Source organism: Hyla sarda, chromosome 4, assembly GCF_029499605.1.
Source record: "Hyla sarda isolate aHylSar1 chromosome 4, aHylSar1.hap1, whole genome shotgun sequence".
NCBI classification, from domain to species: Eukaryota; Metazoa; Chordata; class Amphibia; order Anura; family Hylidae; genus Hyla; species Hyla sarda.
In genome coordinates, this window is record NC_079192.1 from 30,892,464 (window position 1) to 30,964,552 (window position 72,089).

The window sequence follows — 72,089 nt, forward strand, 5'->3', positions numbered from 1 at the left end:
CCGCAGGTTGAAGACCACTGTGTTATACAAAGAACTAGACGACTGGGAGGAGTCCTGTTCTGTACAGCTGACAATCGTGTGACTCCAGCTGTTGCAAAACTACAACTCCCAGCATGCCCGGACAGCCAAACTGTCCGAGCATGCTGTGAATTGTAGTTTTGCAACAGCTGGAGGCACATTGGTTGGGAAACACTGATCTAACAAAGTATACCAATTTTTTTTCAAAAATAGTGGATTTTAGTATAGTTTATTTTTTTTTTTTTTATTATGTCATTTGATTCTTTCATGTGACTCTAAGGTGTATTTTCAGGCTTATTTCATTGTAAAAAAAAAATAAAATAAAATAAATGCATCCGTAAAATTGCATAAATTTTAAATGCGCATTTTAACATGTGCTCTGTGTAATTCTGTGGGAAAGCGGTTGTCTGTGCACATAATGGTGTGTGCAGAGGAAAAGTTGCCCATTGCAACCAATCAGATCGCTTCTTTCATTTTTAACATGGCCTTTGCAAAATAAAATAAGCGATCTGATTGGTTGCTATGGGCAACTTTTCCTCTATACAAGGTTTTGTTAAATCTCCCCCAATATAGAAAAAAATTAATGGACAGCGTTGTTGCCCCCCTTCACTGCAGTACCAGATATGGCCACATGTGGATGAATGTCGCTGTTTCTGTGAATACCACTTCCTGCTGGGAGATCCTAGGCGATCACCCATTGATCGTCATTATTAAATGATTATTTCAGATCGTTAACACACATTGTCGCTGTGTACATCCGACATTAGGCCCTGTTCATCTTCCTGGCTGGCGCTATTCTATGCAAATAACATAGAGACCAGACTGATCAGTGTTTACAGATCATGGCTTCCATCATCACGAGGTAAAGAGTAATTGACGTTCATTGTGTACACATAATAGGGTGTGGATCCAGTGTATACTGGAGAATGGTCACACAGGGACGTGGAGTATAACGCGAGTTACTTAAACAATCCATTTCAGCTCACACAGCTGAGGGTTTGATACAGTGGATCAGTCTGTCCAGTGCTGAATACAGCAGCAGCACAATTCTCTTGCCTGTCCTGGTCTCCAAACATTGGATCAAATCTACCTGCTTTAATCTCTGGGTATAAATAAGACTATCTCCATTCCCTGACAGCAAGCAGATATCTTGAAATCGATAATTGAAACATAAAGTTTTAATTATCCCCCCCCCTTTACAGTTCACATAATCTAAATAAAAACTGAACTACGTTACTTATCTTGTATTTTTGATAAGTTACGGCCTGTCTTCAAATCCAGAGCTGTATTCACAATCCTGCATACTTCAGAGCTGAAATCTCCCATTTATTTTATTAATATAGTGCTGACATATTCCGCAGCTCTGTGCCAGAAATTGGAGTACCCAGAGGAAACCAGGCAAACACGGTGAGAACATACAAACTCCATACAGGAGAAACGGGGTGCTCCAGGGCAGAGGAGTCCAAGTGTTTTCTGTAGTCGGCCACTTAATTTTCCCCAACTGCTCCCCCTTACATTACACAACAACATACCCACCAATAGCACCCAAATCCCCAGAGCACATACCATCACCAATAGTATCCAACCACGCCCCAAGCACACCAACACTATAGGACAACCCCCCAACACACTTCAGCATCACCACCAATAGCACCCAAATCCCCAGAGCACATACCATCACCAATAGTATCCAACCACGCCCCAAGCACACCAACACTATAGGACAACCCCCCAACACACTTCAGCATCACCACCAATAGCACCCAAATCCCCAGAGCACATACCATCACCAATAGTATCCAACCACGCCCCAAGCACACCAACACTATAGGACAACCCCCCAACACACTTCAGCATCACCACCAATAGCACCCAAATCCCCAGAGCACATACCATCACCAATAGTATCCAACCACGCCCCAAGCACACCAACACTATAGGACAACCCCCCAACACACTTCAGCATCACCACCAATAGCACCCAAATCCCCAGAGCATACACCATCACCAATAGTATCCAACAACCCCTCAAGCACCCAAACACTATAAGACAACCCCCCAACACACTTCAGCATCACCACCAATAACACCCAAATCCCCAGAGCACATACCATCACCAATAGTATCCAACCATGCCCCAAGCACACCAACACTATAGGACAACCCACCAATAGCACCCAAATCCCCAGAGCACACACCATCACCAATAGTATCCAACAACCCCTCAAGCACCCAAATACTATAAGACAACCCCCCAACACACTTCAACATCCCACCAATAGTACCTAAATCCCCAGAGCACATACCATCACTAATAGTATCCAACCACGCCCCAAACACACCAACACTATAAGACAACCCCCCAACACACTTCAACATCCCACCAATAGCACCCAAATCCCCAGAGCACATACCATCACTAATAGTATCCAACCACCCTCCATGCACGCCAACACTATGGGATAGTGGTCTTCAACCTGCGGACCTCCAGATGTTGCAAAACTACAATTCCCAGAATGGCCGCTGGCTGTCCAGGCATGCTGGGAGTTGTAGTTTTGCAACATCTGGAGGTCCGCAGGTTGAAGACCACTGCTATAGGATATACCCCTAACACACTTCAGCATCCCCACCATTAGCACCCAAATCCCCAGAGCACACACCATCACCAATAGTATCCAACAACCCCTCAAGCACCCAAACACTATAAGACAACCCCCCAACACACTTCAACATCCCACCAATAGTACCCAAATCCCCAGAGCACATACCATCACTAATAGTATCCAACCACGCCCCAAACACACCAACACTATAGGACAACCCCCCAACACACTTCAACATCCCACCAATAGCACCCAAATCCCCAGAGCACATACCATCACTAATAGTATCCAACCACGCCCCAAACACACCAACACTAGAAGACAACCCCCCAACACACTTCAACATCACCACCAATAGCACCCAAATCCCCAGAGCACACACCATCACCAATAGTATCCAAATCCCCAGAGCACACATCAACATCACCACCAATAGCACCCAAATCCCCAGAGCACACATCAACATCACCACCAATAGTATCCAAATCCCCAGAGCATACACCAACATCACCACCAATAGCACCCAAATCCCCAGAGCACACACCAACATCACCAATAGCACCCAAATCCCCAGAGCATACACTAACATCACCACCAATAGCACCCAAATCCCCAGAGCACATACCATCACCAATAGTATCCAACCACGCCCCAAACACACCAACACTATAGGACAACCCGCCAACACACTTCAACATCACCACCAATAGCACCCAAATCCCCAGAGCATACACCAACATCCCCACCAATAGCACCCAAATCCCCAGAGCACACACCATCACCACCAATAGTATCCAAGCACCCAAACACTATAAGACAACCCCCCCAACACACTTCAACATCCCCACCAATAGCACCCAAATCCCCAGAGCACACACCAACATCCCCACCAATAGTATCCAAGCACCCAAACACTATAAGACAACCCCCCAACACACTTCAACATCACCACCAATAGCACCCAAATCCCCAGAGCATACAGCAACACCACCAATAGCACCCAAATCCCCAGAGCACACACACCAACATCCCCACCAATAGTATCCAACCACCCCCCAAGCACACCAACACTATAGAATATACCCCCAACACACTTCAACATGACCCCAACAGCACCCAAATCCCCAGAGCATACACCAACATCACCAATAGTATCCAACCACCCCCAAAGCACACCAACACTGTAGGATATACCCCCCAACACACTTCAACATCACCACTAATAACACCCAAATCCCCAGAGCATACACCATCACCACCAATAGCACCCAAAACCCCAGAGCATACACCATGACCACCAATAGCATCCGGAGCACACCACACCACCACTACCATATGACCACCTGCCAACACACACCAACATCACCACCAATACCAACCAACTCCTCCCCCCAACCCCATCCGGAGCACACCACACCACCACTACCATAAGACCACCTGCCAACACACACCAACATCACCACCAATACCAACCAACTGCTCCCCCCAACCCCATCCGGAGCACACCACACCACCACTACCATAAGACCACCTGCCAACACACACCAACATCACCACCAATACCAACCAACTCCTCCCCCCAACCCCATCCGGAGCACACCACCATAACACAGGGGGGCTTGTGGTGGTGGTGTGTGCTCAGGAAGATGTGGGTTGGGTCTGTGCTATTGGAGGCCCCAAGTACACCCATCATCATCATCACCACCACCACCACCATAAGATCACCCCCCGACCACACACACACACACCAACATCACCACCAATGGCGCTCAACCTCCCCATACACACCACACAACCACAGCAGAACTGTTATTTGCAGGTGGGCCCATGCAGAAAGTCCCTCAGGACTTGCACACAAGCGGCAAGTCCTGGGATGGCGACTGGTGCCCCCCTGTTTGACAGGGAACGTGTGTCCTGGGTGCAGTTACTATTTGAGATCTCTGCTGGGCCACACCTACATGTTTGGCGGGCTGCAAGATGGACACCCTGGCTCTAGAGAGGTGTATCCTTGGAGTATAGATCGATCACATATAAAAGCCTTAGAACATCAACTCAGGAGACAGTATCAAACCTGACAAGTTAGATACACCAGCTCAGCAGACAGTATCATACCTGACAAGTTAGATACACCAGCTCAGCAGACAGTATCAAACCTGACAAGTTAGATACACCAGCTCAGCAGACAGTATCAAACCTGACAAGTTAGATACACCAGCTCAGCAGACAGTATCAAACCTCACAAGTTAGATACACCAGCTCAGCAGACAGTATCAAACCTGACAAGTTAGATACACCAGCTCAGCAGACAGTATCATACCTCACAAGTTAGATGCACCAGCTCAGGAGACAGTATACCTGACAAGTTAGATACACCAGCTCAGCAGACAGTATCATACCTTACAAGTTAGATACACCAGCTCAGCAGACAGTATCAAACCTGACAAGTTAGATACACCAGCTCAGCAGACAGTATCATACCTTACAAGTTAGATACACCAGCTCAGGAGACAGTATACCTGACAAGTTAGATACACCAGCTCAGCAGACAGTATCATACCTTACAAGTTAGATACACCAGCTCAGGAGACAGTATACCTGACAAGTTAGATACACCAGCTCAGCAGACAGTATCATACCTGACAAGTTAGATACACCAGCTCAGGAGACAGTATCATACCTGACAAGTTAGATACACCAGCTCAGGAGACAGTATCATACCTGACAAGTTAGATACACCAACTCAGCAGACAGTATCATACCTCACAAGTTAGATACACCAGCTCAGCAGGCAGTATCATACCTCACAAGTTAGATACACCAGCTCAGCAGACAGTATCAAACCTGACAAGTTAGATACACCAGCTCAGCAGACAGTATCATACCTTACAAGTTAGATACACCAGCTCAGGAGACAGTATACCTGACAAGTTAGATACACCAGCTCAGCAGACAGTATCATACCTTACAAGTTAGATATACCAGCTCAGGAGACAGTATACCTGACAAGTTAGATACACCAGCTCAGCAGACAGTATCATACCTGACAAGTTAGATACACCAGCTCAGGAGACAGTATCATACCTGACAAGTTAGATACACCAGCTCAGGAGACAGTATCATACCTGACAAGTTAGATACACCAACTCAGCAGACAGTATCATACCTCACAAGTTAGATACACCAGCTCAGCAGGCAGTATCATACCTCACAAGTTAGATACACCAGCTCAGCAGACAGTATCATAAATGACAAGTTGGATACACCAGCTCAGCAGGCAGTATCATACCTGACAAGTTAGATACACCAGCTCATTAGGCAGTATACCTGACAAATTAGATACACCAGCTCAGAAGGCAATATCATACATGACAAGTTAGATACACCAGCTCAGGAGACAGTATCATACCTGACAAGTTAGATACACCAGCTCAGTAGACAGTATCATACCTGACAAGTTAGATACACCAGCTCAGCAGACAGTATCATACCTGACAAGTTAGATACACCAGCTCAGCAGGCAGTATCATACCTCACAAGTTAGATACACCAGCTCAGCAGACAGTATCATACCTGACAAGTTAGATACACCAGCTCAGCAGACAGTATCATAAATGACAAGTTGGATACACCAGCTCAGCAGGCAGTATCATACCTGACAAGTTAGATACACCAGCTCATTAGGCAGTATACCTGACAAATTAGATACACCAGCTCAGAAGGCAATATCATACATGACAAGTTAGATACACCAGCTCAGGAGACAGTATCATACCTGACAAGTTAGATACACCAGCTCAGTAGACAGTATCATACCTGACAAGTTAGATACACCAGCTCAGCAGACAGTATCATACCTGACAAGTTAGATACACCAGCTCAGCAGGCAGTATCATACCTGACAAGTTAGATACACCAGCTCAGCAGACAGTATCATACCTGACAAGTTAGATACACCAGCTCAGCAGACAGTATCATACCTGACAAGTTAGATACACCAGCTCAGCAGACAGTATCATACCTCACAAGTTAGATACACCAGCTCAGGAGACATTATACATGACAAGTTAGATACACCAGCTCAGGAGACAGTATACCTGACAAGTTAGATACATCAGCTCAGGAGACAGTATACATGACAAGTTAGATACACCAGCTCAGGAGACAGTATCATACCTTACAAGTTAGATACACCAGCTCAGGAGACAGTATACCTGACAAGTTAGATACACCAGCTCAGCAGGCAGTATCATACCTGACAAGTTAGATACACCAGCTCATTAGGCAGTATACCTGACAAATTAGATACACCAGCTCAGAAGGCAATATCATACATGACAAGTTAGATACACCAGCTCAGGAGACAGTATCATACCTGACAAGTTAGATACACCAGCTCAGTAGACAGTATCATACCTGACAAGTTAGATACACCAGCTCAGCAGACAGTATCATACCTGACAAGTTAGATACACCAGCTCAGCAGGCAGTATCATACCTCACAAGTTAGATACACCAGCTCAGCAGACAGTATCATACCTGACAAGTTAGATACACCAGCTCAGCAGACAGTATCATAAATGACAAGTTGGATACACCAGCTCAGCAGGCAGTATCATACCTGACAAGTTAGATACACCAGCTCATTAGGCAGTATACCTGACAAATTAGATACACCAGCTCAGAAGGCAATATCATACATGACAAGTTAGATACACCAGCTCAGGAGACAGTATCATACCTGACAAGTTAGATACACCAGCTCAGTAGACAGTATCATACCTGACAAGTTAGATACATCAGCTCAGCAGACAGTATCATACCTGACAAGTTAGATACACCAGCTCAGCAGGCAGTATCATACCTGACAAGTTAGATACACCAGCTCAGCAGACAGTATCATACCTGACAAGTTAGATACACCAGCTCAGCAGACAGTATCATACCTGACAAGTTAGATACACCAGCTCAGCAGACAGTATCATACCTCACAAGTTAGATACACCAGCTCAGGAGACATTATACATGACAAGTTAGATACACCAGCTCAGGAGACAGTATACCTGACAAGTTAGATACATCAGCTCAGGAGACAGTATACATGACAAGTTAGATACACCAGCTCAGGAGACAGTATCATACCTTACAAGTTAGATACACCAGCTCAGGAGACAGTATACCTGACAAGTTAGATACACCAGCTCAGCAGACAGTATCATACCTCACAAGTTAGATACACCAGCTCAGGAGACAGTATCATACCTGACAAGTTAGATACACCAGCTCAGGAGACAGTATCATACCTGACAAGTTAGATACACCAACTCAGCAGACAGTATCATACCTCACAAGTTAGATACACCAGCTCAGCAGGCAGTATCATACCTCACAAGTTAGATACACCAGCTCAGCAGACAGTATCATAAATGACAAGTTGGATACACCAGCTCAGCAGGCAGTATCATACCTGACAAGTTAGATACACCAGCTCATTAGGCAGTATACCTGACAAATTAGATACACCAGCTCAGAAGGCAATATCATACATGACAAGTTAGATACACCAGCTCAGGAGACAGTATACCTGACAAGTTAGATACACCAGCTCAGGAGACAGTATCATACCTGACAAGTTAGATACACCAGCTCAGTAGACAGTATCATACCTGACAAGTTAGATACACCAGCTCAGCAGACAGTATCATACCTGACAAGTTAGATACACCAGCTCAGCAGGCAGTATCATACCTGACAAGTTAGATACACCAGCTCAGCAGACAGTATCATACCTGACAAGTTAGATACACCAGCTCAGCAGACAGTATCATACCTCACAAGTTAGATACACCAGCTCAGGAGACAGTATACCTGACAAGTTAGATACACCAGCTCAGGAGACAGTATACCTGACAAGTTAGATACACCAGCTCAGGAGACAGTATACATGACAAGTTAGATACACCAGCTCTGGAGACAGTATCATACCTGACAAGTTAGATACACCAGCTCAGGAGACAGTATACCTGACAAGTTAGATACACCAGCTCAGAAGGCTGTATCGTACCTGACAAGTTAGATACACCAGCTCAGGAGACAGTATCATACCTCACAAGTTAGATACACCAGCTCAGGAGACAGTATCATACCTGACAAGTTAGATACACCATCTCAGGAGACCGTATCATACATGACAAGTTAGATACACCAGCTCAGGAGACAGTATCATACCTGACAAGTTAGATACACCCGCTCAGGAGACCGTATCATACCTGACAAGTTAGATACACCAGCTCAGGAGACAGTATCATACCTGACAAGTTAGATACACCATCTCAGGAGACCGTATCATACATGACAAGTTAGATACACCAGCTCAGGAGGCAGTATCATACATGACAAGAGACCATGTCACATGGCAGAAGTGAGACAGAAGTGGCTCCATGAACAAAACATTGACATTTTGGGTCCATGACCATGAAGTTCTTCATCTCCTTAAAGAAGTACTCTGCTGCCCCAGCGTTCCCATAGACTTACCTTGGGGGGTGTGGCTGTGATGTCACACCACACCCCCTCAATGCAAATCTATGGGAGAGGGCTTGACGGCTGCCATGCCCCCTCTCATAGACTATCATTAAAGGGCAGTAACGTCACGACCCCGCCGCCCGCACCCAGCGTTCTAAATGAACGCCGGGTGCTGCACAGAGATCGCGGAGGTCCCGGCGGCAGGACCCCCATGATCAGACATCTTATCCGTATGCTTTGAATAGGGGATAAGCTGTCTAGGGGGGGTACCCCTTTAAGGACCTGTTGTCAATCATCAAAAAGCGGCTGAACTAACAAAAACATTGAAAACGTGATAAACTCCAAGAACTGATGAGACAAGCATGGTTGGGCACCAGTCAGGATGTGGATCCAGAAGGGTCAGCATTGGGAGTATATTGTCTTTGCATAAACTTCATGTATTGACAAATAAAAGGTTAAAAACGTATAAAATACTTATAACTGTACTCCAGTAATCATAGATATATTCGACTGGGATCTCATCACCATTTTTACATCTGTCAATGGGATTTCGGATGAAATCAGATGTTGTCAAATGCGATCGAATTAGATGCGAAAAGTAATATCGGATGACTGTAAAAATCACGTCTCTCAGTCTTGAACTTTGTAGATCTTGCGAAGCTGCTGCGCATGTGTAAAGAAAAAATCGCATGCCATTGGAATCCAATGGAAACGTTATTGGACAAAGACTGTTGACACAGGCTTTCACTACCATTTTTCTATAGAAGTCAATGGATACGATTAGAAATACGATTGTAGACTAAAGAATGAACATGGTGGAATCCGGCACTCGGCTATGCCTGGCTGGAATTTTTCTGGGCGGGCATTCCGTAGTGTGAACCTGTCCTCACACTCCACTTCCATAGTCATCACTAACTGCACCTTGAATGGAAATTCGTTTTTAGGCCCCATTGTTTCTGCTACGCCTGCCCCTCCAGTCCATGTATGAGAAGCAGAAGTGTCTGTGGCAGAAATGAAGAATTCTTAGGGTCGAAACACACTACGTTTTGGCCCCCGGTAATCGTATCTGTCTGAATCCTGCCGAAAACGGGATGTCGACGTATACTGTTAACGGGAGCAGCGCACCCCATTCACTTGTGCTGCGGAACGGAGTAACTAGGGGTTCGGGACATATGCGCTATTTTAAGCGCACTCATGACGGGCTGTTGCGCTTTTGAAATAGCGCACACATCCCGAAAGGAGTGACAGGATGACTCCTTTCGGCCATAGAATTGAATGGGGTCCGCTGCGCCCGTTAAGGGTACGTTCACATGATCGGATCCCCAGTGTATTTTACGTTGTGGATCCGCTGCTGAAGGACCGCTGTATGGGGCCTTTACATGTGCCTGCTCGGAGTGGCAATATGCTGCTACGAACACTGAAGCGATGTGTGAGTCGCCGCGCTTGCGCCATGTACTCGCACACATCACGGCTGCTCCCCCTGCTTTATGAGCTAGGCCGAGAGCTGCCGCAATGTGCGAGAATACTGCGCAGGTGCGCTGCGACTCGCACATGGCAGTGTGTCTGCTCGTAGCGGCGTATTGCCACTCCAAGCAGGCACATGTAAAGGCAGCATACAGCGGTCCTTCAGCGGTGGATCTGCAGCGGAAAATACGCTGGGGATCCGCTCATGTGAATGTACCCTTAACGGGCGCAGCGGACCCCTCGTGTGAACGTACCTGTCACTGCGGAATATCCGTCCGGAGATTCCGTAGTATGAACCTGGCCAAAGGATGGAAACACACTACCTTTTGGCCCCCTTTTAATCGTATCCGCCGGCATCCTGCCAAAAACGGGATGCTGACGTACACTGTTAGGCCGGGTTCACACTGCGGAAATTTCCGTCCGGAGATTCACACTACAAATTATTATTCCAAATGGATTCCCGGAGCGGAACTCCGCTTGGACAATACAGTGCAGCATCTTCCCTCCATTCTCAATGGGATTCTGCTGCACCATGCGAAAGTTTCGCCGTGGAAATTGCAAGACTCTGGAAAGAGTGAAAACATGTTGATTCTTTCATCGGAATACGCTCTGAAATGCATTGTCGCCTGTTCATACGAAGCATTTTCAAGCAGGCCTAGCATCTGGTAGTTTCCCGTAACCCACCAACAGATGGAATGTATCTGGACGCAGATTTCGGAGCATCAACGAGCCCTTAGTGGGAGCTGTGATCACAAACTCTTTTTTTTTTTGTTTTGTTGTTGTTGTCTTTTATACTATGCAGGTGGATTAGAATTTCTGTGACCTATGATGGTGTTTTTGGCACTTGTGTGGCTACGGGGGCAAGTTGATTCCGGTTGGAAGTTGTGAATGCTGGGAGTTATAGTTCATCCAGAACCTGCGTTGGATTGTGTGGAAAGGACTGAATCCTAAGTGGATGACTTGGGAAGCCCGGGTCCGGATGCCCAGCAGGATAATGCCAGGAGGTGTGGGCAGGGGGAGCAGGGACGCCCACTACTACAGTAAAAGGTCAGCCTGTGGGGTTCCATTGTATCCCCCCTCCCCCAACACCTGGACAATCCCATGCTGGGGTGAGTGGGTGGGAGGAGAGCAGAGGTGTCTGGGTGGGGAGGGGTGAGTTTAATGGGGAGAGACAGGGCAGACTGGATTTATTTCGGAGGACGTTTTCCTCCAGTGCACTGGAATCTGGGAAGGTTGTGGATTTCTGCGCTGGTGAGTGTTACATTATAACGTTATTATGTAATGCAATGGCGGGGGGGGCCTCCTTATAATTTAGGATCATGTGACCGGGGACAGGTAGTGGTGCTGTGAATGAATCCTGAGCACAAAAGACATTCCTCCTCCTGTTGTATGGCGGCTGAGATGTAGTAGAGCTGGTTTCCAATTCAGTTATTAATATCAGTTATCAGAAATGTGACCAATTCGGCTCCGCTATGTCTGCGTTACAACTAACGCAAAACTTTACCATCCGATCTGCCGTATGCATTGGAATCGCGTGTGTCGGACAACATTGTGGGAATAGCTATTCAGGGTATGGGCGAGATTTATCAAAAGCTGTCCAAGGGAAAATTTGCCCAGTTGCCCATAGCAACCAATCAGATCACTTCTTTCATTTTTAATTAGGCCTCTGCAAAATGAAAGTAACGATCTGATTGGTTGCTATGGGTGACTGGGCAACTTTTCCTCTGGGCAGTTTTTGATAAATCTCCCCCTTATGTCTTTGTACCCCTTTTGTGTAACTGTACGTGGTTCTGGGGTCTATGGGGGAGATTTATCAAAACCTGTCAGAGGAAAAGTTGTCCCAGTTGCCCATAGCAACCAATCAGATCGCTACTTTCATTTCTAACAAGGCCTCTGCAAAGTGAAAGAAGCTATCTGATTGGTTGCTATGGGCAACTCAGCAACTTTTCCTCTGGACGGGTTTTGATAAATCTCCCCCTATGTGCCCTGCACAAGTCGTGGGCTTTTTTTGCTCTTCTGGGGTGGGCTTTAGGGATATGTGACCTCTGTAGGCACCTAAATGCTTGCAAACCCCATTTTTTATTTAATTTTTTATACTATTTAGACATTGTATAGCGGTGTTATTTGGTTTAAGTATGGCGGTATTATTTCAACACTGTATGGTTGTGGAATATTTGGGCACCATACGGTGTGTATTATCAGGTTGGTCATAGAAATCAGATGAAGGTTGGGCAGCTGTCTGTTGCAAAACTACAACTCCCAGCATGTAGTTTTGCAACATCATGAGGTGTATGGGATGTCGTGACTCGGCAGATGACTATGGGACAGTGGATACTGGATATGGAAATGTCCTCATCCTTTTGTTGTCAAAGGAGATAAGAGGGCGCCAGAAGTATACGATGGCGGATTAGGATGGGTTCACATGTAGTATTTGCTCAGTATTGTTAACCAAGACCTGTAGTGGAAGCGACACAGAAAAACATTCTAAGGGTATGTTCACATGGGCAGGTTACTTACTTTCCTGCTGCGGGTTTTCCACAGCGGATTATCAACAGCAGACCCCATTGAGGTCAATGTGACCTGCTGTGGAACGCCCGCCGTGCCTCAAACCTGCAGCAAGAAACCCGCCTGTGTGATTGTAACCTAAGGATACGGTCACACAGGTGGATTACCTGTGGAATTTCTGCAGCGTATCTGCTGTGGAAAATCTGCAGCAGATTTTGCTACCATTGACTTAAAGGCTATATTCACACTACAGAATTTCTGCCGGAGATTGAGCCGGTGGCGCTAGGTCCGAGCAGACTGCATTGCTGCCCCATAGACATTTCTGGGTGGATCTTTTGGGAGATCTGCTCAGAAATGCATTGCCATCTATGGGGATGGCAATGTAGTGCGGGCGGTCCTAGTGCCGCCAGCTCGATCTCCGGCAGAAGTTCTGCCCAGAAATTCCAGAGTGTGAACCTAGCCTAATGGGTCGGCAGAAAATCCACAATAGAGACAGATTTGCAGATTTTCCTTCGGACTTATTGAAGTCAATGGTAGCAAAATCCGCTGCAGATACTCTGTGGAAATTCTGCAGGTAATATGCCCGTGTGAACGAGCCCTAAGGCTGGGTACACCTTTATGTTGGAGATTACGTTTATTTTGCACGATCTGCAAGCGGTCATATTTTTTTAGGTCCGGTCAAATCCCTCTAAATGGACACCAAAGAATCTTGGCGGACTCTATTGAAATCAATGGGATCTCTCTGTGTCTGTTGTGCAGTGTCCGGCTCCGTTTTCTGGACCCAGACGAAACTTACGAGGGAGGCCCCAAAACAAAGCCCCAATGCAAATGTTAACCTAGCCTACAGCTAACTTCAGATGCAAATTTTTCTTGTTATCCTGAAGAAGTAAAAACACCACACAAAAAAACTTCCCCCTCTATTTTCCCCTCCACGATGCCGTTTGTGTGGTATTTTCTCCCCCCAAAATATTGTGTATTAGCGTTTATGCACAGTGTTTATTTATTTTTATTGGCTTGTAGTGTTCCAACCCCCTGTCCCTTCATTTTTCTCATTACATTGCTTCATCATGGGACTCAATGATTTCCATTGAAGAAATCAAAGGAAAAAAATGGCAGAAAAATTTACCTGCATGCATGGCTTTTTTTTTTTTTTCTTCCTATGGCAGATAAAACGTCACAATTTCTTAAAGATCAAATAGCAAAACATACTCGGAGCATGAAAAACTTCTACTAAGCCTAAAGATGTCACTAAAGGGTAAAAAACACACACCACACCACATCACACCCCATCCCATATGTAGGTATGATGTTTCATGTTTCCCTATTGACTATACAACTGTCTGGAGTGCCCAGGTAAAGGCCACCCTAGTGCCCTCTATAGTTCTGCTGTTTGTGTGTGTTTTTTTTTTTTTTTTTTTGTAACAGCTGGAGGCACCCTGGTTGGGAAACGCCGCCATATGGGGTCAAGGTGCATTTGTTACCTGGGAGTTATCTATCTTCAGAGTCGTCCTATAGTGTTACATTCCTCAATCCTATATCCCTAAATAAGCTGCTATATTCCCTACAACACTCACATATACCTGTTGTGATGTTAAAATGGCCACATTGGAAATTTGGGATCTATGGGCACAAAAGTCCCCTTATTTTGCTTGCCCCATTACAATGGATTTACTAGTCCAGATCCCTTATCAGCAGTGAGGATGGTTGTTGTTTGCTCAGTTACACGTGAAACTTGATCCCGAACAAACCCCCAACTTTTGTGGGAATTGCAACATATAATCGACTCGAAGGAAAATAAACGAAACGTGAAGCAGTGAAATCGCACTTGGCAGTGTTTGGTTTGCTTGAATGAGGCTCGCGGAAATCCCCCCCCCCCTTCCCCCTTTAAAATGATTATTTTTTTTATATATATTATTTTTTTTTTTTTTTTTTTTTTTTTTTGTTTTCGGAAAAAAAAATACAATGACAATGCCATAGGGCAAGTGATGGGGCAGTAGAATGCCATAGGGCAAGTGATGGGGCAGTAGAATGCCATAGGGCAAGTGATGGGGCAGTAGAATGCCATAGGGCAAGTGATGGGGCAGTAGAATGCCATAGGGCAAGTGATGGGGCAGTAGAATGCCATAGGGCAAGTGATGGGGCAGTAGAATGCCATAGGGCAAGTGATGGGGCAGTAGAATGCCATAGGGCAAGTGATGGGGCAGTAGAATGCCATAGGGCAAGGGATGGGGCAGTAGAATGCCATAGGGCAAGTGATGGGGCAGTAGAATGCCATAGGGCAAGTGATGGGGCAGTAGAATGCCATAGGGCAAGTGATGGGGCAGTAGAATGCCATAGGGCAAGTGATGGGGCAGTAGAATGCCATAGGGCAAGTGATGGGGCAGTAGAATGCCATAGGGCAAGTGATGGGGCAGTAGAATGCCATAGGGCAAGTGATGGGGCAGTAGAATGCCATAGGGCAAGTGATGGGGCAGTAGAATGCCATAGGGCAAGTGATGGGGCAGTAGAATGCCATAGGGCAAGTGATGGGGCAATAGAATAGCAGTGTATGGCGGAAAAAAGCGGAGGTGGCGCCGGGTGCGGTGTAGGTCTCTTAGCCGGTGTAGGTAGGTACCCGGGTAGGTGGTAGCGTATCCTTTGCCGGTGATGGTAGCTTGGTATGCAGGCCTGCAGCGTGTGGATGGAGCCCAGGGGTGGGTTCGTATGGAGAATGCAGAAATATAGGAAAAAATCTGCGATGGCGCTCCCAAGAAAGTAACCCGAAGTCGTGGGTATTGGTATAAATAAATAATTTATTTTTACAGCATAAAGAAATCAAAGAAAATAAATGAATAAAGCAAGACGCGTTTCGGGAGTCACAGCTCCCTTTTTCAATTGCAGGTGGTTGCAACCACCTGCAATTGAAAAAGGGAGCTGTGACTCCCGAAATGCGTCTTGCTTTATTCATTTATTTTCTTTGATTTCTTTATGCTGTAAAAATGAATTATTTATTTATACCAATACCCACGACTTCGGGTTACTTCCTCGGGAGCGCCATCGCAGCTTTTTTCCTATATTTCTGCAGGGCAATAGAATGTCATAGGGCAAGTGATAGGGCAATAGAATGCCATAGGGCAAGTGATGGGGCAGTAGAATGCCATAGGGCAAGTGATCAGGTCATTCGTTGGTTGACTGGCCTGTTCTGCCCTGCCGAAAAGTCCTGACCGCTTCTAAGGCTACGTTCACACAGCAGAATATTTGCAGAATAAACACCTGGAAAACACGGGCGGACATTCTCCAAATAGTTGGCTCCGGCAGAACATGCCGGTGTTAGGACCGCTCGGAAACGTGCCGACTCCATAGATGTCAATGCAATCCTGAGTAGCTTTAGCCAAAAGAATTAACCGTAATCAGGATCACCGCGGCAGGCGTTTCCGTCGTGTACACAGGGGAGCAGAATCCCATTAAAAACAATGGGACGCTGCTGCAACGGAATTTCCAAGCAGAATTTTTTCCTGCTGCAAATTTTGCGGTATGAACGTGGCCTAATAGAGGATGAGTGGCCAATGGCTGACTGCAGGAATGGGCCTCGCAACTGATGGAGCCTTGTAAAGATCTACTTGTTCAGACTGGCGCGGCCCATCTAATACCACCCTTTGTATGTTTGGGCACCAAGAAAGTTGTAGTATAAAGATGGTGCCTGATCCTTCATGATCTCCTCCTGTTACCCCCTCAACCATAACAACTGATAAGACAAGACGCAATGTTTATTGGACGTGCCCTCTGCGTTCCCTCTGCCTTGGCACATCGACTTATACGTGTTTGTCCTTGTAATTGATAGTCAATAGGATTCTGTGCTCCTCCATTGTTCTCAAGAATGTCTGGAAGAACAGGAAATCTATAGCGAATGTCTGTGTATCCAGGAGCCGTCAGACACCGGGAATGCAGGACGTTATCAATTAACTAATAGCTGTGCATTGGGATTAGAACATGGCTGCTTCCTTCCAGATACAGCGCCACCCTTGTCTATAGGCTAAGTTTGGTATTGCATTCCAGTCCCATTTTATGTAAATACCAGGGGGGAGATTTATCAAAACCTGTCCAGAGGAAAATTTGCTGAGTTTCCCATAGCAACCAATCGGATCGCTGCTTTCATTTTTCATGGGCCTTTTCAAAAGTGAAAGGAGCGATCTGATTGGTTGCTATGGGAAACTCAGCAACTTTTCCTCTGGACAGGTTATGATAAATCTCCCCCCAGATCTGAGCGTTGTGACTGCCCTTAAAGGGGTACTCCGGTGGAAACTTTTTAATTTTTTTTAAATCAACTGGTGCCAGAAAGTTAAACAGATTTGTAAATTACTTCTATTAAAAAATCTTAATCCTTCCAGTACTTATTAGCTACTGAATACTACAGAGGAAATGGTTTTCTTTTTGGAATACTGTGCTCTCTGCTGACATCATGACCACAGTGCTCTCTGCTGACATCTCTGTCCATTTTAAGGAACTGTCCAGAGCAGGAGAAAATCCCCATAACAAACATATGCTGCTCTGGACAGTTCCTAAAATGGACAGAGATGTCAGCAGAGAGCACTGTGGTCATGATGTCAGCAGAGAGCACTGTGCTCATGATGTCAGCAGAGAGCTCTGTGTTCCAAAAAGAAAATAATTTCCTCTGTAGTATTCAGCAGCTAATAAGTACTGGAATGATTAAGATTTTTTTAATACAAGTAAATTACAAATCTGTTTTAACTTTCTGGCACCAGTTGATTTAAAAAAATAAGTTTTCCACCGGAGTACCCCCTTTTTAAAGCACTGTTTTTCCTAACTGTGTGTCTCCAGCTGTTGCAAAACTACAACCGGCTGTCCGGCCATGCTGGGAGTTGTAGTTTTGCAACAGCTGGAGGTACAGTTTGGAGGCCTGGCATCTGGAGCAGTGTTTCTCAACCAGTGAGCCTCCAGCTTGTTGTAAAACTACAACTCCCAGCATGCCTGGGCATGCTGCGAGTTGTAGTTTTGCAACAGCTGGAGACATGCGGTTTGGAAAAACGGCACTTTAAAGGAATACTCCAGGTAAAAGTGATGCACTACTAGGGTATATCTAAGTATTCTATATACTATGCAGCCCTTTTGATGATACACGGGACTCAACAGACAGTATCGCACATGATAGGATTAGATACATTGGCTCAAGAGACTGTGTATCCCACATGGTTGCTTGGATACTCCAGATCAGGAAATTTGACATGATGGTCTCGGAGACTTGGGGCTCGTTCACACTGTGTAATTCGCCCTGCTGAATGTTCGCTTGCAGCATGCCCCACCGAGATAGTTGGCGGTAGGAACATGTGGATATGCGCCGTCTTATTGGCGGCAATGCAGTCCGGCAGAATGGGCGGAGTTCAGCGGCGGCGATTCCGCAGTGCGCACAAAGCAACGGGATCCCATTGAGAACAATAGGACTTGAATTCTGTCTGCAGTGCGAACAAGTCCTTAGGAGATAGTATCACACATCATAGGCTTAGATACTAAAGGCTTAGCAGACATGATTGCACATGATGGGCTTAGATACAATGGCTCAGTAAACAGTATTGAACATGATAGGTGTAGATCAGTGGTCTCCAAACTGTAGACCTCCAGATGATGCAAAACTACAACTCCCAGCATGCCCGGACAGCCGTTGGCTGTCCGGGCATGCTGGGAGTTGTAGTTTTGCATCATCTGGAGGTCCAGAGTTTGAGAGCACTGGTGTAGATACTCCAGACTGAACAGACAGTATCACATATGAGCTTAGATACTCTAAGGTCAGCAGGCCGTATCGTCCGTCTTAGATACATCGTTTGATTGCGTAATTGGCTTAGATTCTTCAGACACAGCTCACAGTGTTGCAGATGATGGGCTTAGATACTTCAGGCTTGGGAAGCAGTATCACACATGATCAGTTTATATGCTCAGACAATATTGAACCTAAGTTTAGATACGCAGGCTGAGCAGAGAGAATCACATTTTATAGGCTTAGATACTTCATATTGTATCGCTCTTGATTGGCTTAGATACTTGAGGCTTTGGAGAGACCTTATCACACATGAGGAATTTAGATACTTAGACAATATTGAACCTGATAAGTTTAGATACACAGGCTGAGCAGAGAGAATTACATATGTTAGGCTTAGATACTTCTGACAGTATTTCTCATGATGGGCTTAGATACTTCAGGCTTTGCAGACAGTATCACATATAAGTTTAGATACTTAGACAACATTGAACCTGATAAGATTAGATACACAGGTTGAGCAGAGAGAATTACATGTGATGGGCTTAGATACTTCAGGCTTGGCAGGCGGTATTACACATGAGTTTAGATACTTAGTATTGAACCTGATAAGTTTAGATACACAGGTTGAGCAGAGAGAATTACATATGATAGGCTTAGATACTTCTGACAGTATTGCTCATGATGGGCTTAGATACTTCAGACTCAGCAGACAGTATTTCTTATGATTGGCTTAGATACTTCAGGCTTTGCAGACAGTATCACATATAAGTTTAGATACTTAGACAACATTGAACCTGATAAGATTAGATACACTGACTGAGCAGAGAGAATGACATATGATAGGATTAGATACTTCAGACAGGGCTTAGATACTTCAGACTTGGCAGACAGCATTTCTCATGATGGGCTTTAAAACCTCAGGCTTGGCAGACAGTATCACACATGATGGGTTTAGATACTTAGACAATATTGAACCTGATAAGTTTAGATACACAGGTTGAGCAAAGAGAATTACATATGATAGGCTTAGATACTTCTGACAGTATTGCTCTTGATGGACTTAGATACTTCAGACTCAGCAGACAGTATTTCTCATGATGGGCTTAGATAATTCAGGCTTTGCAGACAGTATCACATATAAGTTTAGATACTTAAACATTGAACCTGATAAGATTAGATGCAGAGAGAATGACATGTTAAGATTAGATACTTCAGACAGGGCCTAGATACTTCAGACTTGGCAGACAGCATTTCTCATGATGGACTTTAAAACCTTAGGCTTGGCAGACAGTATCACACATGATGGGTTTAGATACTTAGACAATATTGACCCTGATAAGTTTAGATACACAGGCTAAGCAGAAATAATCACTTATTATAAGCTTAGATACTTCAGACAGTATTGCTCTTAATGGGCTTAGATACTCCATACTCAGCAGACAGTATTTCTCTTGATTATCTTAGATTCTTCAGACTCTGCTTAGATACATGGCCCGGCAGTCAGTATCATCCATGGTATCTAAAAATCTCTTTTTTCTTTTTTTTTTCTTTCCAGGTACCCACGCTTAGCTGGCCATCATGACGGTGACCTACACGGCCCGCGTTGCGAATGCCCGCTTTGGTGGCTTTTATAAGCTCCTGCTGCTGTGGAGGGGGAGTATATACAAGCTGTTATATAAGGAGTTCCTGGCGTTCTTCATCATGTATTCGGCCCTCAGTATAACATACAGGTAAGATGGCCGCCGGCGGGATCATGTGATTTTTGTTTCATGGGATCATGTGACTTTTGTTTCATGGGATCATGTGATTTTTGTTTCATGGGATCATGTGATTTTTGTTTCATGGGATCATGTGATTTTTTTAGTAATTTTTACTTTTCGTTTCCTCAGGTTCTTTCTGTCTGAAGACCAGAGACGATGCTTTGAGAAAGTGTCGCTTTACTGCAATACGTACGCCAATCTCATCCCCGTCTCCTTCGTGCTAGGTGAGCCAACCCCCCCCCCCCCCCCCCCCCCCCCGCTATTGTTTTCCCATTGGCTGGGACGTGGGGCACACAGGGCCTCAATTTTATTCTTAAAGGGGTTATCCAGGAAAAAACTTTTTTTTCTTTTTTATATATATCAACTGGCTCCAGAAAGTTAAACAGATTTGTAAATTACTTCTATTAAAAAAATCTTAATCCTTTCAGTACTTATGAGCTTCTGAAGTTGAGTTGTTCTTTTCTGTCCAAGTGCTCTCTGATGACACGGGTCTCGGGAACCGCCCAGTTTAGAAGCAAATCCCCATAGCAAATCTCTTCTAAACTGGGCGGTTCCCGAGACCCGTGTCATCAGAGAGCACTTGGACAGAAAAGAACAACTCAACTTCAGAAGCTCATAAGTACTGAAAGGATTAAGATTTTTTAATAGAAGTAATTTACAAATCTGTTTAACTTTCAAGAGCCAGTTGATATATATAAAAAAGTTTTTTCCTGGATAACCCCTTTTAATGAAATGACGGATTGCGTGTTGTGAAATAACGCACCTAGGGGGCGCTGATAATAGGCCTTATCTCCATCTTTTTGTCTTGTAGGTTTCTATGTCACCCTAGTAGTGAACCGCTGGTGGAATCAGTACCTCTGTATGCCCTTCCCGGACAAGCTCATGTGCGCCATCACTGCCACCGTGCACGGGTCGGACGAGCGGGGCAGGATGTACCGCAGGACGCTGATGCGTTACTGCAGCATGTCCGGCCTGCTGATCCTGCGCTCTGTCAGCACTGCTGTATTCAAGAGGTTCCCTACTATAGATCACGTGGTGGAAGCAGGTGGGGATTTACCACTTGGAAATGTCAGTCTAGAGCAGTCTCTAAAATGTGGACCTCCAGCTGTTGCAAAACTACAACTCCCAGCATGCCCGGACAGCCAACGGCTGTCCGGGCATGCTGGGAGTTGTAGTTTTGCAACAGCTGGAGGTCCATAGTTGGAATGCCTAGACCTAAGCACCCAACGGCTGTCTGGGCATGCTGGGAGTTGTAGTTTTGCAACAGCTGGAGGTCCATAGTTTGAATGCCTAGACCTAAGCACCCAACGGCTGTCCGGGCATGCTGGGAGTTGTAGTTTTGCAACAGCTTGAGGTCCATAGTTGGAATGCCTAGACCTAAGCACCCAACGGCTGTCTGGGCATGCTGGGAGTTGTAGTTTTGCAACAGCTGGAGGTCCATAGTTTGAATGCCTAGACCTAAGCACCCAACGGCTGTCCGGGCATGCTGGGAGTTGTAGTTTTGCAACAGCTGTAGGTCCATAGTTTGAATGCCTAGACCTAAGCGCCCCAACCTAACCACCTCTGGGCAGGGTTCAAGTCCTGCAGGAACGTGTGGGAACTGAGTTCCTGCACTTTTTCCACAGCAGGATAACCATTCCCATTAGCAGGAGTCCTGCAGGACCAGCTCTTGAGTGGACATTTTGGGTGTGTTCCCTCACTTTTTTTTTTTTTTTTTTTCCAGGACTTGACCCCTGCCTCTAAGCTGTGCCAAACTACAACTCCCAGCATGCCTTTAAAGGCTGTCCGGCCATGCAGTTTTGCATTAGCTGGTTGGGAAACACTGGTCTAGAGGGTAGTCTAGACTAGATACATTGTAACAAATCTTCAGCTGTGAGTATTAGGCCAGGACAGGTTCTCATTTATTTTATTTTTTTTTCACTGACTGCAAGCAGAGATCTTGAAACTGGTAACAAACTATAGTATACAGGGTCTGTAATAATACGTTTTTTGCTTTTGTCCCCCCCCCCCCTTAGGGTTTATGACTCGTCATGAGAGGAAGAAGTATGAGAACCTGCGCTCCTCATATAACAAATACTGGGTTCCCTGTGTGTGGTTCTGTAGTCTGGCAGCCCAGGCGCGGAGCGAGGGCAGGATCCGCGATGACCACGCGTATAAATTGCTCCTACAGGTGAGTGGGGGGGGGGGGGGGGGGGGCGCTGGACAAGATGTCTTGGGGCGATGCTCTGCAGGATCTTATCGAGGGGTCTGTTACTATATCTTATGACCTTTAGAATATTCCAGGGCTTTAACCTGTGGATATGTGATACATTTTGATAAGAAATTCTTTCCAGGGTCACAAGGGGGCGCTCAATGCATATGGTTTATTATATAGTTCAATAGAAGCTGCATGAGTTCGTATGTAGTAGGCTGCCCCTAGTGTTGGGTGCAGGTAGGCAGATTTTATTTTAAAGGGTAGCTAGGTGGTGCTGTTGGAGTGTAATGACCACAAGGTACTGAGGTTAGGTGGTAACTGCTAGGCAGTAGTGTTAACATGGGGTGACCACTAGGTGGTGCTGTTAGCAGGTGGCAGACACTGGGTGATGCTGTTAGCAGGCGGCAGACACTGGGTGATGCTGTTAGCGCGCGGCAGACACTGGGTGGTGCTGTTGGCGTGCATCGGACACTGGGTGGTGCTATTGGCGCGCGTCGGGCACTGGTTGGTGCTGTTGGCGCGTGTCGGACACTGGTTGGTGCTGTTGGCGCGCGTCGGACACTGGTTGGTGCTGTTGTCGCGCGTCGGACACTGGTTGGTGCTGTTGTCGCGCGTCGGACACTGGTTGGTGCTGTTGTCGCGCGTCGGACACTGGTTGGTGCTGTTGTCGCGCGTCGGACACTGGTTGGTGCTGTTGTCGCGCGTCGGACACTGGTTGGTGCTGTTGTCGCGCGTCGGACACTGGGTGGTGCTGTTGGCGCGCGTCGGACACTGGTTGGTGCTGTTGGCGCGCGTCGGACACTGGTTGGTGCTGTTGGCGCGCGTCGGACACTGGTTGGTGCTGTTGGCGCGCGTCGGACACTGGTTGGTGCTGTTGGCGCGCGTCGGACACTGGTGCTGTTGGCGCGCGTCGGACACTGGTTGGTGCTGTTGGCGCGCGTCGGACACTGGGTGGTGCTGTTGGCGCGCGTCGGACACTGGGTGGTGCTGTTGGCGCGCGTCGGACACTGGGTGGTGCTGTTGGCGCGCGTCGGACACTGGTTGGCGTGCGTCGGACACTGGTTGGTGCTGTTGGCGCGCGTCGGACACTGGTGCTGTTGGCGCGCGTCGGACACTGGTTGGTGCTGTTGGCGCGCGTCGGACACTGGTTAGTGCTGTTGGCGCGCGTCGGACACTGGTGCTGTTGGCGCGCGGCGGACACTGGGTGGTGCTGTTGGCGCGCGGCGGACACTGGGTGGTGCTGTTGGCGCGCGGCGGACACTGGTTGGTGCTGTTGGCGCGCGGCAGACACTGATTGGTGCTGTTGGCGCGCGGCGGACACTGGGTGGTGCTGTTGGCGCGCGGCGGACACTGGTTGGTGCTGTTGGCGCGCGTCGGACACTGGTTGGTGCTGTTGGCGCGCGTCGGACACTGGTTGGTGCTGTTGGCGTGCGTCGGACACTGGTTGGTGCTGTTGGCGTGCGGCGGACACTGGTTGGTGCTGTTGGCGTGCGGCGGACACTGGTTGGTGCTGCTGGCGTGCGGCGGACACTGGTTGGTGCTGCTGGCGTGCGGCGGACACTGATTGGTGCTGTTGGCGCGCGGCGGACACTGGTTGGTGCTGCTGGCGCGCGGCGGACACTGATTGGTGCTGTTGGCACGCGGCGGACACTGGGTGGCGCTGTTTTTTGCCATTCCTTCTATTTCTCTGTTCCACTCTTTTTTGCCCAGTGAATTGCAGGCGGCTGATAATTACTGACATAATAGAAAAACACACAGGGAGTTGAAAAGTAAAATCTTTAGTCACACTTCCCAGATTTCTTAAAAGTCAAATGATGTACCTCAGTGGCCCCCTAGTGGCAGATAAAAAATAAAAAAAAAAATAGCACGTTTAAATGAATCTGTGGGACGTTCTCTGTATCTATTGGGACAGAATTCGCACATGGTTTTATTTTCTACATTTGTCCTCATCGCCTTCTATGTTTGCAGGAGTTAAACGCTTTTCGTGGGAACTGCAGCATGCTCTTCCACTACGACTGGATCAGCATTCCACTTGTGTACACTCAGGTAAATAAAATCTAAACTAGTGTTCTCCATCCTGTGGCTCTACAGCTGTTAAAAAAAACTACAATCACCATCAGTCCCTGACAGCCAAAAGCCATCAGGGCATGATGGGAGTTGTAGTTTTACAACAACCGGAGAGCCACAGGTTTGGACACAACAAAACTTAAAGGGGTATTCCAGGCAAAAACATTTTACCCCCTATCCAAAGGATAGGGGATAAGATGTCTGATCGCGGGGGGCCCACTGCTGAGACCCCCCCCGCGATCTCCCTGCAGCACCCTGAATCTCCAGTTTCGGAAACCTCCAGGTTTCCGGGTACGTGACTTGACGTCACGCCCCTTCCATTCATGTCTATGGGAGGGGGCGTGACGGAGTCACGCCCCCTCCCATAGACATGAATGGAAGGGGCGTGGCGTGACGTCCCCAGTCCCGGAAACCCGGAGGTTTCCGAAACTGGAGATTCAGGGTGCTGCAGGGAGATCGCGGGGGGTCTCAGCAGTGGGCCCCCCGCGATCAGACATCTTATCCCCTATCCTTTGTCCGGAATACCCCTTTAGCAACTCCTGGGCCGAGCATCGGCAACTCCCATAGAAAGGTCTAATCTTTCTCCCCTTGGCACCAGGTCGTGACCCTCGCTGTATACAGCTACTTTCTGACGTGTCTGATTGGACGGCAGTTCTTGGACCCCACCCAGGGTCTCAGCGGCAACGACCTGGACCTCTACGTCCCGGTCTTCACCCTCCTGCAGTTCTTCTTCTATGCCGGGTGGCTGAAGGTACTGTATATGTTTTATAACCAGAGTCAAGATATGTATCCTTTTATCCCTATTAAAAAGATTCCTTAAATAAGTCCCCCCCCCCCCCATTCTCGCACTTTCTAGGTGGCCGAGCAGCTGATCAATCCCTTCGGGGAGGACGACGATGACTTTGAAACCAACTTCTTGATCGACAGGAATTTCCAGGTAATAAAGGGTTAACCCCCAGGAGCTGCACTTCACTCCAGTCCTTTCTTGACATTGGAGGAGGGGGGGCGGGGGGGTCACTATGGCAGTGTAAACACGTGGCGGCTATTTAGCGGTAAGGCAACTAATCGCCGCAAGTGGTTTTGCCGTACAATATAAATGGACAATGCAAACCAGAATATTATTGCAGTAAAAAATATGAATGTATGAAAACGGAAAAATGTATTTAACGGGGGACGATCCAAAAGCAAAATGTTCCTCCTTCCATTAGATTAACTTGCCAACTTTCTGTAAAGGGGGAAAAAAAAAAATTGATAGATACATTTTAACCCCTTAAGGACATTTTAGGAACTGTCCAGAGCAGCATATATTTGCTATGGGGATTTTCTCCTGCTCTGAACAGTTCTTAACCCCTTAAGGACACAGCCCTTTTTCACCTTAAGGACTGAGCCCTTTTTCGCAATTCTGACCACCGTCACTTTACAAATTAATAACGCGAAAATGCTTTTACCGAATATTCTGATTCTGAGATTGTTTTTTCGTGACATATTCTACTTTATTTTGGTGGTAAATTTTCGGCGTTACTTGCATCCTTTTTTGGTGAAAAATCCCAAAATTTCATGAAAATTTTGAAAATGTTGCATTTTTCTAACTTTGAAGCTCTCTAATTGTAAGGAAAATGGATATTCCAAATAAATGTTATTTTTATTCACAAATACAATATGTCTCCTTTATGTTGGCATCATAAAATGGACATATTTTTGCTTTTTGAAAAAATTAGAGAGCTTCAAAGTAGAGCAGCAATTTTCAAAAATGTCATGAAAATTGCTAAATCTGAAGGGACATATGTTACAGAACTACAACTCCCAGCATGCCTGGGCAGTCTAGGCATGCTGAGAGTTGTAGTTTGGCAACATCTGGAGGGCTACTGTTTGGGCACCCCTGTAACAGTGGTCTCCAAACTGTGACCCTCCAGATGTTGCAAAACTACAACTCCCAGCATGCCCAGACAGCCTTTGGCTCTCTGGGCATGCTGGGAGTTGCAGTTTGGCCCCCCTAGTGGTTGCCACAGTAAAGATCGATTTACTTTCACTTTCAATCCCCCCCCCCCCCACTGTGGATTCCCTACCTGATCAGGATCCAGCAGGCTCCAGCGCAGATCCCAGGTCCCCAGGCATCTTCTCCTGCAGGTACGGCCTCCATCTTCTTTCCAGAGCCCCTTGACATCCAGGGGCGGGCAGAACGGGGGGTTGCCATGGCAACCCCCTGCGCTGCCATTGGTCAGAACTCCGTTCTGAGTAATGGCAGGGGATAGGAGTAGATCGCAGCTTTGCGATCTCACTCCAATCCTTTGGGTTGATCGGGGTTGTTGCTGACAACTCCGATCAGCCCTATTTTCCGGGTGATCGGGTCACCAGAGACCCGATCAGCCCGGAATTGGAGAAAATCGCATGTCTGAATTGACATGCGATTTTCTCCGATCGCCGACATGGGGGGGTCTCAGGACCCCCCTGGGCGATGTGCCGGGATGCCTGCTGAATGATTTCAGCAGGCATCCGGCTCCGGTCCCCAACCGGCTAGCGGTGGGGACCGGATTTCCCACGGGCGTATGGATACGCCCTGCGTCCTTAAGGACTCGGAATGCAGGGCGTATCCATACGCCCTGCGTCCTTAAGAGGTTAAAATGGACAGCAGAGGTCAGCAGAGAGCACGGTGGTCATGACATCAGAGGAAATGCATTTCTTTTTTGGATTTCTCTTTAGTATACAGCTCCTAAAAAGTACTGGAAGGATTAAGATTTTTTTTTAATAGAAGTGATTTACAAATCTGTTTCACTTTCTGGCACCAGTTGATTTAAAATAAATAAATAAATAAAATTTTCCACGGGAGTCTCTTTTAAATCGTAATAACTTTAGAACGCTTTTTCTGAGCGGAGCGATTCTGAGAGTTTTTTTCTTTACATATTGTACTTTATATAAGTGGTGCATTTTTGTTGACACATGCAGCATTTTTTGTGAAAAACTCCAAAATATTGTGAAAAACTGGAAAATTACTTTATTTTTTATTTTTATTTTTTTATGGTGTACATGGGCTGTAAAAGTGATCTTATATTTATTCTGGGGCCCAGTACTATTATGGCGATACCCATTTTATATGGCTTTCTATTTTCTTTTTCTGAGCAAAATGTTGTTTTCTGCCATTCATTTCCCAACAGCCATAACTTTTTTATTATTTTTTTTTTTTTCATCGGACGCCATTGAGTAAGGGCTTATTTTTTTGCGGGATGAGCTGTACTTTTTATTGGTATAATTTTTGCGATATGTGCTACCTTTTGATCTCTTTTATTCTGCAATTTGTACCAAAATTGGCGAATGTTTATTTTTTTACGGCGTTCACCGTGCAGGATAATTTACATTATAGTTTTATAGTACACGTCATTATGGACGAGGCAATACCTATTATGTATAGGACTTGTGTTTTTTGATCTTTTCTGGTGATAATACAGGGCTTTTATTGTGAAAGGGGCATTATTTTTTCTTTTTTTTTACACTTCATACTTTTATTGAAGAACTTTTTATTTTATTTTTTTACACTTTTTACTGGTTATACTATGCTGCCACTAGGTGTCTCCCTACTTGTCCAGAGCACATTCTCCCCCTATCTCTTGCACAGACTTTGGACTTCTGCTGGCCTGGCAGAAGTCCAAAATCAGGAAATGCAGTCTGTAGTGCTGGGGCAGGGGGGGGGGGGGGGTGACGGTGGGCTTGTATGCAGCCAATCATAGCTCATCTCACACTGAACTGCTCTGGGCTGTGTGTAGCAGAGTGAGGGAGGAAGTTCTCCCCTGTATGGCTTCAGATGATGTCACGCCTGCTGGGGAACGCCCCTTCCCAGTCTGTGAACCTGACTGAGACTGAGCGGAAAATACAGAGCAATATCAAGGTAGATTTCTAATGATAATTGGTTTTTCCTTATTCCTAACAGTGACACAGATGGGGTATTCCGCCCCCGTGGACTGGTTAGGACTGGCGGAAATTTTATTGACAACCTTAATTAAACTAATTAGTGGACCCTCCCACCGAGACACCCCCCCCCCTTATATATAGGGAAAGAATACCCCAGCCCCCTTGTGTAATATACAAGTAATAAAAAACAGAAGGAAATAAAGAGAGGGATTGTTGTGCCACTGTTAGGACTAAGGGAAAACAAATTATCATTAGAAATTAACGATTCCCTTACGTCCTAACCAGTGGCACAGATGGGGATTTAGCAAGCAGATACCCCCATTGGAGGGCTCTCATGGCTGGCGGAGGAGAAGACTGACCGCCCAAATGAGGAATAGCTAGCTATTCTGGAATCCACTCTATAGTGAGAGATAAAAGTGGAGTGTGAGCTCCAGGAAGCTGACTTACAGATGAGTTCCAACGGAATTGAGCTTCTCTCTGCAAAAGAGGTCGCTACTGCTCTAGTAGAGTGAGCTTTAACAAATTCAGGGGCTCCAGACCCTGAAAAACATGAGACTCCCGAATAGCTTCCTTAATCCAGCAACTGATAGTTGGTTTGGAAGCCTTGTGGCCCTTTCGGGCACTAGAGAAAAGGATAAGAAGGTTTTCATCCTTACGTAACTCCTTGGATCGATCCAGGTAAATCCTGAGACCTCTCGAGAGGTCGAGGGTATGAAGGCCTCTATCTTCTTCCGAGGAGGGGAGAGGAGCCAATACAGGAAGAGAAATAACCTGGTTGATGTTAGTAAAAGTTGGCAATTTAGGGATAAAAGTAGGCAAAAACTTAAGAAAAACCCTGTCCGGAAGGAACTGAATTTAAGGCTGAAAAGGCTTGGAGTTCTCCGAGGTGATTGCAGAGGTGATTGCCAACAAAAAGGTTACTTTAGGAGTAAGAAACTTTTAGATCCACCTCCTCCAGAGGCTCAAAGGGGGGAGATGATAACCCCCTGAGCACGACTGATAAATCCCAAGCAGGGATAGGTTGAATGACTGTAGGCTTAATTCAAGAAGCTCCTTTCAGGAATCTTCTAATCAGGGGGTCTTGAGAAAGGGACCTATTGAGGAAAGCCGATCTAGCATAAACTTGCACTTTAAGGGTAGAAGATGATAATCCTTTGTCCAATCCGTCTTGCAGGAATGGAAGAATAGTAGGGATGGAAGAATTCTTGGAGGATAGTTGGCGCAGGCGACACCGTGACAAATTTTTTTTCCAAATTCTTCCCTAAGCTTTTGTAGTAGCTTCAGATCTGGAGTGCGATAGAGTCCTCAAGACCGCCCCTAAAAACCCTTCTAAGTGTGGAAGAGACTGATCAACTTCCAGGCTGTCAGGTTAAACATTTGTATGTTGGAGCAGCTATGAGTGTCCCCTGACGCTATTGCTTGCCCTGGGGGAAGCCTCCAAAATTGACCTTGACTCATTAGAATGAGTTGAGTGAACCAAGCTCTTTTGGGCCAGTATGGAATGATTGCTATCACAGAGACTTGGTCCTGCCTGATTTTCATAAACACCCTCGGAGTCAAGGAAAAGGGAGGGAAGATGTAGACCAGCCTGAACCTCCAAGGGATTGAGAGAGCATTTACCGCCGCAGGATTGTCTTCTCCGTAAAGGGAGCAGAATCTCTCCAGCTTGGCATTAAACCTCTTTGCCATGAGATCGATCTCTGGCATACCCCACCTGAGCGTGATCTGATGAAAGAGGTCTGGATGGAGAGACCACTCTCCGGTTGAAAGACCCCTGCTCATGTGGTCTGCTATGACATGGTGAGTTCCTCGGATATGAATGTCCGACAAATGGTTGAGGTTCAATTCTGCCCAATCCAGAATCACACCTATCTCTCTCAGGAGACTTTGTGACCTTGTGCCTCCCTGTTTGTTGATGTACAGTACAGCAGTCATGCTGTCCGATTGAACTCTTACCGCCTTCCCTTGCATGTGAGGTGCAAAATGGAATAGGGCCAGACTGATGGGTCTCATTTCCAGGAGATTTGAAGATGGCATCTTCTCCTGTAGAGACCAGGTCCCCTGGACTGTCATGTCCAATAAGTGAGCTCCCCAACCTACAAGGGATATGTCTGTGGTAAGTATGATCCACACAGGTTGGATCACAGACTTGCCGTCCTGAAGATGAACCAATTCAGGAAGGACCGGACTTAAGGAAACAAGGAGTGCAAAGAATTTAGTCCCACTGGACTGTGATCCCACTTGGCTAAGACTGAAGCGGACATAAGTGCCAAATTGCCCAAGGCACCGCCTCTGAGGTAGCTGACATTAGACCCAACATTCTCATTAGATAGCGAATTGTAACCTTCTTGGGAACTAAGAGATTGGGCTATATCCTGAACCCGTAGCTTTCTTTTGGGAGTTAGATGAATTGCCATCAATACAGAGTCCAGAAAGAACCCCAATTTCACTGAGGTGGTTGGTTGGAGATTGGATTTGTTCCAATTGATTATCCTACCTAGCTGTTGAAGGAAGGATACAGCCGTCTGAATATGTTGGGATAGGATCGCTAGAGAGGAGGCTTTGAGAAGCCAATCGTCTAGGTAAGGGGCTATGGTTAGTCCCTGAAGTCTTAACGCTGCCACCACGGAAACTACTACCTTGTTAAATGTGTGTGTGTGTGGCCGAAGAAATTCCAAATGGGAGGACAACAAACTGATAATGCCGTAGAAGTCCCTGAACTTTAACAGCGATCCTTAAGAATCTCCTGGACCTAGTGTGGATAGGGATTAGAGATGAGCGAATTTACAGTAAATTCGATTCGTCGCAAACTTCTCGGCTCGGCAGTTGGTGGCTTATCCTGCATAAATGAGTTCAGCTTTCAGGTGCTCCCATGGGCTGGAAAAGGTGGATACAGTCCTAGGAGGCTCTTTCCTAGGACTGTATCCACCTTTTCCAGCCCATGGGAGCACCTGAAAGCTGAACTCATTTATGCAGGATAAGCCACCAACTGCCGAGCCGAGAAGTTTGCGACGAATCGAATTTACTGTAAATATGCTCATCTCTAATAGGGATATGAAGATAAGCATCCTTGAGGTCCAAGGTTGCCAGGAAATCCCCAGGCATTAGATTGATTGAAAGACACAAGATTGATGACAGACTGAATGGTTTCCATTTGGAAACGTTTGCGTCTGATAGACCGGTTGGAAAACCTTAAGTCTATAATCATTCTCCAGTCCCCGTTGACCTTGGGGACTAAGAACACAGGAGACTAGATGCCTGCTCCCTGTTCTTGAATGGGAAAACTCCTCTAGGGCTCCCCTTTTAAAGGTATTCCAGAATATACATTTCCAGAAACTTCTGTCTGTGGGAAGGTAAAAGTTTGGTTCTCACAAACTTGTCTGGAGGAATATTGTCCAACTCCACTCTGTAACCCTCCGAGATAATGCAAAGGACCCAAGGTTCCTGGATATGAGCCCGCCAGGCGTGCAAAAAATATTGAAGAAGACCGCCTACCGGGAGAGGGGAGTTGAGACAGGATGGGGGAACTGGCACAAATTCAAGAGCCGCGGGGAGGCCCGTAGTCAGGGCGCAGAGGCCTTTCCACCCTTGGAGCCCCTGGAGTGCTTAGCGCCCCTCTTTTGGGACCCCCAATCGTTTTGGGTTCTAGCTTGGGAACTGGATCTGTTGCCATACCGCTTGCCTCGACCACGAAAGGGCTGTTGCAGAAGAGATTTCCCTTTCCTGTCAGACAGCCCCTCCATTATGCGGTCGAGTTCAGTCCCAAATAATATGCCTGTCACGATCCGGACTGGTATGCAGGTAGTGGATCCTCTGGTCAGTGAGGCGATGACGCGGGCCGTACCGGGGGACCAGTTCTAAGGAGTTACTGGTTTTCACCAGAGCCCGCCGCTAGGCGGGATGGGCTTGCTGTGGTGGTAACTCCCAGGTCGTATCCCCCTATAGCGACTCGACCTCACTGACAGCTGAAAGAGGCGAGGTCAGGGCAGGCAGCAATGGTTCGTAGTCAGGGGCAACAGCAGAAGGTCTGGATACACAGGTTTTGGCACACACTAAACGCTTTCATAAGGCACTAGGCAACAAGATCCGGCAGGAACAGGAAGGGGAAGTGAGTTTATATAGTATCCACAGTAATCAGGACTGATTAGGAACAGATTGGGCGAGGCACCAATTAATGGTGCACTGCTCCTTTAAATTTGAGAGACCCGGCGCGCGCCCTAGATAGCGGGACCGCGCGCGCCGGGGCTGAGACAGAGGATGGGGCAGGTAATCAGAACGGGATGCAATCCGCAAGCGGACTAGTGCCGCCATGCGGATCGCATCCCCGTCGGCAGTACTGTAGCAGCGCTCCCGGTCAGAGTGAGAGACCGGGGCGCTGCAGGAGACCAGACGCCGCGAGCGCTCCGGGATGGATACGGGACCCGGAGCGCTCGGCGTTACAATGCCAGGTTCGGGGGCGTGGCTTGGCGCTTGCCGGAGATGGCTGCTTGATCAGAGAGCTCCGAGCACTGCAAGCAACTAAAGCGACTCACTGCCCGTTTTAAGGAGGATAATTGTGCCAAACCCACCTATTTCATCCCACGATGGCATCTAGACCTAGAAGGAGAGGAAAAGCGAACCCCAGACTCCGCAAACTCACAGACTTTTACCTCGCGGCTGACCCGGGGGATTTCCAAGATGGCGCGGCCCCGCGCTCTCCTGCTAGTGTGGACTCAATGGGCTCCCGGAGACATAAAGTAGCGCTACCCTCCTCCCGAGATGACAACCGGAGGAGCGCGTCTGCACCCCCGAGCCCATTACCTGATGTTCGGGAGGATGGAGGCTCACCTCTCGGCTCCGGAGGACGCGGCCGTGGACTACACGGTACGGGGCTGCCGGCCTCTGTGCCTGCTTCACCACTCTCGGGCAGCCCTGCTAAGCAGAGACAGCGACTACATTCAGAGGACGAACAGCAAGGGGTGGAGGTGAGTGGAACTGATACTTTCATTGCTGACTGTCTGGCGAGTCATCCCTCCTCTAATGCCCCAGTTACTGAAGTGACTTTAAAGAACATGCTTATGGCTCTCCACCAGTCTATACATGTGGACGTTGCGACCATGCTGTCTCCAGTAAAAAGGGACCTAGTGGAGGTGCAATCCAGGGTTAATCATATCGAGAACAAAATGGGAGAGTTAGTGTCCTCGCATAATGAGCTGCTGGATGCACACTATGAGGTGGAAGACGAGATACAGCTAATGAGAGCAAAGATGGCGGACCTAGAAGACAGGTCCCGCCGGAACAATATTAAATTCCGGGGTGTACCTGAAAGTATACCACCTTCAGCATTGAAGAAGTTCTTGCAGGACTTTATTAAAATGGTCCTTCCTCATAGCACTGAGATTGATATGGTGATTGACAGAGCTCATAGGGTCCCGAGACCCAAACACCTCGCGGAGGATGTACCAAGAGATGTACTGGCCCGGATCCACTACTTCCATATTAAGGAAGAGCTTATGGCGGCCACAAGGAAGCCTTTGGAGTTATCTGGAGACTTTAGCAAGATTTTATTGTTCACTGATTTGTCTGCAGCAACCCTTCAGCAACGGCGCACCTTAGCGCCCATTACTGCAGTGCTCCGGGATCATAAAATTTTGTATCGCTGGGGGTTTCCGGTTCGCCTCCTGATACAGAGGGACAACAACATGCATGTGGTGCGCAACGTGGAGGAAGGTGCCAACCTTCTACAGCAGTGGAATTTACCGCAGCCGAGAGATCCGCCCACCACCAAGAAACCTCCTTCTAGAATTGCTGAGGAATGGAAAAGAGTTGGGGCTGCAACCTGAGGGCCTTTTGTTTAGTCGCAGTGCTGGCCTTTGGTCATAGGGCTGTTCTGGCTCAAGTGAACTATGCTCCCTGTCCAAGACGGTCTTATCTGTTTTTCTCTACAGGTTTTCCCGGTTTTTCCTTTTTTTCTTTTGATGGCACATATCTGCCGTGTTTTTTTTGTTACTTTATGTTCTGTTCTAGGTGGACTGCTTCACTCCAGCATGGACCCTGAGATGTGTCTTTCTGTATGGTATTTCTTATGCTCTTCGTATCTAGTGTTAATGGGTATTTACTATGGTGATTTGTTTTTCATCCATTAATGTTAATGGGCTTAATAGCCCACAAAAGAGAAATTATCTGTGGAATGAAGCCAAGCAGTTAAAGAGTGATGTATTGTGTGCGCAGGAGACACATTTACTTAAGAAAGATGCGCATAGACTGTGTAATAGGTTTTACCCTCACATATTTCAGGCACATGCTAACAGTAAAACTAGAGGGGTGATGATTGCTATTAAACATACTATTGCATTTCAGCTTAAAGAGGTAGTAACGGACTCGCAGGGTAGATATGTTATAGTAATGGGTTATTTCAATAATGTTCTCTACACATTGGCCTCAGTGTATGCCCCTAACAGGGGTCAGGAGAGGTTTCTACGCAAAGTACTATCTAGAATTGACAGACTTCGCCAAGGAAGAGTTATTCTCTGCGGAGACATTAATGCAGTGGTGGACAGGGAATGGGACTGCACTGGGGGGTCACATCTTAGGCCCTCTAATATAAAAGACATATTACTGTCCTCAGACCTGCATGATGTGTGGAGGGCGCACCATTCCTCGGAAAAGGATTTTACTTTTCACTCAGCGGCCCATAACAGCTATGCTAGACTCGACATGTTTCTGGTGGACAGGAGTGTGTTGCTTGACGCTATGTCATCGTCCATAGACTTAATTAAGTGGTCTGATCATGCTGCTATTGTTCTGACCCTGAAAGAGAGGGATAGGCTCCCGCTAACATATTTGTGGAGGGCTAATCAATATATAATAAACCATCCGGCTTTCTCTAAGATAGTAGGCAGGGACCTGGAGGAATACTTCCGGGTTCATGATAACTCGCAGACTAACATGTTCTCAGTGTGGAATGCCCACAAGGCATTTATTCGTGGGACTTTCATCAAGCTAGGTGCCCAACTTAAGAAGACCCGAAGGGTAGAAATTAATAATTTGTTGGATGACATACATAGATGTGAAGTCCTTAATAAAACGTCCCCGTCTGAATTGCTGGCAAGTAGCCTTAAAGATTTGAGGCGCTCTCTTAGAGAGCGATTATTTGTAGACTATGAAAGGAAAGCCAGGAAAATGAAAGCGACCTTTTATGCCTGCTCTGACAGGGCTGGGAAACTATTAGCGTCCCGCATCAAAGCTAAACAGCTTAAATCCACTATTCCATTCCTATGGGATGGGGATAAAAAAGGGAAATTGGTAGACCCTAAAGCAATAGCAAATAGGTTTCAAAAATTCTATGCGTCTTTGTATAACTTGGCCTCGGATGGATCCACACCTCAGCCTTCTGACGATACCATTAATGCGTTTTTAACATCTGTTAACCTGCCAAAGCTTACGTCCACCCAAATTAATAGTCTAAATGAGCCCATCAGTTTGATGGAACTTGATAATGTGATACGTTCCCTCTCATCTGGTAAATCACCTGGACCAGATGGGCTTACCAACGAATACTTTAAGAAATTTGCCCCTATTCTGCGTGCTCCTATGTTATCTTTTTTTAGATTAGCGATTATGTCCGGGTCCTTTCCAGAAGAAAACCAGAGGGCTCTTATTGTGACTCTTCCCAAAGCTGGGAAGGAGCCGGACATCCCCCAAAACTTTAGGCCCATATCCTTGCTAAACTGTGATGCCAAAATATGTGCCAAATTATTTGCAAAACGTTTGGCTGTTATATTGCCTAGTCTAATCAACCAGGACCAAACAGGGTTTGTTGTAGGACGCCAGTCGTCTGATAATTCCCGTAGGGTACTTAATCTAATACATTATGCTAATCACTATAACTTGCCGGCTGTCATGGTAGCATTAGACGCCGAAAAGGCGTTCGATCGCCTTCACTGGGAATATGCGTTCGCAGTCCTGGGTAAACTAGGGTTTCAGGGCGATATAGTTAAGGCCATTAGAGCACTTTATTCACACCCTTCTGCCCAAGTCTTCACTAATGGGACCCTGTCTGACCCTTTTCGCCTGTCCAACGGGACCCGACAGGGGTGCCCACTGTCCCCCTTACTTTTTATAATCTCTTTAGAACCGTTGGCACAGGCGATGAGGGAGGCAGATACCATAACGGGCATCAGGGTGGGGCACGTAGACCATATAGTCTCATTATATGCGGACGATATTATCTTGTCCCTGTCCAACCCTGCGGTGTCCCTTCCGGCCGCGCTGTCACTATTACATAAATTTGGTCTTACCTCTTATTATAAGCTGAATGAACTTAAATCCCAAGTCCTCCCTCTAAATTTACCCCCTCAGTTATTAAATGATTTAAAGCTCCGTTATCCACTGGACTGGCAACAACATCATATCAAATATTTAGGAATCTCCCTAACCTCCCATGCACGCTCCCTATACTTAACTAACTATGTCCCGTATTTCAAAGTCCTGGAGAGTGACTTACAATCCATTGGCAAAGCAGAAATCTCATGGCTAGGTAGAATAGCTGCATTTAAAATGTCGGTTCTCCCTAAGTTGCTATATCTATTCCGCACTCTACCCATCAAGCCTCCTCTATCCTTTTTCACCACGGTGCGCACTCTAATATCGTCTTTCATATGGGCCAATAAAAAGCCACGAACTCTGTATTGCGTGGCGACTAAACACAGGAAGATGGGAGGTTTGGGGATCCCTGACATACGCAGATACCATACAGCTACGATAATCTCCCTATTGAGACCAAGTTGGGAAAGGAGAACTGATGTTCACTGGGTTCAAATTGAGTGCTTCTTGGCGTCTATACATGACCCCCGAAGTATAATATTTTTACACGCCTGGCGAGTTCCCACCTCGCCCAGGACATCTTTGTTTACATCTGCAGCTCAACAATGTTACGCCTACGCACAACAGAATAGGACCGACACGTCATTTACTGGGAATAAAATGGCCCCATTCTCTATACTTTCCTTGGTGGTGGAAGATCTGGATGTGAGGAAATGGGTGGACAGGGGTGTTCTTCGAGTGTCAGACCTATATGAGAATGACCAGTTGTTGCAATATTCAGATCTACAAGCTAAATTTGGCCTCCCTACTCAACTAATATTCCCATATCTACGTATTAAAAGCTTTTTAGTTGAAGCAGGCCGCATTGTTCCGCCAATGAGCATTAGTTTAGTGGAATATTTCTCTAAACAACTTAGAGGGCTCAAACCCTTATATGAGGATTTGTCCTCTAATGACCCACTGGAGAAGACACAGTATATGCGGGCATGGGATTTGGAGTTGAACCTGGAACTGCCTATTGAGAAGTGGAATGGGGCGTTTAAACTGGTCCAAAAGTCTTTAAAAGCTGTCTCCCATCTAGAAGCTGTAGTCAAAACGCACCTTAGGTGGTACTACACCCCTGCTAGACTCCATGTTATGTACCCCTTGAGCTCAGATAGGTGTTGGAGGGAGTGTTCTCAGAGAGGCACTCTACTGCATGTGTTATGGGCGTGCCCGAAACTTGCCCAATACTGGAAAGAGGTAGGGAGTTTGTTGAGTGACGTGCTAGGGGAACCTATCCAACTTACCCCTCAGACAGCCTTATTACTAATTGACATGCAGGACTTCCCTCCTTCTGCGAGAGTCCTTTTCTGTAAAATTCTGGTGTTGGCAAAGATCTTAATCACTCGTAACTGGAGAAACACAGCCCCCCCCAGGGTGGAAGAACTTGTGACTTTGATTAAGCATGTCTGCTCATTGGAGGAGGTCTGGGCGACAGGACAGGGTAATTTTCCTGCCCATAAGGTGACATGGGATGCGTGGACTGTCTTTACATCTAGGGGTGGGCCAGCGTAAACCATCACGGCTCTATCAGGGGGATTGTTGGTCTCTTCATCTCCCCCCCCCCCCCCCTCCTCCCCTTATCGGGGTAGGGGAAGATACTGACTGGCAGATAGAGGAGTGCTGACTGTCCGGGGGACTTTGACAGAGGGAGTAGGGGATTAAATGGAGACACTCAATGCTTCACTGCTATATAGTGCTAAGAGTTTGGGAAGACCAGAATGGTACTCGACTGTAGCCACAGAATCAAGCCACATCTATACTGTACAGGGTTTACAGACAAGCTTTTTCACTACTTGTCTGACATATTTGAACACCACCTTTATTGTTACTAGTTCTGTTGTGTTTCTTTTATTGGCTTACTTGATTAGGTGTTTCGAGGAGCAGCCACTCCCTCCGTGGCTGGGTAGACGTGCAAACCGAGTGTCTGCTGACATCGTAGCGGGAGGTAGTGGTGGGAAGCAGCCTTCCTGACTTTTTGGTCACTGGCTTTTCTTTAATCTGTATTAAGCTGTGTATTTTATATTTAATGTATTTAATGTAGTGCATTATGTTACGCAATGCTCCTTATTGTTATGTACAAAATCCAATAAAAACCTTTGAAACGTACAATGCCAGGTTCGTAAGTCATTGCACATAAGGCGTGCTTTGAGATATCGGACCTCCAAGGTTTGAGTCATAAGGGGCGAAGCCCCTCAGAGGCAAGAGCCATAGATTTTGAAACTAGCTTCAACTGTTGAGGGGCGGGATCACACAAATAACCAATAGGAAGACTTGATGTCTTGCAAGAAGCCAGGATGTCATCCCTAGAGACCCCTTGGTCTAGGTCAGTCTGGATTTGAGAGACCCTAGCTCTCAGAAATTTAGCTAACTCAGAGGAAGTTACGGCCACAGAAGCCGAATCCGAGGCAGTAAATTAAGAGGGCCTAAAGGCGCAGTCGGCCTTGCGATCCATGGGATCTTGAAGGCTGGAGCCATCATCAAAAGGAACCAAAGTTCACTTGGATAGTTTAGAGACGGCCAAATCCACCTTAGGAACGGGTCCCCAGGAAGACACCTGGTCTTCCTGCATAGGAAACATATTCTTGAACCGCTTGGTAAGAATTGTCCCATGTCCCGCTTTTTCCACTCCATCTTTATCAAAGACAAGAGGGAGTCATTTGCTTTAAAGGCCCTTGGCCTCCTAGAGGCAGAAGTGGAGGCTTCACCCCCGTCACCATCATGGTCCCCCGACCTGATGGACCTAAGCATCATGAGCGGCTTCCCCAGACACCTCCATAGATCTAGGTGGTGAAGATGGTCTAGCCCTCTTGGTGGTCACTAGTTGCTTCAGCTCTTCAATGGGGGCTCCCATGGTACTTGTATTTGAAGAAACGAAATCTTTAACCCAAACCACCATATCTTGGATAGATGGTTCTTGCTGGGCCTGGTACAGAGCTCGGCAGGACGGACAGCGGGAGAACTGATAGATGTGCCTGGCAATCATGGCACTGGAAATGCTTTTCTATTAGAGGTAGCCTTTTTAGGAGGCGCCTCCCTAGATGAATCAGCCGATGACATGCTCTAAAAATAAAAAAAGAGCATGATACATAGGAAGGGGAAGAAGGGAAAAAATATTAGCACAGAAGAAAAGAGGTTTTACCAAAAGGAAAACAGAAAAAAGCAACAAACGATACAATAGCAAGAATGCAGCAGAGGAAGAAGTACTTGGACATAGTCACAAGAATAATCTCTCCAGGAGACCCAAAGCCTGAACTGGCCGGCTTCAATGGTCTCCTGGGCGCCAAACCCAGAACTCCTCCCCTGAATGGGAGGAGTTCAGGGAAAAATAAAATTTACATAGCAAGGATATAACAAAATACAATCAAGCTAGCCTAAAAATAGAGGCTGCTAGTCTAGCAACCTGGAAAATAAGTAAAATCTAAAAAATGAAGAGCTTAGAGGAAACATCTTGGCAGAAAACCGGATGTGATGTTAGATGCCGAGCGCTAACACGACCCGCTCTCACCACCGAGCGCAGGAGGAAAACACCCCCACAGGGATACATAGGCACGCATGAAGGGGGAAAAAAGATACAGGGAGAGTAAGTGGACAAAACATGCCCAGAAGGTATGTCAATAAAGAAACCTCCAAAAAAGAAAGGAGGAAAAGGGGTCCAGAAACTGCACCGGCACCGGCCAAAACCTGTCCAGAGGACAGAAAAAACACAAGGGGGCTGGGGTATTATTTGGCTATATGTAAGGGGGGTGGGAGGGTCCACTAATTAGTTTAAAGGAGTAGTCCAGTGGTGACTCAGTGGTGAGCAACTTATCCCCTATCCTAAGGATAGGGGATAAGTTGCAGATCGCGGTGGGTCCGACCGCTGGGGCCCCCTGCGATCTCCTGTACGGAGCCCCGACAGCCCGCGGGAAGGGGGCGTGTCGACCTCCGCACGAGGCGGCGGCAGACACGCCCCCTTCAATACAACTCTATGGCAGAGCCGAAGCGCTGCCTTCGGCAATCTCCGGCTCTGCCATTGAGATGTATTGAGGGGGCGCATCGGCTGCCGCCTCGTGCGGGGGTCGACACCCGCTATCTGGCCGGAGAGCCTGGCCCCCGTACAGAGAGATCGCAGGGGGCCCCAGCGGTCGGACCCCCCGCGATCTCAAACTTATCCCCTATCCTTAGGATAGGGGATAAGTTGTTCACCACTGGACTACTCCTTTAATTAAGGTTGTCAAAATTTCCACCGGCCCTAACCAGTCCACGGGGGCGGAATACCCCAACTGTGCCACTGGTTAGGATGTAAGGGAATAAAAATTAAAGGCCGGGGGTGGATTATCATGATGGGGGCAGTGATCTGGGAGGATTATAACATTTAACAAGATCATGAGAGGTACTCTTTTTAAAAGTTGACCACAAAGAGTCCAGCAGTTGGGCCCCCTAGTGATTTTACCCGTAACCCAGTGGTCTCAAACTGTGGCCCTCCAAAACTTGAAAAACTTCAATTCCCAGCATGCCCGGACAGCCAACGGCTGTCCGGGCATGCTGGGAGTTGAAGTTTTAGAACATCTGGAGGGCCACAGTTTGAGACCACTGCCGTAACCTGTAGGGAATCCTGTCAGTAACTGTTCAGTTTCCCTTCAGCGCCACCACAGGTGGAATAAAGTATTGCACAGTGCTAGTTTTAACAATAGAGGAATAAAGCTTGCGCAGCTATATCCTTCCCCCTACCTACCACGCTGTACCTAGGAGCAGCCATAATTTTCTCCTCTGCCCATGTTCTAGGTGTCCATGCTGGCCGTGGACGAGATGTATGGAGACGTTCCTTTCCTGGTGAAGGATCGGTACTGGAATGACTCCGAACCCCAGCCTCCTTACACGGCTGCCACGTTATTCCAGAAACACCAGCCTTCCTTCCAAGGATCCACCTTCGACATGGCGTAAGTATGAAGCCCCCCTATGGCTCCTTCTTTAGGGTCTACGGCGGGTGTTGTACGGTTGAGTGCAGGGAAGATGAGATACAGGGAGGTGTTTGGTGAATACTTTACACTGTAGTTGCTGCTATATTGACTGTTGTGTTCTTTACGTGTAATAGAGACAACTAAGCCTACGGTGTGAGGACCCCATCAAACATCTCCTCACATCTTCGCTTCTGACCCCCTGAATTATTATATTAAATGGGCCCTCTCGATAAAACTCATTTTTGCTATTGCACTCCTTATGGTAAATTAAAAAATCTTTACTTTGTTTAAATGTTTTTATTTTTTTTTTTTTTTTTTTTTTTTTTAATCAACTGGTGCCAGAAAGTTGAACAGATTTGTAAATTACTTCTATTAAAAAATCCTAATCCTTCCAGTACTTATTAGCTGCTGAATACTACAGAGGAAATGGGTTTTCTTTTTGGAACACAGAGCTCTCTGCTGACATCACGAGCACAGTGCTCTCTGCTGACATCTCTGTCCATTTTAAGAACTGTCCAGAGTAGGAGAAAATTCCCCATAGCAAACACATGCTGCTCTGGACAGTTCCTAAAATGGACAGAGGTGTCAGCAGAGAGCACTGTGGTCATGATGTCAGCAGAGAGCTCTGTGTTCCAAAAAGAAAACCATTTCCTCTGTAGTATTCAGCAGCTAATAAGTACTAGATGGATTAAGATTTTTTTAATAAAAGTCATTTACAAATCTGTTTAACTTCTTCTGGCACAAGTTGATTTAAAAAAAAATATATATAATATAATAATATATATATATATATTTCGGGCATACCCCTATATAAAAAATAAATAGTCTCCCTACTTGTCCAGAGCACATTTCCCCCCCCCCCATCTCTTGCACAGACTTTGGACTCCTGCTGGCCTGGCAGAAGTCCAAAATCAGGAAATGCAGTCTGTAGTGCTGAGGGGGGTGTGTGCAGCTTTAGCCAATCACAGCTTATCTCACACTGAACTGCTCTGGGCTGAGTGTAGCAGAGTGAGGGAGGAAGTTCTCCCCTGTATGGCTTCAGATGATGTCACGCCTGCTGGGGAACACCCCTTCCCACTCTGTGAATCTGACTGAGCAGAAAATACAGAGCAATATCAAGGTAGAAAACTAAAAAATAATAAAAATAAAGGCAGGGGGTGGTTTAGCATGATGGGGGCAGTGATCTGGAAGAATTATACTAGAGATGTGCGAACTTACAGTAAATTCGATTCGTCACGAACTTCTCGGCTCGGCAGTTGATGTCTTTTCCTGCATAAATTAGTTCAGCTTTCCGGTGCTCCCGTGGGCTGGAAAAGGTGGATACAGTCCTAGGAGACTCTTTCCTAGGACTGTATCCACCTTTTCCAGCCCACTGGAGCACCTGAAGGCTGAACTAATTTACGCAGGATAAGTCATCAACTGCCGAGCCGAGAAGTTCGTGACGAATCGAATTTACTGTAAGTTCGCTCGTCTCTAGATTATACCATTTAACAAGATCATGACGGGTACTCTTTTTAACTATTTGTTGTCTTCTCAGGCTGGCTAAGGAGGACATGCAGTTCCAGCCTCTATCGGACATTGAGGAGATGAATGAAGAGACCTACAGCCATCCCTTCCCTCTCTTCAGCCGCCTGCTCCCAGGTGTGGGGCCTTCTCCGCTCTCCTCTTCTGCTGCGCTCACTGCTCCATTCATGGCCCCCGGGAGCCGTATGACTCTACTGAGACGATCGACCAGCTCGGCCTCCCAGTCTTCTGACAGCCTGTATCCAGAGAGTCAAGAAGACCCGACACAGGGCGAGACCCTCCCGCATCCCGAGACGCGACCCCCTGACGTCCCAGTCCAGACCCTATTCCAGGTGGAATCCCAGCGTTCCTTCTTCCCCCACAGTGAGCTTACTGCCCCCATAGCAGAAGCCACTGCTGCCCCCCAAGAGGTGGAGGCCAACACCTTATCCGAGGCCTTGTAATGAGGATTGTATTATGAACTACAATATAAATGGACAATGCAGAGCTGGGTGGGCTTCATCTCTGCAGATCATCACTCCCCTGTGACATAGAGCTGCTGACCCTAGATCACTGTTTAGAAGACATGTTTTTCGCTGCCTTTTAGTTCGTGTTTTCTATTGAATTTTCTACTATTTAATAATAAAACTGGGTTTTTGTTATCTGATGTACCTCCCAAATAGTAGTGGCCCCAACAATCACACCCCACATGGTGGTCACATGGTGCCCCCTGTGTGAAGACACTACGCAGTGTATAGCCCAAGCAAATGGTGGCACCAGCATACTAATACTAACCACACAACAGTGTCAGATACATCATAGTGGTCATACCATTGTTATTTTTATTATTTACCGTATTTTTCGCCCTATAGGACGCTCCGGCATATAAGACGCACCCAATTTTACATTAGGAAAATCTAGAATACAATGTATAGTATAGGTCACAGTGATCTTCAACCAGCGGACCTCCAGATGTTGCAAAACTACAACTCCCAGCATGCCCGGACAGCCGTTGGCTGTCCGGGCATGCTGGGAGTTGTAGTTTTGCAACATCTGGAGGTCCGCAGGTTGAAGACCACTGGTATTGGAGGTTGTACTCACCCGTCACCGCTGCCCTGGAGGTCGCCCCCCATCGCTGTCGCCGCGTCCCCGTCGCTCCGGAACGTCTCTGCTGCCAGGTATCCTCGCTCTCCATCGCCGCCATCACGTCGCTACGCACGCCGCTCCTATTTGATGACGGCGCGTGCGACGACGTGATGACGACGGAGAGCGCCGACGATGCAGGGGATCCCGGCACGGAGCAGACACCGAGGAGGCAGGTAAGGTCCCTCTTGGAGCAGCCGGGTTAGTGTCACTTCCGCTTCAGACGCGCCGGTCAGCTTTGATCGCCGCGTCTGAAGGGTTAATACAGGGCATCACCGCGATCGGTGATGTCCTGTATTAGCCGCGGGTCCCGGCCGTTGATGGCCGCAGGGACCGCCGCGATAGGGGTGTATTCGCCGTATAAGACGCACCGACTTTTTCCCCCCCCCAGTTTTGGGGAAGAAAAAGTGCGTCTCATACGGCAAAAAATACGGTAAGTATTCTAGTACTTACGAGCAGCTTTCGTTGTTTTCGGTGTAGGTAGTCATCAGGTTAGTAGTATGGTCCTGGGTAGGTGGGGACTATTTTTGGGTCAGTTTAATGATTGTTCCTCTTTCCTCGGCACCCTCTTTCTGGACCGGACAGGTTGGATCTTCTTTGAGATGTCACACTGGTATACGCTCACAGGGTTTTTTCTGTTCATGGCATTTGTATGGTTCACTCGCTTGTGAACCGTACAGTGATCCCTCAACTTACAATGGCCTCAACATACAATAGTTTCAACATACAATGGTCTTTTCTGGACCATTGTAACTTGAAACCAGACTCAACATACAATGCTATGGAATCTGCGAAACGCGTCAATGGTTGGAAGAACCGACCAATCAGAATGGATATTTCACTGGTAAAACCCCTGTATTCCTGAAGTGCATGCACTGACTGGTGTCTGTTAGCGCCCCCTACAGTACAGGGAGGTATTACATGTTCTGTACTCTTTACCTGGGCCAGGGTTAGCTGCTCCTTTGGATATCAGATATCACTTTTTCCTATTTTTGGATGACATTTTGGGGCTTCAGAACCAATTACCAGGTTTCCATAGAGTTCTGGTCTCAACATACAATGGTTTCAACATACTGGTTGTCTTGGAACCAATTAATATTGTAACTTGAGGGATCACTGTATTTCTTTTTATACTTTCACACTTTCATGGCACTTATAATATTCATACGCTCAGGGCAGGTATGCGGTTCATACGCTCTTGGGGGGGATTCATCAATATATATAGAGCATTTTTAAGTGTATTTTCTCGCGAAAAATCTTGCGCAATTATATTTTCTGCTTTCTTTTTGTGCGTTTCTTTTGGTGGAACTTTTTCTAAAGATGTCACCCTTCGGGTGTACCGTAGAGCCATTTTTCCCGTAGACATCAATTTACTAACTGCATTTATTTATTTATTTTTGGACGCATAAAAAGAACGAAAGTCTAATTTTTTTGCGCAAATATACACCACCTCGGAGGACATGTACCAAAGTGTCTATTTGACACAGTAAAGGCTGCAACTCCCATCATGGACAGACTCTGCCTATGATGGGAGTTGTAGTCCAGGGGTTGAGGTGCAGATCGCAGCAGGTCATTATCCAGAGACCCGCTGTGATCCGCATTTATTAACTATACAAGCTGGCGGTACATGCGACTCCACTGCGCTGCACGCCGCTCCTGTATACAATGTCATTCATAATCACCGACGCCAGGAGAGCGGATTTCTGATTGGTCAATAGCTATTCACCAATCAGAGCTCCCATCTCCCGGCGGGGATTATGAATTTATAAGAGCTGTATATAGGAGGCAGCGCAGTGTAGCCGGATGTACCGTCGGCTTGTATAGTTAATAAATGCGGATCGCAGGAGAGTGATCTGCCTCTCTGCCCTTGGACTACTACTACCATAATGGGACAGTCTGTCCCATGATGGGAGTAGTTGTAGTACCGCAGCGCTGCTGAGGGATGGCACTTGCATATCCCCCAGCTGCGGGACTTTTAGGACTACTACTCCCATCATGGACAGACTCTATCCATGAGTGAAGTTGTAGTCCCAGGGCTGAGGTGCGATCCGCATTTATTAAGATAACAAGCCGACGGTACATGCGTCTACACTGCGCTCCTGTGCTTCTATATACCCTGTCATAATTCATAATCCCCGCCACCGGGAGACAGGAGCTCTGATTGGTCAATAGCTATTGACCAATCAGAGCTCCCCTGTTCCGGCGGGGATTATGAATTATGTCACTGTATATAGGAGCACAGGAGCGCAGTGTAGCTGCATGTACCGTTGGCTTTTTAACTTAAATGCGGATCGCATCAGATCATTCTCTGGAGATCTGTTGTGATCCGCAATTATTAAAGGGGTACTCCGGTGCTTAGAAATCTTATCCCCCTATCCAAAGGATAGGGGATAAGATGCCTGATCGTGGGAGTCCCGCTGCTGGGGACCCCCGGGATCTTGCACACAGCACCCCGTTTGTAATCAGTCCCCGGAGCGTGTTCACTCCGGGTCTGATTACCGGCGACCACGCGGCCGGCGGCGTGTGATGTCATGCTCCGCCCCTCAATGCAAGCCTACGGGAGGGGGCGTGATAGCTGTCACGCCCCCTCCCGTAGGCTTGCATTGAGGGGTGGAGTGTGACATCACACGGGGGCGGAGGCGTGACGTCACACGCCGCCGGCCATGTGGTTGCCGGTAATCAGACTTGGAGCGAACACGCTCCGGGGACTGATTACAAATGGGGTGCCGCGTGCAAGATCCCGGGGGGTCCCCAGCGGCGGGACTCCCGCGATCAGGCATCTTATCCCCTATTCTTTGGATAGAGGATAAGATGTCTAAGCACTGGAAAACCCCTTTAACTGTACAAGCCGGCCTTACATGCGTCTACATCGCGCTCCCCGACGGCACCTATATACACTGTCATAATTCATAATCCCCGCCACCGGAGCTCTGATTGGTGGATAGCTATTGACCAATCGAAGCTCCCCTCTCCTGGCAGCGGGTATTATGAATTATTACAGTGTATATAGAAGCAGGTGGGGTGCGCAGTGTAGACGTATGTACCGCCGGCTTGTTAACTTAAATGCGGATCGCAGCGGGTCTCTGCAGAATGACCCGGTGAGATCTGCACCTCAGCCACTGGACTATAACTCCCATCATGGGCAGAGTCTGTCCATGATGGGAGTAGTAGTCCTAAAAGTCCCGCAGGCGGGGGATGTGCAAGTGCCATCCCTCAGCAGCGCTGCGGTACTACAACTACTCCCATCATGGCACAGGCTCTTTCCCATGATAGGAGTAGTAGTCCAAGGGCAGAGGGACAGATCTCTGTTCACATTATGCGTTTTGCATAATGAGAACAGAGCCTTTCTGGCAGTGTGTTCCCAAACAGGGAGACTCCAGCAGTTGCTTAACTACAGCCCCCCATGATGGAAGTTGTAGTTTAGCAACAATTGGAGGCTCCCTGTTTAGGAACACGCTGCATTATGTGCGCTCTTCCCAGGGGAGAGCAAAAAAATTTTTACTAACCCATATTTCTTGTTTTTCTTTTCTTCTCATATCAGATACGTGAAGGCGGAGGACTGCGTCAGATTCGGTGGAATGCGAAGATGACCAGCGTTTTTTTAATTTCAATAAAATGGTAAATGAGGGCTGTGGGGGAGTATTTTTTTAATAAAAATGTTTTTTCAATGTGTCCTGTTTTTTATAATTGAATTTTCAGGGTTAGTAGTGGAAGCTGTCATATAGACGGAATACATTACTAAGCCGGGACTTAGCCCCAAAATTATTACCTCGGCACCCCCGCCACAGGGGTGCCGGGAAGAGCCAGTACCAACTAGGGGTAAAAGGCTGGCATTATTTAGGCTGGGGAGGGCCAGTAACAATGGTCTTCACCCACCCTGGTAACGTCAGGCTTTTGCTGCTTGGTTGGTATCTGGCTGATACAAAAAAAATAGGGGGAACCCTATGCGGGTTTTTTATTTTTTTTATTTATAAAAAAAAGAAAAAAAAAAAAAAAAAGTGTGTGGTTCCCTCATTTTTTTCAGTATCAGTCAGATACCAACCAAGCAGAAACAGCCTGACGTTACCAGGGTGGGCGAGGACCATTGTTACTGGCCCTCCCCAGCCTAAATAATGCCAGCCTGTTACCACCTAGGCCCAGGAACGCCATTTTTGATGCTCCGAGCCTGTTGGTACCAGCTCTTCCCGGAACCCCTGTGGTGGGTACCGGGGTAAAAATTGGGGGTTAGCGCTAGCTGTTTTGGGGGCTAACGCTAAGCCCCAGCCTAGTAAAAGATTATGTCTACAAGATGCCTTCCACTACTAAGCCTGAAAATTCAATTATTAAAAAACAACACATTAAAATAAAAAATGTATTTAAAAAAAACACTACTCCTCAGCCCTCGTTAACCCTTTTATTGACATTTAAAAAAAACGCTGTTCATCGTCGCAATCCACAAAATCTGACATAGTCCTCCGCATTCACGTATCTAAATTTCTAAGAAAAAAGAAAAAACTAAAAGTTTTGTACATTTTTTTGTTTCCACACACCAACAAAAATGCAAGAAATATGAACGCAAGAAAAACTGACAAAACACAGGAAAAAGCTGGCACAGTTTTCCTGGCATTTTTTAGGATGGACAAAAACCTCAATGGAATCTGACCTCAAAGCAATAGAACAAAATCCCTATGTCCACTTTTCCTGTGAGGTAGAGGAGGAGTGCACGGTAGAGTGAGGGGTGCGTTTCTATATTTACACAAGATTTATCAAAGGATGTGCACAACCTTTGTAAATTCTGAGCAAGAGTGTAAATTAGACAAGAGTGTAAAGGGGTAAAACTGTGTCTACAATAGACACCTAATGATAAATCTCCCCCATGGCATCTATACTGTTCATACACTTAGCATTTATACTGATCAGACACTCATGGCATTTATACTGTTCATGTTTCGGTAGTCACTGTTTATACGATCCTGGTATTCACACTGTTCATACATTCATGCTGCACGTGCACTCTTGGCGTTTTGTGCTGAGCATGCACCCATGCGTTTGGGTTAAGGAGTTTAGGGCATTTTTATTGTGCATGGCATTTATAAAGTTTTTACACTTATAGTATTGCAGTTGTTTTTCCCATCATACCTGCCACGTCTGCAGGGGGATACATTGCATAGTTGTTGTTACTGACATGTCTTCAGAGCAACAGCATCACGACAGGTAGGTGATTCTATACCCTTCATATCTGCCAACACAGCAGGGGGATAACATTGCATAGTTGTTACTGACATCTTCAGAGCAACAACATAACGACACATAGGTGGTTATATACCCTTCATACCTGCCATGACTGCAGGGGGTTTCATTTGCATAGTTGTAGTTACTGACACGTCATCAGAGCAACAACATCACAACGCATAGACGGTTGCCTACCCTTCGTATCTGCCACGTCTGCAGGGGGATGCACTGTGCAATTGTTGTTACTGACATGCCTTCAGAGTAACAGCATCATTGCACACAGCTGGTCGTATTCCCTTCATACCTGCCACGCTTGCAGTGGGATGCACTGCATAGTTATTGTTACTGACACGCTTTCAGAGAAATAGTTTCATGACAGATAGGTGGTTGCAACAAAAAAAAAAAATTATAAATTGATGGTTATGCAAGTTTGTTACGTCTACAGGCATGATGGTTACGAAAGACCTGGCACGTCTTCAGGCACAGTGGTTCTCGAAAAAACCTACAGGTACGAGGGATACACAAATGACTGTCTCGTCTACAGGCACGATGGCAAGGAAGGTATAGGTCACTCGTGGCAGGACATCACCCAAGACCAGTTTTGAGTCGGAAGGTGACAGGTGTGAGCAACAAAAATTACACCTGAAAGCAGATAAAAAGGAGAGAAGTTCACTTAGTCTTTGCATTATGTGTCTGTGTGTGCCACACTAAGCATGGACAACAGAAAGAGGAGAAGAGAACTGTCCGAGGACTTGAGAACCAAAATTGTGGAAAAATATCAACAATCTCAAGGTTACAAGTCCATCTCTAGAGATCCAGATTTTCCTTTGTCCACAGTGCTCAACATTATCAAGAAGTTTGCAATCCATGACACTGTAGCTAATCTCCCTGGGCATAGACGGAAGAGAAAAATCGATGAAAGGGGTCAATGCAGGATAGTCCAGATGGTGGATAAGCAGCCCCAAACAAGTTCCAAAGATATTCAAGATGTCCTGCAGGCTCAGGGAGCATCTGAGCCAGTGCGAACTATCAGTCAACATTTAAATGAAATTAACCCCTTAAGGACCAAGGACGTACCGGTACGTCCTTGGTCCTGCTCTTCTGATATAACGCGGGGTTACACAGTAACCCCGCGTCATATCACGGCGGGCCCGGCGTCATAGTGAAGCCGGGACCCGCCTCTAATAGCGCACGGCGCCGCGCGCTATTAACCCTTTAGCCGCGCGCTCAGAGCTGAGCCGCGCGGCTAAAAGTGAAAGTTCCCGACTAGCTCAGTCGAGCTGTTCGGGATAGCCGCGGCTAATCGCGGCATCCCGAACAGCTGACAGGACAGCGGGAGGGCCCCTTCCTGCCTCCTCGCTGTCCGATCGCCGAATGACTGCTCAGTGCCTGAGATCCAGGCCTGAGCAGTCATGCGGCAGAACCGTTGATCACTGGTTTCTTATGAGAAACCAGTGATCAACATAGAAGATCAGTGTGTGCAGTGTTATAGGTCCCTATGGGATAACAATGATCAGTATAAGAGATCAGTGTGTACAGTGTTATAGGTCCCTATGGGAGCTATAACACTGCAAAAAAAAAAAGTGAAAAAAAAAAGTGAATAAAGATCATTTAACTCCTCCCCTATTAAAAGTTTGAATCACCCCCCTTTTCCAATTAAAAAAAAAACAGTGTAAATAAAAATAAAAATAAACATATGTGGTATCACTGCGTGCGGAAATGTCCGAATTATAAAAATATATCATTAATTAAACCGCTCGGTCAATGGCGTGCGCGCAAAAAAATTCCAAAGTCCAAAATAGTGCATTTTTGGTCACTTTTTATATCATTTAAAAATGAATAAAAAGTGATCAATAAGTCCTATCAATGCAAAAATGGTACCGTTAAAAACTTCAGATCACGGCGCAAAAAATTAGCCCTCACACCGCCCCATACATGGAAAAATAAAAAAGTTATAGGGGTCAGAAGATGACAATTTTAAACGTATAAATTTTCCTGCATGTAATTATGATTTTTTCCAGAAGTCCGACAAAATTAAACCTATATAAGTAGGGTATCATTTTAATCGTATGGACCTACAGAATACATATCAGGTGTAATTTTTACCGAAAAATGTACTACGGAGAAACGGAAGCCCCCAAAAGTTACAAAACAGCGTTTTTTTTTCAATTTTATCGCACAATGATTTTTTTTCCCGCTTCACCATAGATTTTTGGGCAAAATGAATGACGTCATTACACAGTAGAATTGGTGGCACAAAAAATAAGCCATCATATGGATTTTTAGGTGTAAATTTGAAAGAGTTATGATTTTTTAAAGGCAAGGAGCAAAAAACGAAAATGCAAAAACGGAAAAAACCCCGGTCCTTAAGGGGTTAAAGGGGTATTCCAGGCAAAAACTTTTTTTTTATATATCAACTGGCTCCGGAAAGTTAAACAGATTTGTAAATGACTTCTATTAAAAAATCTTAATCCTTCCAATAGTTATTAGCTTCTGAAGTTGAGTTGCTGTTTTCTGTCTAACTGCTTTCTGATGACTCCCGTCCCGGGAGCTGTCCAGCTCCTATGGGGATATTCTCCCATCATGCACGTGACATCATCATTGAGCAGTTAGACAGAAAACTTCAGAAGCTAATAACTATTGGAAGGATTAAGATTTTTTAATAGAAGTAATTTACAAATCTGTTTAACTTTCCGGAGCCAGTTGATATATATATATAAGTTTTTGCCTGGAATACCCCTTTAAACGCTATGGCAGGAGACCCGGGAGGACCCCACATTTTGCCGAAATGCTTCTGGGAAAACGTCTTGTGGACAGATGAGAACAAGATAGAGGTTTTTGGTAAATCACATCATTCTACTGTTTACCGAAAACGGAAAAAGGCCTGCAAAGAAAAGAACACAGAACCTACAGTCATGGCCGTAAATGTTGGCACCCCTGACATTTTTCAAGAAAATGAAGTATTCCTCACAGAAAAGGATTGCAGTAACACACGTTTTCTATACACATGTTTATTCCCTTTGTGTGTATTGGAACTAAACCAAAAAAGGGAGGAAAAAAAGCTAATTGGACATAATGTCACCAAACTCCAAAAATGGGCTGGACAAAATTATTGGCACCCTTAACCTCCCTGGCGGTATGATTCTGTCTGGAAATGTGTACCAAAAGCGGTACAATTTTTTTTAACTGAATTTCACATCTCCCTCCGCCCATTTCACATCTCCCTTGTCACATCCCCCGTCACATTCTCCCCCCTCCTTGTCACATTCTCCCCCCTCCTTGTCACATTCCCCCCCGTCACATTCTCCCCCCTCCTTGTCACATTCCCCCCCGTCACATTCTCCCCCCTCCTTGTCACATTCCCCCCCGTCACATTCTCCCCCCTCCTTGTCACATTCCCCCCCGTCACATTCTCCCCCCTCCTTGTCACATTCTCCCCCCTCCTTGTCACATTCCCCCTCTCCCTTGTCACATTCTCCCCCCTCCTTGTCACATTCTCCCCCCTCCTTGTCACATTGTTCCCCCCTTGTCACATTCTCCCCCTTCATGTTACATTCCCCGCCCCCTGTCACATCCCCCCCTTGTCACATCCCCCCTTCATGTCACATTCCCCTCCCCCCCTGTCACATCCCCCTTCATGTCACATTCCCCTCCCCCCCTGTCACATCCCCCCTTCATGTTACATTCCCCTCCCCCTTGTCACATCCCCCCCCCCCCCTGTCACATTCCCCCCTTTGTCACATTCTTCCCCCCTTCTCCCCTTATCCTGCAGCAGAATACACTGGGTTTGCCGGCAGATTTCAAACCTAGTGTATTTGCTGCAGAACAAGTCCTTTCACCTTCAGCCAATCACAGGCTTTACACCACTGCGGCCTGTGATTGGCTGAAAAGTGAAAGGTCCTAGAAGATGAATAGTGAAGAGAGGACACCCCGGACCACACGGAGGGGAAAGACATCTGCAGGGACTAGGACTAGGTGAGCAAAAGGTTTTTTTATTTTACTACTTTTTCCTTTTACACTTAGCTCAGTGTTTTTCTACCAGGGGGCCTCCAGCTGTTGTGAAACTACTACTCCCAGTATGCCCGGACAGCCTTTGGCTGTTTGGGCATGCTGAGAGTTGTAGTTTTGGAACAGCTGGAGGCCCCCTGGTAGGGAAACACTGACTTTTAGTATTTTTCTTTACCTGCTCTGGCCGGCCCCCCGCAACGGGAGCCGACCAGAGCAGATAATCGCATGTTTTCCCGGGGGCCGCATCGCTATATCCCATTGCTTTTGTGATATATCGTGCAGCCCGGCCGGGAACTCTGCAATTCTACCCCGAGCGTGACTCGGGGTTACCGATCCTGCCAGGGAAAATTAACCCCGAGTCACGCTCGGGATTACCGCTCAGGAGGTTAACTTAATATTTGGTTGCACACCCTTTGTCAAAAATTACTGAAATCCGTCACTTCCTATGACCATCAATAAGCTTCTTACACCTCTCAGCCGGAATGTTGGACCACTCTTCCTTTACAAACTGCTCCAGGTCTCTTATTGGAAGGCGCCTTTTCCCAACAGTAATTTTAAGATCTCTCCACAGGTGATCAATGGGATTTAGATCTGGACTCATTGCTGCCACTTCAGAACTATCCAGTGCTTTGTTGCCATCCATTCATTTCTGGGGGCTTCTTGACATATGTTTGGGGTCATTGTCCTGCTGGAAGACCCAAGATCTCGGATGCAAACCCAGCTTTCTGACACTGGGCTGTACAGTGCAACCGAAAAAACCCTTGGTAATCCTCAGATTTCATGATGCCTTGTACACATTCAAGGCCCCCAGTGCCAGAGGCAGCAAAACAACCCAAAACATCACATCACTGACCTCCACCATATTTCACTGTAGGTACTGTGTTCTTTTCTTTCTCATTCCGTTTTCTGTTAACAGTAGAATGAGCTATCTTGGTCTCATCTGTCCAAAAGACGTTTTCCCAGAAGGATTTTGGCTTATTCAAGTTCATTTTGGCAAAATGTAGTCTTGCTTTTTTAATGTCTGTGTCAGCAGTGGGGTTCTCCTGGGTCTCCTGCCATAGCGTTTCATTTCATTTAAATTTTAATGGATTGTTCGTGCTGACACGGATGCTCCCTGAGCTTGCAGGACAGCTTGAATATCTTTGGAACTTGTTTGGGGCTGCTTATCCACCATCCGGACTATCCTGCGTTGACACCTTTCATCAATTTTTCTCATCCGTTTACGCCCAGGGAGATTATCAAGAAGTTTGCAACCCATGGCACTGTAGTTAATGTTGCGCACTGAGGATAAAGGCAAATCTAGATCTCTGGAGATGGACTTGTAACCTTGAGATTGTTGAGATTTTTCCACAATTTGGTTCTCAAGTCCAGACCATTTTTTGAGTTTAGTGTGACATTATGTCCAATTTGCTGTTTTACCTCTGTTTTTTGGTTTAGTTCTAATACACACAAAGGGAATAAACATGATAGCAAAAAGGAGATTTTTTTGTTCCTACCGTAAAATCCTTTTCTCGGAGGCACAGACCTTGGGTATATGCTGTTGTTGCTAGGAGACTTGACACTATGGTAACAAAAAAGTCAGCTCCTCCCAGCAGTATATACACGCCTACAGAGCCTGAGGTAATCAGTTTAGTCCCAGAGCAGTAGGAGAGGACCGAAAGGCAGAAAAACCAAGTACCGTCCAAGGTAACCACAGAACAAAAAATAACTGAACACACCCTCGGACAGGTAACCAAACTAGAAACTAGGGCCACCAAAGAAAGGGCGGGAGCTGTGTCCCCCAATGGATCCTCCGAGAAAAGCATTTTACAGTAAGAACAAAAAATCTCCTCTCTATCGGCTCCATTGGGGGACACAGACCTTGGGACGTACCAAAGCCATCCCTAGGGTGGGCACAGAAAACGATCAGGAGGCAGGCTGGACCACCGCCCCCTGCAACAACTTATGGCCCAGACTAGCATCAGCGGATGCAAAGGTATGAACCTGGTAGAATTTAGTAAAAAAGTGTGCAAGGACGACCAGGTAGCCGCCTTACAGGCTTGTGAGGCCGAAGCCCTGTTACGGAGAGCCCAGGAAGCTCTGACAGAACACGTGGAATGAGCTGAAACCCTGAAGAGAGGGGTCCTCCCTTTACTACGGTAAGCTTTCGATATGGCAGACCGGATCCACCGCAAAATGGTGTCCTTGGAAGCAGGTTGTCCTTTACGGCGACCCTCCATAACAACAAAAAAGGAGTCACATTGACAAAAAGAAGAAGTGACAGAGAGGTAGGTCCATACAGCCCTCACCACATCCAGTTTATGGAGCAAACGCTCCTTGGGATAAGATGGAGCGGGGCAAGAGTACGGGAGGATGATGTCCTCATTGAGGTGGAAAGCGGAAACCACCTTAGGTAAAAAAAAAGAAGGGACTGATTTGAAGATCTAGTTTCCCGCTTTGGTCTTCCCTCCTCCGAACGGCTTCACTATATCCAGCTTAGGCATTTTATGATGTCGGAGCTGGGGACCCATGAGGTTTCCCTTCCATCGGCTTTTGAGTGGCTATGTCGTTCGGGGCCACAGACGAATGGTCTTCTTTCTGATATCTATTCGATTATTATAACCCCGCCGGGGGATGGTGCCCCGACCCATCGCTACATGAACCGTTGTGAAGAGGTATTGAATACCACTATCACTCTCCCTCAGTGGCGAATTATCTGGGAGAAGGCTTCCCGGGCATCCATCTGTACCGCTAACAAGGAAACTAAATATAAGATGTTGATGGGATGGTATCACACCCCTGCGCTACTGAACAAGTTAAATCCAGGTATCCCGTCCCAATGTTGGCGATGTGGTGTGGGGTTGGGCATGATTTTCCCTATATTTTGGTCCTGCCCCCTGATTGTTCCCTATTGGGAAATGGTGAGGGAAGTGGTGGGGACTGGGGTTCCTCTAGACCCCAGGGTGTATCTGCTGTTCCTCTCCCATAGAGCCCTTCCTAAAAAGCCATTAAAGTCCTAGCGGACAAGACTTTGATAGCTAAACACTGGAAATCTCCCTTGCATCCATCAGAAATGGATTTGGTGGCCAGAATTCGGGAGAGCCGTTCTCTCGAGTCCCTCACTGCTTCCCATAATAACACTCAGCCTTTCTTCCTCTCTTTGTGGGAACCCTGGGATAGGTTCATGGACCGTCAGCCTCTTTAGCTTGCTCTAGTTTCTTCTTCTCCTTCCTCTCCCCCCCCCCCCCCCCCCCACACTCTGTTATACTTGACTACAGTGTTACTAGTCTGTTTGTCTATGCTGATTATGCTTGTACTTCTAAAACTTGTAAAATTCAATTGAAAAAAAAAAAAAAAAAGGGACCGGACGAAAAACAACCTTGTCCTGGTGGATGATCAGGAAGGGAGAGCGGCAAGAGAGCTGCAAGCTATGAACGCCACCTTCCAGGAAAGGATACAAAGGGAAACCTTCCTGAGGGGTTCAAAGGGAGTGCCCTGCAGGGCACCCAGGACCAAGTTCAGATCCCAAGGAGGTGTAGGGGACCTGTAAGGAGGGGCCTCATGGGGCACTCCCTGAAGAAAAGTCCGAACATGAGAATCTGACGCCAGAGGGTGCTGGAAGAGAATGGAAAAGGCCGAAACCTGACCCTTCAGGGAGCTGACAGCCAATCGTTGCTCCAGCCCCGACTGCAAAAAGGAAAGGAGTTGGGGAAGAGAGAACACAACTGGAGAAAAAGACAGGATTCACACCAACGAAAATAAGACTACCAGGTATGGTGCCAGATCTTCGGAGGTGGGCTTGCCCGCCCTGAGCATGGTGCGAATCACCTGGGTTGAGAAACCTCGGGCCCTTAGAACCGCGGTCTCAACCGCCACGCCATCAAATGCAGAGACTGTAAATTGGGGTGGCACAGGGGGCCCGGAGAGAGAAGGTCGGGACATAAGCGGGAGGCACAGCGGTACGTCGTCCAGAAGTCTGATCACGTCGGTGTACCACGCCCTCCGAGACCAGTCTGGAGCCACGAGAATGGTGGGGACGCCCTCTACTTTGAGCTTCCTCAGGACCCTGGGAAGGAGAGGAAGAGGAGAGAACAGATAGGGTAGGACGAAGCCCGACCAAGGAATCACCAGAGCATCCACGGCCAGAGCCCAGGGGTCCCGAGACTTTGTCACAAAGAGGGGAACCTTCTGGTTGTGGCGGGACGCAAAGAGGTCTACGTCTGGAGTGCCCCAGAGGTTGCAGATCTTCGCAAATACCTCCGGATGAAGGGACCACTCGCCGGGGTCGGTGGAGGAATGGCTGAGAAAGTCTGCTTCTCAGTTGTTTACTCCCGGGATGTTGTGAATCGCCGAGATGGCTGGAACTCAGTTCTGCCCAGGAGAATTTTGGATACTTCGGCCATCGCCGCAGAGCTGCCAGTGCTGCCCAGGCAATTGATGTACGCCACAGCAGTGGAGTTGTCCGACTGGACACGAACAGGGCGGCCCTGAAGGATCTCCCAATGTAACAGGCAGAGATCGAACGTCCTCAGCTTCTATATGTTTATTGGCAGAAGGGTTTCTCGGGGGGGCTGGGCTCTGGTTGGAGCCTTGATCAGGAGTTCGTCCAAGTAAGGAATCACTGAGACACCTCTGGTCTGTAGAAGGCCGATCACTGGTGCTAGGACCTTGATGAAGACCCTCGGAGCAGTGGCCAGGCCAAAGGGGAGAGACACAAACTGAAAATTGCCTTCTGGGACAGCAAAGTGGAGGTACTTCTGGTGTCCTGGAAAACTCGGAACGTGGAGGTAAGCATCCTTGAAGTCCACCGAAGAAAAAAATTCGCCACGACCGAACGGAGAGACTCCATGTGGAAATGGCGAAGGAGAAGATGCTGGTTGAGGCACTTCAGATCCAAGATTGGGCGTACAGAACCCCCTTTCTTGGGGACCACAAAGAGGTTGGGATAAAAACCTTGAAAACGTTCCCTGGAAGGCAATGGAACAATGACTCCCTGGAGGAGGAGGAGGGACTGTAGCGCATCCCGAAAATCCCTTGCAAGGGAGTGGGACCGGGGGGCTCGGGAAAGAAAAAAGCAGTCCCCTGGCAGGGAGGCAAACTCGATCCGGTAACCATTGCATACCACATCCCTGACCCAGGAGTCCTGCACATGCGTGGTCCAGTCCTCTCCGAACAGGAAGAGAAAGAGGAGACTTCCCAACCGAGAAAAAAAAAAAAAAAAACACGGGTGCCCGCTCTGGCCGCAAAATGTCCGGAACGGTCATCAGATTTCCAGGTTGGGCGGGTCTGGAAGGAGGGAGCTTTCTTGCTCCGCGAAGGCGCCTACCTTGCCTCCCTATTGGCACCAAAGGTCCGAAAGGACCGACCAGAGGTTGACTTGCAATGGGAAGCAGTACTGCGAGCCTTATTTGGAGGTAATAAGGAACTTTTCCCCCCGGTCGCCTCAGATCATTTCATCCAGGCGCTTACCAAAGAGCCGAGATCCAGTAAAGGGAAGCTCAGTGAGAGACTTCTTGGAAGCAGCGTCCGCATCCCAGGCTTTAAGCCACATGGATCGATGGAGGGCCACTAGGTTACCCGTGATAAAGGCAGCACAGCGGGCCGACTGCATGGAAGCAGAACACAAAGTCTCCAGCCTTAGAAAGGAGGAGAATTAAGTCAGCCAATTACTCCGAGGAAGCCCCAGAAAGAATGCCCTGTCGGAGCTGGGAAACCTAGGACTGTAAGGGCTTTGGAAACCCAGGTAGAAGAAAAGGCAGGAAGATGAGCTTCAAAAAGGCAGATTTTGCTAAAGTCTCCACCTTTTTGTCCGCCGGATCCTTGAAGGAAGCGGCATCAGGTAAGGGTAGGGTAGTCGCCTTTGATAGGCAGGAGACTAGTGGGTCCACCGTAGGAGGGGAGGTCCACCGAGTAATGAGGTCCTTGGCGAAAGTATAATGCGCTTGAACCTTCTTTGTTTCTTGAAATTTCTTGTCAGGATGCCTCCAGGCAGACTCCAGCAAGGCTTCAAATTCAGCATGGGAGCTGAACACCTTGGGTGTCGGGCGGGTACGGTGAAAGGAAACTTCTGGAGCTACGTCCGAAGTTCCTGGGTCCTCTAGGTGGAAGGTGTCTCTTATGGCTGAAACCAATGAGTCCACCATGTCAGTCATGTCTGTGCGGTCCTCTGAATCAGAGGAAGAACCAGAAGCCTCATCTACAAGTTCTCCGGGAGAGTGGGAACGGGTGGAGGCAGCCTTGGAAGAGGGAGACACTGACCTGGTACGGTTCTGGAGACCCAGAGTGGCGACCAGGGGAGCGTCCTCAAGAAGAGGGACGATTTCAGGAGGCCGGAGCAGAGGGGCGATACCTATGAGGGGAGCGCTTAAGTCTGCTAGAAGACTCTGGAGAGGAGTCAGAGGAATTACCCCTATTACGCTTGTGAGAGCATTTAGCATAGGGGGAGGGAGAGCGGGTCTCCCTTGAGGGTCGGTGTAAGGAGGACCTCTCCAAGGCAGTCATCACAGAACGGGAGACCTGAGCCAAGTCAGAAATAGACAGGAGGGAAGACACCCATTCTGGAGGGATAGCTGGGCCCACAGAGTCTGGTGGAGCATCCTGAGTAGTAACACCAGGGGGGACAGGGATTGCAGTGGTGCAGGCGGAACAGGTGGGCTCAGAGGAGCCCGACATTTTTGCATTACAGCCCTTGCAAGTGTAATAGGTGACCAGAGTTTCAGATACCTGTCTAGAGGGAGGAACAGCTCCGGACATAGTGAAAAAAGAAGATGAAACAATCTCACCCAGCGTCTGTGTCCCCTGAGGCAGCAGCTGAGAACTTGCAGCTGAGGAGGTCCTGAGAATGTGCGACCGTGCTCCCTGAGCACTGATTGGCGGATAGGGCCGGCAATTCGCGGGCATGAAGATGATAGGAGGCAAAAAATGCGCCGGATGCAAGTGGGCAGGGCTTAAACGTAGCCCGCGGCCATCATGTTTAGCTGGATAATAAAGAATATATGTCGCCCGCAGTGCCTGGAAGAAGTGCTCCGGTCGCCTGCATCAGCGCGACCAAAACAGGGCTAGCCACAGAAGGAGGGAGGCTGTATGCGGCCATGTCTGAGATCTTGGGTCTTGCAGCAGGACAATGACCCCAAACATACGTCAAAAAGCCCCAGAAATGGATGGCAACAAAGCGCTGGAGAGTTCTGAAGTGGCAGCAATGAGTCCAGATCTAAATCCCATTGATCACCTGTGGAGAGATCTTACAATTGCTGTTGGGAAAAGGCGCCTTCCAATAAGAGAGACCTGGAGCAGTTTGCAAAGGAAGAGTGGTCCAACATTCCGGTTGAGAGGTGTAAGAAGCTTATTGATGGTTATAGGAAGCCACTGATTTCAGTTATTATGCAACCAAATATTAAGTTAAGGGTGCCAATAATTTTGTCCAGACCATTTTTGTAGTTTGGTGACATTATGTCCAGTTTGCTTTTTTTTCCTCCTTTTTTGGTTTAGTTCCAATACACACAAAGGGAATAAACATGTGTATAGCAAAACATGTGTTACTGCAATCCTTTTCTGTGAGAAATACTTCATTTTATCGAAAAATTTCAGGGGTGTCAACATTTGACCATGACTGTATATTATAATATAATTATATTTCTTTATATCAATAATAATAATTTGTATATATATATATATCAATAATAATAATTTGTATATATATATATATCAATAATAATAATTTGTATATATATATATCTATCAATAATAATAATTTGTATATATATATCTCAATAATTTGTATATATATATCTCAATAATTTGTATACATATATATCTCAATAATAATAATTTGTATACATATATATCTCAATAATAATAATTTGTATACATATATATCTCAATAATAATAATTTGTATATATATCTCAATAATAATAATTTGTATATATATCTCAATAATAATAATTTGTATATATATCTCAATAATAATAATTTGTATATATATCAATAATAATAATAATAATAATAATAATAATAATGTATATATATCAACAACAATAATAATGTATATATATCAACAACAATAATAATGTATATATATCAACAATAATAATGTATATATATATCAACAACAATAATAATGTATATATATCAATAACAATAATAATGTATATATATATATCAATAACAATAATAATGTATATATATATCAATAACAATAATAATGTATATATATATCAATAACAATAATAATGTATATATATATCAATAACAATAATAATGTATATATATATCAATAACAATAATAAAGTATATATATATCAATAACAATAATAATGTATATATATATCAATAACAATAATGTATATATATCAATAACAATAATGTATATATATCAATAACAATAATGTATATATATCAATAACAATAATTCATATATATCAATAACAATAATTTATATATATCAATAATAATAATTCATATATATATCTATATCTATCTATATCACACCTGTCCTTAGGTTGTGTCAATACCACACAATACTGTCTCTCTCGTCCTGGATGCCTTTTAAGGCTAGGTTCAGACTACGGAATTTCCGCCTTCAATTCTGCTTTGAAATTGCAGGCGTAAATTCCGCTTGCTAAAACGTACAGTGTAGTGAATGGGTTTCCATTCACAAATTCACACTTCGGAATTTGAACGGAAAATCTGCTTGTTAATTTCCGCCTGAAGAAAGGGGTAGCTCTTTCTTCAGGCGGAAATCCGCGCGGTACACATTGTAGTCTATTGGAGACTGCAGTGTCCTAGCGCCGACTGATTCAGTCACCACTGGCCGCACTCCGAATCTCCGGGCGGAAATTTTCTGCCCGGAGATTCCGTAGTCTGAACCTAGCCTTATACATACAGAAAAATGTGTCCGTATTAGGCTGGATTGACAGAAGCAGAAACAGCCTAGTCCTGTGACGGGGAATGAAATACTCCTGACCATGGCACTCGCAATGTGCACTGTATTTCCAAGGGGAGCTCCTGAGAGGGGAACCCTTGTGACATCAGCAATGACATCATAGGGATTCCCCGTGCACAGAAGACACACTATCCATGTCTGTGTATACAGATCCCTGGCGATTCTGCTCTCTGCATGAAGGTCTAAAACACCCCAATCTAAGCCACAAATAAAACGACTGCTTTTGGTAAAAAGAGAGATAAAAGTTTATTTGTAGTGTATAAAAGTAGATGGCTTTATAAACAATACTACGAACAGAAAACAGCTGATAGGACATCTGTAATTGGAGGGTCCCTAAAGACAATCCCCCCCACTAAAAGACTAGATAAAACAGACAGAGGAGCGTTTTCCCATCCCAGTGTTCCTCCAGCTGTTGCAAAACTACAACTCCCAGCATGCCGGGACAGCCTTCGGCTGTCCCGGCATGCTGAAAGTTGTAGTTTTGCAACAGCTGGAGCCACACTGGTTGGGAAACACTGCACTAGAGGATGACACATACAGCAATTGTACCATCACAGCACCATCTGGAGGCTACAGGCAGGTACTGCACCTCCAACATATTCTAAAAAGCAGCTCTTTTCCTATGAGATTTAAAACACAAAGAAAAAAAAAATTCTTTCTACCTCAGGGCGTGACACCCTGCTTAAAGTGAAAGGGTTCGGGAGTGACAGACAAAAACAAAGCAATGCAAAGTAGACAAAGGAAGCAATTCACAGCTTAAATACGTATATAAATACAAGCAGAAAAAAAAAAAAAAAAAAAAAAAAAAAAAAAAAACACACCATCTGTGTATATAGACCACCCAAAAAACACTAACTTTAAGTTTTCTATTAAAAAAAATAATAATTATTAAACATTTAAGGAACCGGTATAATAGTTTTTGCTTCCAATACCTATATATGCACATAGCGTGTACCACTTTAACTAGTGTCGTTAGTAAGGCAACCAGTCAGGGCGTGGGGATAGGGGCAACTTTTGGACCTTGAAAAGGGGTACTTCGGGCAGGAGCACTTATCCCAGTGGTCGGACCCCCCTTGCGATCTTCTGCATGGCAGCATAGCAGTCCCCGGGTGTGTGGCCCCCTCCATGTATTTGTATGAAAGCCGTTTATGTATCTCTATGGGAGAGTCAGAGATACCCAGAGAGGGCATGTCGGCTGGGAGAGCCGGGGTGCCGTGCAGGAGATCGCGGGGGGTCCCAGCAGTCGGACCCCCCCCACGATTAGACATTTTGATAAGGAATAAGTGTTCCTGCACTAGAGTACTCCTTAATGATTCTACTATTGCACATGGATTCCACCAGTGTGCCTCCAGCTGTTGCAAAACTACAACTCCCAGCATGCACTGAAAGCCTTCGGAGATGTAGTTTTGCAACAGCTGGAGACACGCTGTGTGAGAACACTGGCTTACGTGGTACAAGGCATTAAACGGCCACAAAATTTGCATCTCTATTGACGTTCTAGTGAATTCAATGAAGGTATTAGTGTTACTGGCTTTCATAGATATACTAGAACCCAATATCTACATTACTCAAGAGAACACTCCGGTGGAAAACTATTTATATAAATATATATATTTTTTTTTTAATCAACTGGGGCCAGAAAGTTGAACAGATTTATAAATTACTTCTATTTAAAAATCTTAATCCTTCCAGTACTTATTAGCTGCTGTATACTACAGAGGAAGTTGAGTTCTTTGTTCTTTCCAGTCTGACCACAGTGCTCTCTGCTGACACCTCTGTCCGTGTCAGGAACTGTCCGGAGCAGGAGAGGTTTGCTATGGGGTTTTATTTGCTCCTACTCTGGACAGTTCCTGACACGGACAGAGGTGTCAGCAGAGAGCACTGTGGTCAGACAGAAAGGAATTATACAAATTCCTCTGGAGCATACAGCAGCTGATAAGTACTGGAAGGATTAGGATTTTTAAATAGAAGTAATTTACTAATCTGTTTAAACTTTCTGGCACCAATTGATTTAAAAAAATAAAATAAAATAAAAAATTGTTTTCCACAGGAGTACCCATTTAATGGGGGTCTTAAATCCCACTCCCCTTATACAACTTTATGAGCTATTCCTATGTCTGACTACAAGAAGAGGTGAATGTGCAGCCTAAAGAGAGGTCTTTGGCTTGTGCTTGACTACAATAGGCTTAAAGTGCACCAGTCGTGCATAAAGACGGGAAGGAAAACCTCGCCATATAATCCCCATAAAAACATTCTTCTATTCTGTACCAAGTGCATTACTGCAATACTAGTCCTATACCCCCATGGCAGATTACATATGGAGAAGATGTGTGCGTAGGTTTTCTTCTTCCCTTCATAACGTGTTTGTACCGTACATAAGATTCTCTCCTAGAATGTAGCTTGTGTACATGAACTAGTGTATGTGACTTAAAAGACATTAACTCTGGATTAAAAACCATCTGCAATAATAAAAACATAGAGGGGGCTATAGTTTGAGGAGGGGGAGGAGATCTCAGGATGGGTTACATATCTAGAAGTCTATAGATGCAGTTCTCAAGATCGCCTCTGGGGGACACTGTGAAGCACTGCACGTGCTCAGTTTATTAGGTATAATTTTCTTAAAACTATAGCACCCCCAAGTGGATTTCTAAAGGAAGTGCAATACGAAGGGTAAAAGGAGGCAGCAAGAGTTAAAAAAGGCAGATTTTCTCCTAAAAGGGGAAATGGTTTTATAAAAAGCAACGTCAGCGCCCCCTACAGGAGTGTGATTGTCTGGACAGTGACAGGTTAGTCTCTACCACTACAGGTAACCCTCCCTTATGAGGCTGGCAGCAGAATGTAGCTTATATAACGGTGGTGACAGGTCGGTCACATCAGATGGGTTCATGACAGGCTCTGACGCTTGTCGCTGCTGGTGTATCTGGGTAGCAGTGAGCGGGAGAGTTGTCCACGTCTGGCATTGGTGGCCAGTCTCTGCTGGGCCAGGAATGATTGAGCTCCGCTGGGGACTTGGGTCCTGTCATCTGCCACCTTTTGCTGCAACGCCATCCCCTGAGAAGAGACAGGATACAAATATTATTGAAAAAAAATTATGTAAAAAAAATAAAAATGAAAAATAAAATAATAATAAATAAATATATTTTGTTTTATAATAATATTTGTATCCTGTATGATTGATAGAGATATATATCTATCTCTAAATAATCATACAGGATACAAATATTAAATATATGTAAAAAAAAAAAAATTATATTATAATAAATATATATATATATATATATATATATATATATATATATATCTCTATCAATAATTTTTTTTTTTTTTTTGTAATATTTGTATTCTGTATGAATATATATCAATCATACAGGATACAAATAAAAAAAAATATATTTATTATTTTAATTTTTTTACATATATTTTTTTTATAATATTTGTATACTGTATGATTGATAGATATAGAGAGAGAGAGATAGAAGAGATAGATAGAGAGAGATAGACAGAGATATCTCTCTGTCTCTACAGTGGTCCCTCAACATACGATGGCGAAGTGGACCCGGAGCAGCGGGAATAGGTAAGCGAACCTGTCCGGGATGCTTAAACTGCTATCCGACAGCAGCTTAAGCATTTTGCTCTGTCAGATAGTAGTTAATGCGATGGCCCCGACATATAAAAGCATCGTATGTCGATTTGATCATATGTCGGGGCCATCGCATGTCGGGGGGTTACTGTATATCAATCATACAGGATACAAATAAAAAAAATATATATTTTTATTTAAATTTATTTATTTTTTAATAATATTTGTATCCTGTATGATTGATATATATATATATATATATATATATATATATATATATATATATATATATATATATATATATATATACATACATATACACATACATACATACACACACACACACACGAAACAAATATTTGATCTCATACACATATCTATCTACCTATTTATAAATAAAAAAATAATGACAATAAAGCGAAACAATAAATCAATAAAATAATGATTACTTCTCAAAACGTTTGAATACTTCTTAAATATTATACTATACATTATAATTAGAGATAAGCAAACTTACAGTAAATTCGATTCGTCACGAACTTCTCGGCTCGGCAGTTGATGACTTTTCCTGCATAAATTAGTTCAGCCTTCAGGTGCTCCGGTGGGCTGGAAAAGGTGGATACAGTCCTAGGAAAGAGTCTCCTAGGATTGTATCCACCTTTTCCAGCCCACCGGAGCACCGGAAAGCTGAACTAATTTATGCAGGAAAAGTCATCAACTGCCGAGCCGAGAAGTTCGTGACAAATCGAATTTACTGTAAGTTCGCTCATCTCTAATTATAATACATATTGTTACATAATAGATGAATAACTATCACACATACAGTGCGATACCCAGCCGACAGCCCCCATAACCAGACATCCCTGAAGTGTCACCCACCATGTTGTACCAGGCACTTATTATCAGCTTCTCCTCCTGGTCTCTCTGAGACTTTGTCTTCTCAAAGTCAGTCTGGAAAATAGGTAGAAAGATTATTGTGCACCCCTGTAAATCTACCAGCCCTCCATCACATTGATCTACTAGTGCAATATTTCCCCAACCAGGGTGCCTCCAGCTGTTGCAAAACTACAACTCACAGCATGCCAGGACAGCCGAAGGCTGTCCTGGCATGCTGGGAGTTGTAGTTTTGCAACAGCTGGAGGCACACTTGGATGGGAAACACTGTACTAACGTCTCCTCCAACCAAGGACCTGCCCCTTTATGGTGGAGCGGATGAGTAGGACCTCATTCACACGCTCTCCACCCCTCCCCCACAAGTAAATATCCCCAAGATGTCAGCTCCTCCGCCTCACCTCCAAGTGTCTGATTCTGGTCTCCTTCTCCTGCAGTTGGTTCTTTAAGGCCTGGATCTCTGGAGGAATTGAATTCTGCTGCTTGGGATCCAGATTTTTAATAACCTGAGAATAAAAGTCAAAAATAATCTGCATGACCTAAAAATCCTCCCCATGAAACTGATCTTAATTAGGTGTGAGATGGAGGAGAAGGATATAATGATCCCCGGGGGAACTGATGACCATGAAAAAACAAGAATTAGCAAGTAGCAATCCCCTAGTTCACCTCCAGGGGCGCTGTGCACATTACACATTATTGTGTAATCATTGTTTATTAGGGTGACGCTATATAAATAACGCTAGAATGATGGTTACTGGCCGCTTCATCAGGGCAATGAGTATCTAAAAAGTCACTGGTCATATATATGCCCTAAATATGTGGGGTCAAGGTACTGGACAATGACATCCCAGAATTGTTACGAGTCCGTAGTTTTTCTTTTTTCAAACGTTTTAGTATAACAATGTGATTGCCCATAATATACTTGACTGGGGCTTTAAGGGGTACTCCACTGGCCAGCGTTCGGAACATTAAGTTCCGAACGCTGTGTGCGCGCGCTGCGGGTGTCGGCCACGTCCCTTCCCATAGACTTGCATTGAGGGGTGTGACATCATGTGGGGGGTGTGTCCGACCCCCGCAGCGCGCACAGTGTTCAGAACTAAATGTTCTGAACGCTGGCCAGTGGAGTACCTCTTTAAAGGGGTGCTCCACTAGAAAACTTTTTTTTAAATCAACTGGTGCCAGAAAGTTAACCAGATTTGGAAATTAAAAAGACTGTATGTGCAGCTCACAACCTGGGATTAGAGATGAGCGAACTTACAGTAAATTCGATTTGTCACGAACTTCTCGGCTCGGCAGTTGATGACTTTTCCTGCATAAATTAGTTCAGCTTTCAGGTGCTCCGGTGGGCTGGAAAAGGTGGATACAGTCCTAGGAGACTCTTTCCTAGGACTGTATCCACCTTTTCCAGCCCACCGGAGCACCTGAAGGCTGAACTAATTTACGCAGGAAAAGTCATCAACTGCCGAGCCGAGAAGTTTGTGACAAATCGAATTTACTGTAAGTTCGCTCATCTCTACCTGGGATATTCGAGGTTAATGTGGATAAAAAAATCGGTCCCCACCGATCAAATAATGAAAAATCAAATATACAAAATTTAACCACACCTCAAGAATGTCACCCTACTGGGTACACAATGAATATAAAATGAGACAGATGGTTTTTGAAAAAAAAAAAAAAATGCAGATTTTTAATAAAAACTGAAATGACATTAAAAAAATTGTTAAAAAGATCAGAGCATTAATATTTATAAACTGTCATTGGGCCCTAATGACAGATTAAATGATGGAGCAACTACCTAATAAATTCTAAAATAGTCAATAAGTATTGGTCCGGAATGGACCGTTAGTCCGGCAATAGGTAGCACAGTAGATGTTTCAATGATGATAGATGACACAGTTGTTTAACGTGGCATTGAATGAGTTTGCTCACAATTTTTATGAAATAGATGGAACAGTCTCACCCGGCTGCTGGTTCCGCACTGTGGCGGGCCGATAAGGACAAGTGCTGTATTCTCGGCGTGAATGCCTTGGCAGGTGGAGGGCTCTGGCAAGGAGCTCCCTCGTAAGCGGTCTGTGGTGTCAGCAAACACCGATGTCAGTAGCGGACTCACGCTGGAAGCAGCAGACTTGTAGTAAGCTCGGTGTGCAAGTTCAGTTGTTTGGTGCAGCAGGCGATTTGGATAGCGAACTTCCGTGCCGGCTGGAATTGAGGTGATGTTGGTATTAAGGTAGTGCTGGAATAGCGCTCTGTTCTGATGAAACGGCCTAGACACGTTTGAGGGTGGTAAAATTGACCCCTTCAGTTGTCTACTGAAGAAGGGATCAATTTTAGCACCCTGAAACGCGTCTAGACCGTTTCATCTGAACAGAGCGCTATTCCAGCACTACCTTAACTTGCACACCGAGCTTACTACAAGTCTGCTGCTTCCAGCGTGAGTCCGCTACTGACATCGATGTCTGCTGACACCACGGACCGCTTACGAGGGAGCTCCTTGCCAGAGCCCTCCATCTGCCAAGGCACTTACGCCGAGACCATCGCAGAGAATACAGCACTTGTCTTCATCGGCCCGCCGCAGTGCGGAACCAGCAGCTAGGGTGAGACTGTTCCATCTATTTCATAAAAATTGTGAGCAAACTCATTCAATGCCACGTTAAACAACTCTGTCATCTATCATCATTGAAACATCTACTGTGCTACCTATTGCCGGACTAACCGTCCATTCAGGACCAATACTTATGGACTATTTTAGAATTTATTAGGTAGTTGCTCAATCATTTAATCTGTCATTAGGGCCCAATGACAGTTTATAAATATTAATGCTCTGATCTTTTTAACAATTTTTTTAATGTAATTTCGGTTTTTTATTAAAAATCTGCATTTTTTCAAAAACCATCTGTCTCATTTTATATTCATTGTGTACCCAGTAGGGTGATATTCTTGAGGTGTGGTTAAATTTGTATATTCGATTTGGAAATTACTTCTATTAAAAAAAAATATATATATCTTAATCCTTCCAGTACTTATCAGCTGCTGTATGATCCACAGGAAGTTCTTTTCTTTTTGAATTTCCTTTCTGTCTGACTACGGTGCTCTCAACTGACACCTCTGTCCATTTTAGGAAGTGTCCAGAGCAGGAGAGGTTTCTATGGGGATTTGCTTCCTAAAATAGACAGAGGTGTCAGCAGAGAGCAATGTGGTCAGACTGAAAGGAAAATCAAAAAGAAAAGTACTGGAAGGATTAAGATTTTTTTAATAGACGTAATTTACAAATCTGTTTAAACTTTCTGGCACCAGTTGATAAAAAAAAAAAAAGATTTTTTTAACACTTACCGTAAAATCTCTTTCTCAAAGGATCCATTGGGGGACACAGACCGTGGGGTGTATGCTGCTGTCTCTTGGGAGGTGTGACACTATGGTAATAAAAAAAAGTTGGCTCCTCCCAGCAGGATACACCCGCCTTCAGGCTCTGAGCTAGTCAGTTTAAGTTTCAGAGCAATAGGAGGAGACCAGAGAACCAAAAGGAAAATCCCAAAAGGGCGGGAGCTGTGTCACCCAATGGATCCTTCGAGAAAGAGATTTTACGGTAAGTGTTAAAAAATCTCCTTTTCTCTATCGGCTCCATTGGGGGACACAGACCGTGGGACGTACCAAAGCCGTCCCTTGGGTGGGCAGATAAGTAATCAGGCAGACGGCTGATTCACTGCCGCCTGCAACACCTTACACCCCAGACTAGCATCAGCCGATGCGAAAGTATGAACTCGGTAAAACCTCGAGAAAGTGTGCAAAGACGACCAGGTAGCCGCCTTGCAAATCTGTGAGGCCGAGGCTCTATTCTGGAGAGCCCAGGATGCCCCAACAGAATGGGTAGAATGAGCCACAACCCTGAAAGGAGGAATCTTCCCCTTACAGCGATAGGCTTCTGAAATGGCGGACCGAATCCACCAAGAAATGGTGGCCTTGGAAGCAGGTTGTCCCTTGCGACGACCTTCCGTAAGGATGAAAAAGGAATCACACTGACGAAACGAAGAAGTGATTGAGAGATAAGCCGGAACAGCCCGAACTACGTCCAGCTTGTGTAGTAAGTGCTCCATAGGATGAGAAGGAGCAGGACAAAAAGACGGGAGGACAATGTCCTCATTGAGATGAAAGGCCGAGACCACCTTAGGCAAAAAGGAAGGATCTGGCCGGAAAACAACCTTATCCTGGTGGATCACCAGAAACGGAGAACGGCAGGAAAGAGCTGCCAGTTCAGACACCCTCCGGATGGAGGTGATAGCAACAAGAAACGCCACTTTCCAAGAAAGGAGGTGGAGAGACACCTCTCTAAGGGGCTCAAAGGGTGCACCCTGGAGGGCACACAGAACCAAATTCAAGTACCAAGGGGGAGAGGGTGACTGATACGGAGGAACAGCGTGCGCCACTCTTTGAAGGAAGGTTCCAGAAGCCGCTGGAAAAGAACAGCAAGGGCCGAAACCTGACCTTTAAGTGAACTGAGAGACAACCCCAGTTCCAACCCAGACTGCAAAAAGGAGAGAAGACGGGGAACCGAGAAGGTTACCCGGGAGAAGTCCTGAGCTTCACACCAACGAAAATAAGACTGCAAAGTACGGTGGTAAATTCTTGCTGAGGAGGGCTTACGAGCCTTGAGCATGGTGTGAATGACTTGAGAAGAGAACCCGCGGGCCCTCAAAACCGCGGTCTCAACCGCCACGCCGTCAAATGCAGTGACTGTAAATTGGGGTGGCAAAGAGGACCCT

The 72,089-nt window shown here is 46.0% G+C and overlaps 2 protein-coding genes across 6 annotated transcripts in view; one reads left to right on the forward strand and one right to left on the reverse strand.

Moving 5' to 3' along the window:
• Positions 1-747: 747 nt before the first annotated feature.
• On the forward strand, positions 748-44,167 carry BEST2 (bestrophin 2). Of its 5 annotated transcripts, none has more exons than XM_056570328.1 (10): positions 748-880; positions 20,417-20,591; positions 20,751-20,845; positions 21,433-21,666; positions 22,637-22,791; positions 24,784-24,861; positions 25,481-25,633; positions 25,739-25,819; positions 41,899-42,053; positions 43,612-44,167. In XM_056570328.1, the coding sequence occupies exons 2-10, from the start codon at positions 20,440-20,442 to the stop codon at positions 44,039-44,041; spliced, it is 1,533 nt and encodes a 510-aa protein (XP_056426303.1). In that variant the 5' UTR covers positions 748-880; positions 20,417-20,439; the 3' UTR covers positions 44,042-44,167. The 5 variants fall into 5 exon arrangements, with proteins under 5 accessions (XP_056426303.1, XP_056426306.1, XP_056426301.1 ...); XM_056570331.1 differs by lacking the exon at positions 748-880 and adding an exon at positions 11,710-12,174; XM_056570326.1 differs by lacking the exon at positions 748-880 and adding an exon at positions 12,576-12,806.
• Positions 44,168-64,833: 20,666 nt separating this feature from the next.
• HOOK2 (hook microtubule tethering protein 2) overlaps positions 64,834-72,089 on the reverse strand; it is a 52,053-nt gene continuing 44,797 nt past the window's right edge. Inside the window, 3 exon segments of the mRNA XM_056570344.1 lie at positions 64,834-65,912; positions 67,321-67,392; positions 67,734-67,838. Of these exon segments, the coding sequence (XP_056426319.1) occupies positions 65,745-65,912; positions 67,321-67,392; positions 67,734-67,838 (345 nt within the window). The 3' untranslated portion in view covers positions 64,834-65,744.

Bases quoted from the DNA above. Each gene is read 5' to 3' on its own strand.
- BEST2 (XM_056570328.1), top strand. From the start codon at position 20,440: ATGACGGTGACCTACACGGCCCGCGTTGCGAATGCCCGCTTTGGTGGC. The intron at 20,846-21,432 runs GTGAGCCAACCC...TTTGTCTTGTAG, and splicing joins CCCCGTCTCCTTCGTGCTAG to GTTTCTATGTCACCCTAGTA. The intron at 25,820-41,898 runs GTAATAAAGGGT...CCCATGTTCTAG, and splicing joins TGATCGACAGGAATTTCCAG to GTGTCCATGCTGGCCGTGGA.